Genomic DNA, 70,244 nt, shown 5'->3' with positions numbered 1-70,244 from the left:
CCGGTAGCTTACAAACATCATATCTTCCTCTGTACTTGAACTTGCATTTACAAGAAACTGACTCCGCAAGATTAATGTAACTTCCTACTTTTATAGGGGTCTAGATATTCTCCCTGTTTTACTTCCTGTCTAAGGGAGGAGTGTGTATTCTACTTATCTGCTATCAATTTATAAATAGAAATTATTTTTTCCAATATATTGTCTGCAATTAATTTAAATACTTCAATATAAAAAAGAAGAGCTTCAAATCGGTTCATCTCAGAATCATACAAGCAGGTTGGACATGGCAGACAAATACAGTTTAAGGTTGTATATCTATTAGTTCCCACATGGCAGACAAATACAAATGGGACACAAGCAGAAATAAAAAAGGGTAATTTCTTATGGCCAGAGAATAATCCTATCCTCTTTGAGTTGGTGGGTTTTATGAAATTAAATTCTAATTATGATTCAATAAAACAATAGACGGCTCAAGTGGGATTATCAAATTACATATGCATACCTTTGGACCACGATCAACCAACCTCGCCCATTCATGTCGGTTCCTCAAACAATCAAGAACAGCTTGGGAATGACTTGCATATGCATATCGCTCCCCGTTATGTTTCCTCAAGTTGGGCCAGTGCTGTGACAATTAAAAAGAAACAAACATGTTCATGGACAACTTATTTCAACCCATGGCAGGAAAATAACAAAAGTAGAGAACCGCTAAAACAACAGCCATAGAGAACCATACCGGTTCAACAACATTACAGAGTTCCTCATATGTCATCCGTTTGCCCTTGCTCATTATATTATTGATTAAGCCTGCATTTGAATACATATGTATATTGATAAGAAACTATCCACAAAGCTCACAATATATAAGCACCGGTTCTTTTCATTTTGTAAGAGAGAAAGTATAACACTCAGGTATGTGGTGCTCGTCTACCTACAAATTACAAGAGGCGGTTGTGCCCAGATATAGATCCACTTATGGCACAAACTATTGACTGTATAAAAATAATTTTTTGTTATAAAATCTATGTAGCATTCAAGGTATTTGAAACTGAACCCGAGACTCAAGGTTACTGCATGAGTTTTAAAAGATGTGAGACTAAATAAGTATTTTTTTAAAGTCTCTGTTTATAAACCAACATGATCATCCTATGTCTCTATGGAATGAATATAGAATGGTTTAAAAATAAAAACAAACAGGTAAAAAGCAATCATTATCTCCCTGAAAGAAAGCTACCAGGTAAGGTGTGATGAACTGGCCTTCCAGCAGTTGCTGTATCATCATCAGATATATTCCTGGGCGAGCTCCTCATTGATGACAAATTACGATCCTCGCGAGGGGAAGGTGAACGGCCGTTTCCAATGGAAGAGGTTGTGGAAACAATATTACTTGTAATAGAATTTGTAGCTGTCACACATGCACGGCCTCCTTCTTCCTTTACAAAAGCATCTTCCACACGTGCCATGTCTTGTTTTCTCTGATCAGATGATTGACCCTTCTCTTTCTCTATCTTTTTAGTTTCATCTTCATGGTCACGAGAACTGCAAAACCCATCTCTAGTTGCATCCTTGTATTTTCTTTTAGACACCTGTACATATTACCATACAATAAGTCACCACCATTATGGAGATAAATTGACTGTCTTTATTGTAAAAACTTGCAAAATCTCTAGAAATGAAATTCATATATGAAGCCATATATATCATTTTTAATTGTTGGCACAAAGTCCTACCAAATGGTTATCCTTTCCTCCAACTGATGCTCGCTTCATTAGCATATTTGTAGCACTGGTAGAAGTCAACTGTGGCAAGCTACCCGTCTGACGTGCACGGGGTACCCGGGGTACACGAGGTGAACTATTCAGTTCTTGATGCAAGAGCAAAGCCAGCTGCCAAAATATAACATAAAGATCAATTAAGAGAAAAGGAAACAAGGATATTCTATAGGAGAAACATTTTTGGAACTTAATTAGAGATACTAGAAGTGGAGTCCAGACCTCTTCATCACTTAGCATTGACGAATTTAACGTTGGAGAAGGATTCAATGATGGTGTGTGGCTCTGATTCAACTTCGAGGAAGGATGGGCATTTGTTTGATTAAGCTTTTCTACTTTCTGTGGCACTGAAGAAGAAATCTTATTCTGTACTTGTGATTCTTTTTTATGGTGCATCGATGCATTAGTCTCACTAGAACCAAAAACACTTGGAATCTGATGACCCGGGGATGGTTTAGATGATGAACTATGAACAGAATCTCTCGCATCTGGATTTACTTGCTTTGAAATGGAATTCTGTGTACTCCTGCTTGAATGTAATCCTTTTGAATTGGAATTCAAAGAGGATTTTGGACGTTCTCTTACATACTTCCTTGGAACTTCATCCATTGCAGTATCATTCTTACAACTTTCACTCTTTAAGTGAATGCTACGATCAGCTTTAGCCCCATGCTTCGTAAATGGATTAGCGATTTCAGCATCTTCAGATTTGAAGTCATGACTCAACGATTTGGAGGAGTTCATGGTTGATGAAGTTGGAGACGACTTCCCGACAGAAACTAGCATTTTACTTGGGCATTCAAGTGCTTCAGATTTTGATGCATTCTTAACAGAGTCCGAACCATCTTTTGATTCTGAAAATCTCTTGTGTGGTTCCAAGGAACCTTCAGACCCCTCTACTTTTCCAAGACACAAATTAGCAGGTAAATCATTGAGTTCAGTGGTATGGTTATCAGGGACTACTTCTGATGGTATGCCAACATTAACCGCCTTATTTTCACATAAAGGTAAACTGAGAACTGCACCGTCATTCACTTTATCAATATCAGATGTGGCATCAGATGGCTGTCCATTGTTTTTAAGATCACTGATAGGAGAAGAATGAAAATCCGGGAGCTTAAACTTATCACCGTCATCTTCACCTATCATCCCCTTAACTTTGCATTGTCCAGAGCTTGGATGCTGGTTACAGTCAATATCTTGAGAAATTTGCTTTTCCATATGTTCTGGTGCAGAACCAGAATGATCTTCTGGCTGAGGACTCGCAGCGCTTCTTACTACTAAAGTATCATCCACATTATTAGCTTCCAAGCAATCTCCACCCTTGTTTGTAGAAGCATGAAATGTCATCACAATATAGTGTGAGACGAAGTCTAAAGGCATACAAGACAAGACAAAACATCCGTAAAGCTATGCATGACAAACCTAGTAAAAAATATGCACAAAAAAAGAACCTAGCTCCCAAGCTGGCAAATATCACATATTTAGGCATGACCACGACATGCTCCAAGTTTCAAAAAAAGATGCATGGAAGAGAACAATGGCTTGACATTTTAGCAAAGTATTTGATAAACAAAGAAGGTTTCTTAAATTTTATTTTCAAATTAATTTACCATTTACCAAGCTCTTTCACGAATCTTTCTCCACAATTTAAGTCTTAACTAATCTCAAGCACCACCAAAAAGGCAATGTATTGTCTTATTTTAAAAACATGATTTATTTTTTTATCAAACTGTTATTCTAGATATATAAGCACATCAGTCATTTCTACAATCTGCTCAAACTCAAATTACTTAAAATCCTGGCCACAGTTCTTTGAGCCTGCAAACCCTCCCTTAAAACATCTCAAAACTGCACTACATTCTTTAAACTAAGGTTGAAGAAAAGGGTATTGGGGTAGAAGAGGAATTTATGAAATGCATGACACATCAAACACAGACTTAACCATATGTCCCAATATATCAGAAGCCATGGCCCTTTAGTTGACTATCAATTTATCACCAGATACTGAGCAAATTTTATCACATGCCGTCTTAGGCTCTTAACTCTAGATAGTAATTCCTTTATAGTCAATTATCATTGGAGATAGAAGTTAGCAGACCATTGCAATGATACAAGAAGAAAGCTCACACGGCCAATATTGATGCTATGTTATTAAATGCAGAATAAGGCAATAAGTGCAGGCAGGGTATTACTAATTGACACATGCTTAGACATAATATAGGATTTAATTTTCCAAACTTTGATAAGTTAGATTGCAGAATTGTTAGTAATACATACCTTCTTTTTAGCTGAGGCATTTTCAAGATACGTATGCTTTAGAACTGATGTAACAGCATCATCAGTCTTAGAAGACATCTCCAGAACTTTATGGCCAGTCTTCTCTTCTGCTAATATATCTCCAGCAGAATGACTACGTCTTGATTTCTTAGGATATAAAGCTTCTGAAGACTCCTCAGTAGTTGTCAAGTTGTTATTTGATACCTCCATGATGGTACCAACAGCAAAAGAATCATTAGAAATATGATCTCGAACAACTGTGTCTTTTGAGTTTTTATTCTTTATGCTCCGAATGCCATCCTTGAAAACCTTCGGACCTCTGTCTCCATAAAATGCCAATTGTTTTGCATCACTGGTGGGTGTAAACACTAGTAATCAAAATGAGAGGAAAAAGAGACAGAGTCAACAAGCACGCGCCAAGAATTGCAAGATGTGGAATACCGCACAATGAAATAAGATCAGATAACTTTTTCATAGTATTTAGTAATAATTTTAACCAAAGGAAATTACCAGGATAGATATATCTTGATGGAGATAGTTTCAAGGCAAAAATCAACCACTAAAAGAAAGATAATTACTTTATAATGTTTATACATACTATACTACCTAGCAATTAACATGTTGACTAAACCATATTTTGTAAACCTAGTTTTATTAGCTTCCGATCCTACCAGCCTCTCAACTAAAACTTGTTTACTAACGGAAAAATTCTTGTGTGTTTATAGATCTTAATGGATAAATTAGAGTTTCTGAAAAGTTAAAACACAAAAGCTAATTTCAACTTTTACGAACCTGTGTTGTCTAAAAATCCAATAATTATTGCACAATTATTTTAATAATTCTTTTCCTATACGTCTTTCCGGAAAAGCATATATCCATATCTATCATCTAGGCCACCGTTAACATTTAAGTAATTATCCACATTAAGATGGACAAATTAATAGTAGAACCACATAAAAGGGGAAAAATAAAGTGAATCAAATCAAATAACCTGCTTTAGAAGAATGTGGGGTCCTCCTCTTGGAATCTACATCTTCTCGATCCGAAGTCCTCCTCTTGGGATCTACATCCTCTCGATCAGAAGTCCTCCTCTTGGGTTCTACATCCTCTCGATCAGAAGTCCTCCTCTTGAGATCTACCTCCTCTCTTTCAGAAGTCTTGACCCGCTTCTTCTTCCCACTCCGGTCTTTGGAGAATTCATCTTTCCTACGCTTACTCGACTGAACAAAAGGCCTAATCAAAGTCCTCTCCTTCTTGACCGCATTATGGACACGTGGCATATGATCTCTGCCAAACTTGCCCATTCCACTCTCCTTAAAGCCCTTCTTACCCTGGCTTGATCTCATATCAACCAAAGCCGCAACAGGAGACGTAGCTAACACATTATTAGTCTCTTTCGATAACGATAAAAGAACCCCAGCCCCATTATCCTTATCCTTAATATCATTATCATTCTCTTGTACACCCTTATCATCATTCTCATACCAAGACGGAAATTCCCTATACTGAAAACTAAACTTCTTAGGAACATAACCAGTACATTTCCACAACTGCGGACCAAAAATCGACGACACAGCCTTTCCAGCAAACAGAGAAGGATCACCACCAGGAATACCCTGAACATGAACCCTCTCCTCCATAGGTATATCAGTCCATAACTTAAAAGGACGACGCGAACAAGACCCAGCTCTAGCAGACGAAAGAGAATTACTTCTATTATTATTCCTTCTCTCTAAGGAAATCGTCTTCGTCGGAAGCTCAACAAGCAATCGAGCAACCTCGGTTTCTTCCGGATTGTTTTCCATTCCCGCACGGTTGTTCTTATTCTTGCACTTATCACAAGCAAACATATCATCACCTTTCACATAACGAGAACAACGCGTATGAACCCAAACATCGCACTCGTCACACTTTACCATCTCTTCGCCGTCGTCAAACGTGACGCCGCAGATGCAGTCCACCGTCCATGAACCGTCGACCCATTCGTCCGGCGGAGGGTCAAAACTCTGAGGGCGATTCGATCGCCCTTTCATTCTAGCGCCGCGATCTGTTCTGGTAGCTATTTCTAAACCCTAATTTACGAAACCTTGTAGTTTAATTGAGAAATTTAGGGTTTGTGAAATAGAAGAAAGAGTACCTTAGAAGTTGCTGAATATTGTGATGGAACGTTGTGTTGCCACCGCTATGGAGGAAGATTTTCCGATCGCGCGTGATGGAGGAAGATTTTCCGATGGCGCGTGTGTTTATCTATCTACACATGCATGCTCGGAGATAATGAAGCTGAAAACTACTGTGTGTTTTCGGGTTATGTTGAAATATAGGTAGATTTTTATTGGCTTAGATTGGGCCTCTTGTAATATATAATATTGTTGGGTCTTGTTATCCCCACCGTTGATTCTTTAATTCCCACCCCTCTATCTTTCAAAGAAGCATTGAGCATTTGAAAGTTTGTATGTGGAACTACTAGTCAAATTTTTGAAGTGGTAACTATGGTAGTATTGATGTTTTCCTTTCTTTGCCAATTTTTTATGGCGTAAATTGGATGACAGGGCATTATAAAATCTTTGAAATAGGGTTAGTGGAGAAGAAGAAGGGTGGAAATTTGGTCGAGTTGTATTTTTGAATAGTTTTGAAAACCTTAATGGGTTGGGGTTAGATCCGGTTTAAATAAATAAAAAATTGTTTGTGAAAATTGGAATGAGAATTGTGTTCTTATGTCTTTCTTTATTTTGAAATTTTTAGGGTTTTGAGGTTTGTTCAAGGTTTCTACTATAGATTTTTATGGTGTTTTATTTATTCTTAGCCATTGTAATATTTGTAGGACTTTATTCACCGTTCAATCAACCCATAATCAAGGGTTTAGTGAGTATTCATGTGAGATTCAGATCGGTAGGTGGTAGGAGATAATCGTTAAAAAAAGAATGAGATCAAAGGTTAAAAAGGGGGAAAAGATTGAAGGTGAAATGGGCAACGAGATCGAAGATTAGAGAGAGGTAAAGAGAGTTTCACATTAAACCTTCTTCCAATATTAATATATGTGTCTACTTCATATTATGTTGAGGTTGTTGTTCTTTTTTTTGTTCTTTGTGAGTTTTGAAGGACCGATAAGAAAATAAAGAGGGAGAGATAATTTGGATAGATGACGATTGAGGAAGAATGACACTAGGATTATTTTGTATTTAATGTGTCATTCAATTGATTTAATAATAGTTTATTTTAATTAAAATAACGTTGATTAAAATAAATATTCATATAGACACTAGCATGTTTTTTTGTTGCGGCAAATCCTCATAAACGAGTTCTAATGTTTGGCTTCATTCATGAAATGCGACAAGTTCTCAAAGTGTTTCTTCCGAAGATCCATATAATAAAAGGTGATCAACGATAAACTTGTCAAGCATTTGCTATCAAGCAAAACAATCATCATTATTTTGTTAAAAAAAATTATTTACCATATAAAGATTCAACTGTTTTTCCTCTTCATTTCTTTCACTGGACAATGAGTTTAGCACGAACAACTTTTTTTTTGCTCTTATCAAGTACATAACAAAACAAATGTTCTTGATGTATAGTTAGGGCAAATATCTAAAATATTAAAACCAAATTATTAAGTAATTTGCATAGAAGTAGATCGGTACGTGTGTATGTTCTACCATTTTTTGTAAACATAATCATTGATCAAAATAATGCGTTTCTTCTCAAAGGCTCCGCCGGCCCTAAGTTTTTATTCATTTTTCTTTTGAGTCTCTTCTCCTTCCTTTACGGGCCTCATTTTTTTTTGTCTCTTTTTTAATTCAAATAAGTGGTTTTCACAGTTTATGTTTTTAGTTTCTTTCTTTGGTTGCGGCGTTGTCGTCTGAGTGTGGTATTGTGTTGGTTGTCGTCTTTATACGGCGTTGTTTGATTTTTCGTCTTGTTGCGACGTTCTTAGTTCATATTGAAGGATCAACTTCAATCAATTGCATATTCAATCAATGACTTGTGCGTCAATGTTGCAGATCTGAAAGCATGGGCATTCCGGTGACTTTAGTTTTATCATATAATTTGTAGACATTTTGTCGTTGTATGCTATTAACTTGGATGATTTGAGTTTGTTCGTAGATTCATCATTTTTGTTTTTAACGATGTTGAATTTGTATTTGCATCTGATGTATTATATCAATTATTGAAGTGAATGAATGTCATTATTTTTTTTAGGCAAAATTACACTACAGGTCCTTTATTTTATTTTTTTGTAACATTTTGGTCCTTTATCTTATTTTTGTAACAATTTGGTCCTTTATCTTTTTTTTTGTAACACTTTGGTCCTTATCTTATTTATTTATAAAAAATAAAGGACCAAAGTGTTATAAATAAAAAAAGATAAAGGACCAAACTGTTACAAAAAAAGAACTAAAGTGTTACAAATAAAAAAAAATAAATGACTAAAGTGTTACAAATAAAAGATAAAGTACCAAAATGTTACAAACAAAAAATAAAGGACCAAAATGTTACAAAAAAATAAGATAAAGGACCTGTAGTGTAATTTTGCCTTTTTTTAAGAAAAAAAAGAAGTAATTTCCATAGAAAAATTAATCTAAAAAACAAGAACTAGAAAGGCTTATAATGAAAATGAAAACTTCTCTAGAGTGAGCAAAATAAGGATGACAACACACTACTAGAAATAAGATATTTAGCAGCGACTTTTGTACATCGACAATTAAATTGTTGAGAAAAACATGCATATAGCAGCAACTAATTTAAGTTGTTGTAATAAGTTATATTTTTTTCTAAACAATTTCATTATTGTTGAGAAAAATGACTTATCCCAATAACAATTATTGTTGTTGGAAATAATGTAATTTTTAAGTGTGCATAGCAACAACTAATTTAAGCCCTTGTAATAAGTTGTTTTTTCTCAACAATCTCATTATCGCTGGTAAAAATCACTTATCCCAACGGTAACTATTGTTGTTAAAAATAATACAACTTTATTAGATATATTCGTCTTATTTTTTCTATCATTTTTTTATTGACTATTTTGTTCTCTTTTTTTTTGTTGATAGAATTGACTATTTTATTCTCATTTCTATATTCCTACCTATGACGTATTTTATTCTTATTTTTAAGCATGTAATAATTCTTTTATCTTCAAAAAAAAATTTATTGTATTTATCTTCTTTTTTTTTAGTGTGATTGTTGAGTTGATCGTAATCAACTTTTTTATTGCTATTTTTATGCATATAGATTGTTCTATTTTGTTGTTTTATTCCTATTTTGAAGCATATCATCTTTTTTTTTTATCTTATATTCTTTATATATATATATATATATTCCAATGAAAGATGTAAAACTTGCAACATAGTTAAATTAGATAAGGATAAATTAGTAATTTTGGTGGTAATTGACTTTTTTTTGGTACATTAATTAATTTTAATATGTTAGTAGTAGATTATCTCTAAAAAAAAGTCATTCTAAAAGAAATAAATTAAATAAATTTGAAACATATGCCCAAAAATATCGACATTATAGTTAAAAGTCAAAACACAAAAAAAAAATAAAAAAATTAGGTAACACCACAAAAAAATCATAGATAAAAATCCGAAAACTAAATAGATGGCGGAATTGAAAAATTAGACTAAAGCACCGGCGGTATTTCTTAGCGCTGAAAAAAATTTGTGGACAGTTTCTTTACAATAATTGTTCCATTATCTTCATAATGTAAACTCCTAGCTCTAGTAGTATGTATATAAATCAAAAACTTAACAAAGCCCTCTTCTTTCATAATCAGATCATTAACCCCTTTCAATTTCTTTCTAAATCAGTGGAAATAGAAATTAGTTTGTTCTTCGACAGGTACAAGCTTTGATTTGCTGCGTTTTTCTCTTGATCAATCTTGGTAAAATGTTTGATTGAATGCGTCGTTTCTTTATAGGGTTTGTTAGGAAATTTTCTGCTAGATTTCTCTCTATCAAAATATAGGGTTTCTTTTTGTTTGATTGTCAATAAAAGGGGTTGAAGAATTGGGTATTTAAGTAACGAATCTAGGGTTGAAGAAAGGGTTTAAGTAAGAAGTGGCTAGCTGAGTTTGGATTTCACTATGTCTGTGCAGTTTTCTTGTATCTTTTTTTCTGCATTTTTATTATTATTTTTTTCTTATTTCGTTTATCTGCATCACAGCCATATATTTTATGGTTGCAATAGAGTTTTATTATGCAGATGCACAGGAAACTAAGTTTCACTTCAACTATGTCATATTGTTATGAGTCCATTGGAAAAGAAATAATCGATAGGATGTTATGTCTTGTAATAATGATATTATAATAAGGTGTATGTAGTGAGTGAATTTATGTTTGTCTTAATATGAGTTTTTCCCTAGTAGGAATATGTAGAGGAATTGGTCTATCTCTGGTTCAAAATATTGTCTTTCAAATATTACTAAAAGATTTTTGATATGTTTTGTCATTTACTTTATTTAGTTATGGCACCCTCAAATCATGATCCAGATTATCAGGTTCCAAATTCTTCAAATGCTATTATAAGTCAACAAGGTACTTACTTATTTAATTTGCTTAACTTTAATTTTTCTTATTCATATACTATTTGTTCTTATATTTTAGTATCTTAAAATATCACATTATACTTCTCATAAATTTCTCTGTTGGGTAAAAATGCAATAGATTGTACAAATACAAGAAAAAATGGAAGAGGAATAATTATTGGCTTAGGTGTCTCAAAAAAGAAAAAGAAGAATGCTACTGGAAAATTGCATGTTGATATTATATTCCAGCAGATAAAATGGTAGCTGTTGGACCAGGAGCTGCAAATTTTGTGACTGAGGTCTCAATCGTTGTCCTAAAGAATGCTTCTTTTAATGTCAAAAAGTGGGAAAAAATACCACAAGCTAAACTTGACAATATAGTTTCAAAAGTTTTGGTAAATTATAAGCTTGTACATTTTTATTTTATTTGATTTCTTCTTTGGAGAAATTATAATAGTGTCATTTTAATTTGTTGAGTGCATGATACTTTTGACATTGATAATACAACACATAATAATGATGTTATTCTTGAGACCGCTAAAAGACTCTATCGTAATCATAGATGTATATTTCATCAACATTTTAGCCAATACAACACAAATGAGATAGCTTTGGAACACAAACCAGATGATATAAGTGAAGAAGATTGGAAGTTCTTGGTAGATTATTTCTCAAGTCCTGACTATAAGGTATGTTTGTACTAAATCTACTATGAATATAGCCAATTTACTTTTAAATGTAAACAATTACTATATTTCTCTATGTATTATTGATTAGTGCATTTTAGTGCACTTTTTAATCACTCTGTGCTATGACAATTTTACGACTTCTTCTGCTATTTCACTGAACATTCTTTTGTTTTTAATATTTTAGCCCTTTTTGTCTTTGCAAAAAAAAATAGTAGAAAATGACATATTAAATTAATAACTTTTGATTGTGTTGAAATTGCAGTACAAGTAAGGGTGTTTCAACTACTTCACAAAGAAAAGTTCAAAGCAAAGATATAAAGAAGAATTGAGATTGTTGCTATTTTGGCCTTTGTGTTGTTCAGTTCCCTTCTGTTGTCTTACAATGGTTTGCTTTCTTTGAGGAAGACATGAAATTCTTATTTGTAGTGGTGTTGTTTGCTTCTTGTTCATGTCTGCTTTTTGTTTTTGCTAGCAGTTTTTAGATTTTGTCTAGTGTTCCATTGGCTTTAGTTTTTGGGGCCTTTGATTTTATCTGTCAGTAATGGTGTTTGTGTTTCGCTACCTGCGTGTGGCTTGTTTGGCTATTAAGTTTCAGTTTTTCTTTTCATTAGAACAAGATAATTTATATTATTTTCATTTTTGGTGTAGACAACGATAATTTACAATATTTTATATTTTAATATTATATTAATTTGTGTTTATCTTTCTTGCTAGAAAAAATTACAATGTAAAAAAAAAAATTGTATAGTTAAGACAGTTTAAATTAGAAATGTGATTGATACTAATTCTTTATAAAATTAACAAAAATATATAATTTCAGTTATATTAAATGACATTTATTGTTGGAAAATGTAATTTATTCCAACTATTTTTATTGTTGAGATATGAAAGATATAACAACGATTTATTTCGTTGGCAAAAAATAATTTATTGTAACGACTTTAGTTGTTGACAAAAATACTTTTTCGTAGCGACAATAGTCATTATTTATGTTACTAGCGGACCAGGCAAGCGCATTCCGCGCCTGTCTGTGTCTAACTTATGTAAAAAAAAAAATATGTCTTATATTATTGTGAGTTTGTTAATAAAAAATATTTGTTGCTACTAAAAAAATCAAAGGTATTGTTGGTATTATTGTTAAGTGTTATTTCAAATATTATAATGAAGGGCAAACTGGACAAAAAAATGTCAGCCCAAACTCCCTTATCCCCTTTATATATTGTTATGGATGTAAGGCAACAATTATTGTTGTTGTAAAAACACTAGTTATGGTAGTGACATTAATTGTCCTTACAAAATTTTCCGTAACAACACTTATACCAACAACATGCTTATAAAAAAAAACTTATACCAACAACATGCAACGACAATATTTTCGCTGGGGAAAACACATTTTGCAACAACTTTGTATTTTGCTCAATGACATATGTCGCTGCAAAATACTTTTTTTCTTGTAGTGACATTAATTCAAAAGTCATGATGTTTTCAACCCTATTAGCTTGAGTAGGCCAATAGTACTCGAAACACAAAAACTGAGTGATCAACCAGCCACCTCAATATTTCACCAATAAGAGCAGACAAATAATACGAAAGCCAAAGCAACAGTTCAATAAATAAAAAGATTCAAAGACAACTCGTACATGAGTTTTTTACTTAACAATGATAAAAACAACTAAACAATAAAATAACCAAAGACAAAGCCAACCTATGTTTTTTTCTTAATACAAAATTCGAAATAGTAAATATGCAAAATTCTACTGAAAACCATTGTTACTTAACAGAATGACCACAAACTTCTTCCTCAATTCAGGAGTATTCATAGCGAAAAAACAATCACAAAGGTTGTTGTCTTTGGTTATAAGCACAGCAGCCCTCACAACATCTTTAGCAGATAGTCCTATTTCATTTAATATGGAGACAATTTGATTCCTCCTTTGAGCTGTGACTTTCTCGTGCATAAAACAAGAGGATAGTTGTTTCATATTCTCAACACCACTAGCATAAAACTCACCTAACTTGTTCACTGAAGTTAACAAGCTATAAGAACCATCATCATTATGCTTCACCTTTTTCCCTCCACGTTTTTCAATCCTATAATTAGTAGAATCACGTTGAGATTGGTTTGTTGGATTTGACCATGGAGTAGTAGTATTAGTTGTTTGTGTTTCTAGTATTTGTGACACAAAATAATCTTCATCGTCATCCAAATTAATTCCCAACCCGCCACCGTGAGTTGATGCAAATTGTTCCTTCTCTATCGGAGCAGGCATATCAACAGTATCTTCTGCTGCATTATCAGATGCTTTTTTTTTCCAAATACAATATCCAAAGAATCAAAGTGTGGAAATAGTTTTCCAAACAAGCCAATTGCAGTAGGATGAGACTGCATTGAATGAAAATATGTTTAGAAATATAAATTTAATGCAAAAGTAAATGTTATGAATAGATAAAATGTGAAGTAGTATATTTGGCATATTACCTTGCACCATTGACTATAGATCTCCTTCTCTACTATAATCATCTTCCGAGTATCATCCCACCCAAAACCACTTGCACTTGGACCCAACATATCTTTGATTGCAGAATATTGCGATTTTAGACGTTTTACCCTTATTCAATATGCGGGTTAACTTTTAATGTGCAACCTGGACATTTGTTGAGAATATATTTCTCTAATACTTTAGTATACCCAGGTTTAAATGACCCTGCATCAGCCTTCCAACCATCATCTACCAATTTCAATAAACCTTGCACTAATACTGCATCTTCTTCGGCAGTCCATTGTCGCTTTGTGCTTTTTACACTTTGATTTTCATAAGATCTGTCCATCTATTCAACAAAACTCAACAAGTATGTGCTTGTTAAAATTGATAACATTATATATGATAAATAAAATCATAGTAGAAAGTGCATATTTCCAAATATAAACTCAAACACCAATATATTTGATTAATGAAACTTTTAAATCAAAGTCAATGATAGTACATTTAAAATAAAAATTACAATAAAATTGTGTAATTTATTTGTATCTTTACCTCATAAAAAAATGCAAACAAACAAATGATGGTCATCTCTGTTCCAAGAAAAATATATCAATAATCAACTAAAACCATATTTCTCTTCCACTCCTTGTTTCTTTCACCATATTCTCACACTAATTTACATTAAACAAAAAACAATAATGGGTAATTCAAAGAAGAAACATGATTATGTTTAATAATAGCAAACAACAACAAATTATTGAGAAAAAAAATTTTAGCAAACAACAACATACAAATCTGAGAGTGAAAAAACTGGAAGAATTTAAAAGAAGTAGATCATATCGTATTGCCTGAAACAACAAGGTGAAATCCATAACCCGGAAAAAATTGCAAGTTGGTGATGAACAAACAATTTAGTAGAATATAAAGCAATTGTTTCAACGTGGAAATTATTTTGGAGGGAAGATTGAGTGGGTAAATCAAAAGGTAAAAATGAGTTTTCATAGCAGAACATGGGTTCATGGTTCTTGGGAACAAAATTTTCCAGCCCTCATCTCATGGGAATAAATTGGAGAAGAACGTGGGGAGAACGTGGATAGTTTGAGGTTCCTGGGTACTTTTTATTCCAAGACTTTTTTTTGTGTTCCAATATACCAAACGTGGCTTTATTTATTTCCAACCTTAGTATCCGGGGAATATTATTTTAAGAAGTGAAACAAACGTCCCCTAGATGTTATTTGGGTATATTACAGAGGAGAGTGACACATGAAAAGTCGTAAAAAAAGAAAAAAAACCTTAAACAAACTAATATGTTTTTTTTTTTATCATAAAACCTGTATATTCATTCAATACATTAAAAAAAAAAAACTGTTTTGGATGGGATCTTTAACCATAATTTTTTTATAAAATCTTTAATCATGATATATACATATACTCCTATTAAAGTAAATTAAAAAAAAATACCATAGTAGAACAAAAATTCTACATTGATCAAATATAATCAAATATAAAACATAAAACTGGAGAAATATATAAGACTAAAGAGAAAATCCCGTTGACAAAAGGGTAAATTTCATTGAACTTAGATCGTTCCGTTAACTACATTACAACATTTCATCTCATCATTCCCAATTTTCCTTCAATCTAGAATCTAGGGTTCTTCGAATATACTCTTTCGTATTCGTTACTCTCAAATTTTTCCTTTATATTTAATTTTTCTTGTCACTGTTTGTTTACTTCGATCTATTTAAACAAGGTACTTATCGTGCTTCACACTTCTTCTTCTTCTTTTCTTCTTGAATCGATTTTATATCATTGATCTTCGATTTATTTAACAGTGTATTAATATTGATGATTGATGGTTGATGATTTAGGGTTTTAATTCGAGATCTTCATTGTGATTTTGTTGAGAAAATTAACCATGACAATTGCTGAATCGGATTTTCCGATTGATAATGGAGTTAGTTGTGTTCCGCTTTCACCGGAGGAAGAGAAACGGATCGTATCGGAGTTGGTGAAGAAATCGGAGCTTAATTTGAAAGAAGGCAACTTATACTTCGTTGTTTCCAATAGGTTTTAATCTCATCTGAATCTTCTTATATATTTTTTTTTGTTTATTTAAATTTTAGGGATTTTGTGCTATGTTATGCATGCATGATGAATTTGGATATGATTATGATTGAAAAGCTATGCGGATTGGACAGTCTTATCCATGGATTTGGGGTTTTTTAATAAGTTAATTAATTTGCTTCTCTATTTTGGCATTAATGGAACCATGTCTTGCACTATGCATGCATATGCATATTGATATTCTATCACTTGTGTTGTTTGCTTTGATATGTTATTTATAATTGCTTCCCGAAAAACAGTTACCCTAGCCCTTTTTATAATCCTAATAGTGTGTTAATTATTTATCCGTAAATATGATGTTACTTTACCCGAAGTGAGTTGACGATCATTTGTCGTTTTCCGGTTTTGTGGTAAATGGTCGATGATTATTTACGAGCAATAAATGGTGGCAAATGACATTGTGTTGTCGTAAATGTTACTGTTGGAAATTCTGCCGTGTTTATAAGTGGTGGCAATCCTCACATTACAAGCCGGTTTTGTAAGGATGAGTTAGGCCCATTATAAAAATCTAAGATTTACTTTACCCGAGGTGAGTTGTTGATCATTTGTCGTTTTCCGGTTCTGTGGTAAATGGTCGATGATTATTGACAAGCAATAAATGCTTGGCAAATGACATTGTGTTGTCGCAAATGTTACTTTACCCTAGATTTGTTGTTGATCATTTGTGGTTTTCCGGTTTTCTCAAGAACTAACTTTGTGTTAAATGATCATTTGTCGTTAGTTGTCGATCATTTGTCGTTTTCCAGTTCTGCGGTAAATGATCAATGATTATTGACAAGCAATAAATGCTCGGAAAATGACATTGTGCTGTCGCAAATGTTACTTTACCTGAGGTGAGTTGTTGATCATTTGTCATTTTCCGGTTTTGTCGTAGATGTTTGATGATTATTGACAAGCAATAAATGCTTGGCAAATGATATCGTCTACCAGGCCTAATTAAAAAAGAGGGCTTATTATTGTTATCAGTTATCACTCACATAATAGATTGTGGTGTGGCTGGCATATCATTGCAATGAATGTCGGCGTGAAAGAAGCGGCATGATGTTGTATTTTTATAGAGCAACAACGGCAGTGTGAATTGCAGGGAAATGACGGACTAATCGAGGCTGATATGGTTAACGGAATTAGGAATCCCCGTCTTCCCTATTTTTTGTTCACTAACCCTTAAATTAAATTTGTCAATGATTTTTAACATGTTTCTCCATCAGAATGAAGATACAGTTTGAGACCCTTCATTCATTCAAAGAATGACACACCAAGTTGCAAATGTGTTTTTTCATATCCCCCATCTCCGGCAGGTGATGCATTTTCTGGCCAAGCCCTTGGTTTTACAGCAACCCCTGTGACAGCACCTGTAGTTGTCCCCTTTCACTTGATGCGATGGCGACAGCACTACAGTGTCTCTATTGTGCTTGATTGATAACAATAACACTGTCTGACATTATCTTTTGCAAGCTCCTGAACCTCTTTTTAGTCTCTTCTTTCTTCTGGTTTCTGTCCATAGCTCTTACTCACAGGCCTGCCCTTTGTTTTTGCTGTAATTTCTTCCATGGTTCCTTCACATGTTTCTTTGTACTGTGAGACACAGAGACACATCTTCCGTAGTGAGGGTGTAATTATCAGTGATGATATAGCTTTCATATTTTTTTTAATAATTTTTTTAATTTCAAACATTTTTCTTTGCGGTATAAATTATTCCCTTTGAATTTGGTATAGCCGCCAGTTTGCTATGTGGGTTTTGACGACTATAATCTTTTGTTAGGGGCCAGTGTTTTTTTTATTTTTTTATTTTTTTCTTTCTAAATATATAATGTGTTAATTAACACATATCTGTTCCTCTTTGTATTATATTTGGATCCTGCAATAAACCACAACGACCTTCAACTGTGGTTATATGCGTTCATTTGTTTGTGTTTAGGGAAGAACCACTACTTCAAGAATATGTCTACATTTTTTAAGATGCTTAGATAAGTTTTAGTGCTTTTTTCAGAGTCTAAATTGTCTTGCTTTTGGAAAAAGCTATGGAAAATGCTACGTGTTTTTGTCAAAAGCTTATCAAAATGTTCCCTATATTGTACTATTACATTTTATATAAGATTTTATTTGTAGTCTTTCATTTTTAATAAAGACTTTTCTTTGCCACCAATGCAGATGGTTTTCAAGGTGGCAGAGGTATGTCGGGGATTGTGCTGGAATGCTTTCAACCGACCAGCAATCTTCTGATAGACCTGGTCCAATTGATAATTCTGATATTATTACAAACGGAAGTAATTGTGATGGGAATGATTTAGATATTCATCGAACATTGGCAGAGGAGACAGACTATGTTTTAGTTCCTCAAGAAGTATGGGAAAGGTTGTTGGAATGGTAAGCTTATTATTCTCGATACGTTTCTTGCTTTTTTGGTCTGGAAACAGTTAATAATCTTTTGGTTTGTAGTTGTAAATAATACTGTAAGAGTGAAATAAGAATATATTATTATCTTTTGATGCTACAATTTTTCTTTTAAAAAAGAGCCACAAAACCATCTTTTACCACACATAGTGGGATGTTTTCATAGAAATGTCACAGATTTAGTTCCACAAACTAAGTTTCAAGAATTAACTTCCGAATTGGTTATTTGAACTGAGTTTGTAACACAATGAAGGAGAAGCCTGAAACATTTTAAGTTTAGTATATAATTTTTTTTTTCTTGAACCCATATACACGCAGGGGCGGAGCACCCTATGGGCTGGGGAGGGCCGCGGCCCGTCCCGAAATTTTCGATTTTTAATAGGTACTCCCTCCGTCCCATATTATAAGCAAAAAAAATCACTTTTTCATGTCCCAAATTATAAGCAAAAAAAACTAACTTTTATCATTTTCAAGATAAACTTTTACTTAATTTACTCTCTCTCTTCTTTTCCCCATAATCAATAATCAATAAAAACTGTTTTTACATCTTCCCATAAAACTTATTTCAACAAACACACAAAAAGTCAACCTTAAAATTATCATATTTTACTTTTCTTAATAAGTGTGAATTTTTTTTTTGCCTATATTATGGGACGGAGGGAGTATTATATAGTTATACTATATACATATTTTTATATAAATCGTTATATATATATATTATTAGGTTCGAATTATTACAGGATGTTTTGTCTAGCCTAGTGGTAGTGTTGCGTGATTTTTATCAAAGGGTGGTGTGTTCAACTCCCTATGTCATCCATTTTCAACTTTTTCTTACATTTTTTTTAAAGCTTTTCGTTAAAACTTATTTATTTGATCTTACTAAGATTAAATAGATTAAATATTTATGTCATTTTATTGAAATAGTAAATCTTTATGGGTTTTGAAATTTTATTGAATGGTCTATATAATACAAACTTTTAATCCAACTATGTATTTTGTTAAATTTGTATTCGTTTAAATTATTAAGTAGCGTAATATTGATTATTGTCAAAAAAAGTAGTGTAATATTGATAAAATATTATACAAGTGTCGTTTGATCTCTCTTCATATATAAATGGCCCCTAAAACAAAAAATTCATACTACGCTACGGCCCACCCCGACATTTTAGTCTAGCTCCGCCACTGTATACACGTATGCTATTTTGTCTAAAGTCAAGTCTGGAAAAAGTTACACGTTGCAGGAGATTGTTCTTAAACCTTTTTCCCTGCTAGGATTAATATTTGAATTTAGAAATGTTATGGTAGTGGAAAAAATGAATTAATTCAAATTTTCAATGGACGGTTTAAGATGCTCGATTTTTGTAGGGTGTGAACTGATTTTTGTCTCACAATTTTCTAGGTACAAAGGTGGACCAGCATTGCCAAGGAAGTTGATTTCTCAGGGTGTTGGACAGAAGCAGTATAGTATTGAGGTGTACCCACTTTGTCTGAAGGTGACTGATGCGAGAGACAACAGTGTTTCAATTGTAAAATTAAGCAAAAAGGTACTTGATTGATTCCTTTGCAGCCTGTTCTGTTGTAGTTAGTTTTGTAATAATGGGAATGATTAGAAAATGATGTTTGTGGTGGTGTATCTATTTGTATGGAGTATGCACTGGTTGGTGTTTGACATCACCATAGGAAATGATTATACTATTTGGTTTGTGTAAATTTTAGTAATTTAATATTTATTGAATGACAGTTTGAACTGTCTTATTTGATATTACTAAACTATGTTATGAAAGAAGCAATTTTTATATTCTGTATGTTTATGTTTATATTAGGTCATCTGTCATCATCAAAATTCGTATTTCGCTTACAAGGGTGAACTATGTTAGTAATTCATATTACTAAAACTATCTTATGGAAGGGTGAACTAAATATCAACCGTCATATTTATATTAGGTCATCAGCAAAATTTGTATTTTGCTTGCAAGGGTGAACTATGTTAGTAATTCGTATTTTACTAAACTACGTTTTGGAAGAGTGAACTAAATATCCACCGGTTTTCATGTTTATTTAATGAATAACCAATTACCCATAAACTTGTAAAATTGAATTTTGCAACTGGAAATACAAACCATATATATACACATATGTGCTAGTGAATTTGAACTCTCAATATTCTCATTTTATTTCATTTAGAATGGAGAGAGGAAGATAATAGTCAAAATCTCTATGAGAACTTTGGGATTTGGGCAATCATTTGTTTTGGTATGAAATTACATGATTTGATAACAGGATATTCTATTATAAGACACTTATTGGAGGCCATTAATTTTTCCCGAGAAGATTACAATACAAATATAAGGAATTTTAAAACTTTTCATCTGGAATAGAGTAGCACCAAATTTGGTTATAACATGATATGATTTGATAATTGAAATGTGATATGAACCATTCTTCTGATTTTTGTTTTCTATTCCTGTATTGTTATTTTAGGCTACCATGAGTGAACTTTATGAGCTGGTGTGCAAAGTTAAAGGAGTAGAACCGAATGAGGTGGTATTCTTTTATTTTTATTTTTATGTTTTTCCTCTTCTTTTTTTCATTTGTTGTAAATCTCACTCCTGATTCCCTTTTTTGCATTTTTTTGGTTGTAAACTACATTAGGCTTCTATTTGGGATTACTTCAATTTGAGCAAACAGTCATTGCTGACGGCTTCAGACCACCAGACATTAGAGGATGCAAACATTACAATGGACCATGATGTGAGTAACTTTGAATTGTATAGATATTTTGATTGATTTAATAGAAGTACAAAGCTTTAATGGTACCTTGAGCCTACAAAGTGGATATTTTGAAACACTGTAATTTTGGTTCTCCATTAGAAGGAAGTTTGTCCAATGTATGGTGATGTGAGTGTCTGTAAGTTGTGTGAGGTGCTGAATATTCTTATGGTGTTATTCTAATTTTATGTTTAGCTATTATGATGTCCTAATTTTTTGCTTGGTATTGGTTTTTCTATAGAAGCTTGATGCCCCTAATTTATCTCTTGCCCACAGATTCTTCTAGATGTTTCAGTCGACACAGACCGTTCTACTCATTCTGGTGTGCATTCAATGGGAAATGAATTGGCATTGGTACCATTAGAACCTCAAAGATCAACTGTATCAATTGCAGGAGGACCTGCCTTGTCAAATGGTCACACAACTGGGTCTGGTTTTAACTTGTATCAGGGAAGTGGTCACACAACTGGGTCTGGTTTTAACTCTTATCAGGGAAGTTCTGTAAGTTCATCATTGACTACCGTGGACGATAAATATGACGGCTCTAGAGGTGAAAGAGGTGGTTTAGCAGGACTGCAGAACTTGGGGAATACCTGCTTTATGAATAGCTCTATTCAATGTTTAGTCCACACTCCACCACTTGTTGAATTTTTCTTGCAAGATTACAGCGATGAGATCAACATGGACAATCCTTTAGGAATGCGTGTATGTAACCATTTCTATTGTCTTATATTTTTTCTCCTGGTTATCTCTGATGTATAAGATATTGTGTACCACAAGGGCTTTACTTTGAAGGCAATTTAAATTAATTTCAACATTTTAACACTTCTCTGGTCTGCAGGGCGAGCTAGCACTTGCATTTGGTGACTTGTTGAGGAAACTCTGGTCCTCTGGGCGAACTGCTGTTGCACCACGTGCATTCAAGGGAAAGCTGGCCCGATTTGCTCCACAATTCAGCGGTTATAACCAGCATGATTCTCAAGTTAGTTTCTGCAAATTGGCCATATTTTATTTTTGGGAATGTAGTGAAGTAAATAAACCCTAGTGCTGTTATTACTTATTACAAAAGCTTTCTGTTATATGCCTGTTGTTCACTAGCATTTTAAATCATCTATTATGAATATGGAACAAATGCATGCAATTATTTTTTTTATGAAGTTATGCTTTGGGCCAATGGAATCATGTTTGGCCATTGAAATGTAATTCTTTTTAGTTTTTTTTTTTTTTTATTGTCGTTTTTTTTCTTTCACTTTTTAAGTGGTATAAAAGTAGTTGTGACTGAATTTTTTGTTAAAAATTGGCTGCCAAAAGTTCCCATCTCTAACTTAACATTTTATATAGTTTTCAAGAACTCAAATAAAGGACAACACATTTTTCAGGGATTCAGACTGTATTTTAACCTTATTTTAGTTGGGTTCCAGTTTTGTAGTAACAAGAGCTTTAAAAATTAGATTCACTTCATACAGTCATTTTCCTAGTACACTTTATAGACATTTTATACCGTGAAATGGGGGTGGAAATAGGCTTCTCTCTGCCTTTCCTTCTGACTTAATCTTATATTGCATTATGTATACATCTTAGTTTATTTGCGGACCAGAGAATTGGATATCTTTCGCTTAACTTGCATTGTCATAGCAAGTTTGGTTGACCTTTGTTGTAGTTTTCTTCTCTCTGCCTTTCCTTCTGAGTTAATCCTATATTGATATATTAAGTTTGCATTAGGCTAATGTTGGACTTGAGAAAATTTGACTATTGCTTGATTTTTTCTTGAGTCTTGACTTGAGAACTTAATGGTTGTTTTAAAATTGACCTTTCGTACTAATATTGAACTTCCACTTGTATATTCTGAGTCGTGAATTACTTTTTTTTAGGAATTGCTTGCCTTTTTATTGGATGGACTGCATGAAGATTTGAATCGTGTGAAACAAAAGCCTTACATTGAAATGAAGGACTCGGATGGTAGGCCAGATGAGGAAGTCGCATATGAGTGTTGGAAAAATCACATGGCTCGGAATGATTCATTGATTGTTGATGAATGCCAGGTGAGTACTTATATATACATCCTTGTTTTGCATTCATATTACATGAGTTCCAGTTGATCTTCCATTGATAAGCTGATAGCTACATGCTTTGTTGAGAAACCTTGTGATTTATTTCTATCAATTCTTGAGCTTGGGTTTCCACTAAAGCTTGGCAAGATAGAGTTTCAACTTAAGCACATATCGGGTATCTTTCCTTACCTTGACATTTTGATTTTTCTTGAATAAAATGATCAGGGTCAATACAAATCAACACTGGTTTGTCCTGAATGTGGCAAAATTTCAATCACTTTCGACCCCTTTATGTACTTATCATTACCCCTTCCTTCCACTGTCACCCGGACAATGACGGTTACTGTATTTTATTGTGATGGGAGTGGTCTTCCAATGCCATACACCGTTACTGTTCTGAAGCATGGTTGCTGCAGAGATCTTGGCCAAGCATTGGGCACTGCATGCTGTTTGAAGAGTGATGAAATGCTTTTTCTTGCAGAGGCAAGTGCTTCTCAGAAAATTTATATCTATTGTTGGCATTTCTACTTGACTTTGATTTTATTCATCGTTAATGTTTTATATTGTCTATCTCTCAGGTTTATGAGAATAAGATTTATCGCTATCTGGATAATCCATTGGAATCATTGACTTCAATAAAGGACGAGGAACATATTGTGGCCTATCGATTCAAGAATGGAGCCAGGAAAACAAAACTAGAAATAACGCACCGATGTCTGGATAAGTAAGTAAACCACTTTTGGTAAACTTTGGTTAAAATTCTCATCAGTGTTTATAACCCAAGTGACTGTTGAGTTATTGTTCCTATATATGATAGTTTTTATTTCCCAAGTGACATTACAGTGAATTTGGATTAAAAAATTCTTGATAAATTTATTCTGAATGGTTACTTGAATTCTGTTGGTAGTTGTAATAAACTTTGGTTAAATTCTTATCAGTGTTTATAACCCAAAGCACCAGACCACAGTTCCCATCATTTTTCTGATGTTTTGGTCATTGTCTCCACTATTGGGCATTTCAAGTACTACATAATTTTGCAGGTACCATTCAAGTTGGTACCTGCTATATTTGGTGTAGGATAGTATGCACAATCATTTGGTGCTGTGGCTTAGCATAGAGAAGTTTGCCACATCATGATTGCATAACCAGTTATTTAGATTTCACTTATTGTACATGTATCAATGATTTAGAACGTTATAATGCTTCAATCTCTCTATTACTGGTCAATTTGATGTTTGAATTATCTTGATGTTCACTGGACAGTGTGAAGGGCGGGGTTAAGAAGATCTTTGGAACTCCCTTGGTTACTTATTTGGCAGAAGACCCTCAATATGGAGCCAACATTGAGACATATGTACACAGAATGTTGGCACCTTTAAGAAAAGCACATTCTTCAACCAAGTATCATGAAGGGAAGGAAAATGGTTTCATCTCGGCTGATGGTGATGAGCAATCGAGCATCTCTAATTCGCAAAGTGAGCCGAGGAACATGACATTTGGCACTAGTGAACAAGAGGGGACATCCTGTGGGGAGTCGTCTTTCCAACTCGCTTTGACCGACAAAGACGGTTATAACTGGGAGCCCATTGAGAAGGAATCTGTGATTAAACCTGATGCACTTATAAAGGTCTATCTTGACTGGACTGAGAAAGAATATGAATTATATGATGCCAGCTATCTGAGGGATCTTCCCGAAGTCCACAAAACTGGATTCACTGTGAAAAAAACCCGGCCAGAAGCTATTTCTTTGTTTTCATGCTTGGAGGCATTCTTGACTGAAGAACCTCTAGGACCAGATGACATGTGGTAAGATTGCTTTGATGTTTTTGAAATGGATTTCATAGTAGACTACCGGTCACATTATGGGAAATATTGTTGCTTTAATTTTTTTCTCTTTTAAAAAATTAATTAGGTACTGCCCTCAATGCAAGGAACACAGACAAGCTACCAAGAAACTAGACTTGTGGAAATTGCCAGAGATTCTGGTTTTTCACTTGAAGCGATTCTCATATAGCAGATACTTGAAAAACAAACTTGATACCTTTGTGAACTTTCCCATTCACAATCTTGATTTGACCAAGTATGTGAAAAATAAGGATGGAACTTCCTATGTGTATAACCTTTATGCAATCAGCAACCATTATGGTGGTCTAGGTGGTGGGCATTACACTGCATATGCTAAGGTACGTTCTTAACATGCACAGTGATAATGATATTTGGTTTTTCATGCTTTGTGTGGTCATGCCAACTCTTGATTTTGTAATTGTGGATTCTTCGTGCTGCGTGAGATGCTTTTGTGCTTAATTTTATGTTATTTCTCCTGTGCAGTTGATTGATGATAATAAGTGGTACCATTTCGATGACAGTCATGTCAGTCCTGTTAATGAAGCTGAAATTAAATCTTCAGCTGCATATGTGTTATTTTATCAGAGAGTTGGAAGTGAAGACCAGATGGAAGTAGAGGCGTCTTAGGTTCATGCAGATTGTTGTAGAAAATGATGGGTCATTTTGTTGTTCGATGCCTGGATCATACGCGGAAATACAATTCGGAGCTTAAGTCCTGGATAGCCATTTTACATTGCAGTCAAAACAGCAAATTAAGAAGAGACTGTTTAACTGAAATTAATCAAAAATGTTATAGGCAAGGTTCTAGAAAACCTGTTCTTTTGGGAGTATTGGTTGACAGTAATTATTAAATGAATGATATAATTTTTTGACAGAAATTTTGCAGCCTAGAACTTGGTTAGGTACTTCTGTTATTTCATTTTATCAGAGGCTAAATAGATCATCATGAATTCATCATCATTGTCGTGTTGTTACAGTTTTATGCACCATAATGTGCTATAATAGATAGGGCAATGCTGTGTTTGTGAAATAATTTGTACTCATCTTCCATTATGTTGTTTGGATTTTAGGATCCCAATTACATAAAATGTGTGGAAGAGATGATGAAATACACTATACAGCTGATCATATTTTTATTTTATTTTTAATAATGGTACATTGCCCTTTCTCTTTATTATCTTTCTCCCTCCATCTGTGGTGCATTTACTCAACATGGGCATGGCTTGGCTGCAGCCTGCAACCCTGTTTTTGAGTATATTCATATTTTTGTCTGGTACAAGTCAAATTGAGCCAATGCTGCATTTTGTTTCTCAACCAAAACATTGTTTCTCGTGTCTCGTATCTTTTTGTTCTGCATATGCCTCTGTCAAAGCTTCATAATCTGAAATTTGTGCCATCTTCTGTGGGCAACAGTATGTCAATATCACTTTGAAATTTTTTCTCAAAAAAAAAAAATATCACTTTGAAATTTGGTCTAAGCTACCGTATAGCTAAAAAATGTCACAAGGAATTATTTGCAGCATGCCTAATTTCGGCTATTAAAACCTTCCGTAGTCAAAATTGACAACAATTATTCAATTTTAACTTTCCAACCTATTGTTAAATTGCTTGTTGCCTTTCAGAATCATCTGGACTTTTTGTTTTACATCAAAGGGTGCGTAAGGGACTGAGGTCAACTTTTGTTGTACTTTGATTCTAAATTGTCCATCATTGGATAACTTTTTTTGTACAAAGTACAAGATTAAAACATCTTTAAAATAACACTATATTTGTTTTTGTTTCTCTAAACTATTTAGATGAAGAAAATGTGAATAGAAAAGAAAATGTAAAATTCTATTTGGTGGGATGATGGAAAAATGATAAGAAATCGTATATTTGTGGCCTTCAAAAACCCTCTATCAACATTGTATGGAGTATGGACCATAAAAATTGTTCTCTCTCTCTCTCTCTCTCTCTCTCTCTCTCTCTCTCTCTCTTCCTGATTTCTCAGTTATTGTTATCATCATAGCTGTGTCGTGTTGTCCTTTTTTTTTCTTTTGGAAAATGCTAAAACTTTTAAAATGGTGTATGTTTTGCAAGCCATATAGAAATTTTGACTTGAAAGAAAGTTGTATTTTACATTTTGTAGTTTAAAAATTATAATTTCCAAAGCATTTTTTTTTACTGTGTACTTAATTAGTGTCCTAAGACATTTGTTCGCATGACCTTTTTCTTTTAGACGATCAAAATCATGTAAAATAATTGAACAATTGTCTGTTGTTAAATGATCACGTTAGTAATCGTTTTGATTTTGAATACCTATTTGTTTGTTTCCGAAATTGTCATTATCATATTGTACATGTATCATGTATGTGACATTGTGATGTGATATAGTCGTGGGGGTTGATTTGCGTGTGATAATTGAAGATCACAAATATGAACGAACATAGCACATTATTATGAAAAAATATCTCAAAATGAGAACCAATAATAAAAATAGGATCCATAAATAAATAAATACATAAACTGGCATGGTGTGGCGGGGCACAAGGCACTTGCTTGATGTTCTTGACAATTACCTTTCCTTCCTAGCTATAGACTGGTAAGAGACATTGTAAAGAGAAGATAATGTATTCTCTCTGCAAAAGGAAAAAGAAAAACATAAAAAGGGTTATCTTTCTTTTTGCTATTCATGCCAACTAGCATGTGCCACCCAACAATAATAAAGTGTGTGATTCTGTCACTTTCCTAACGTATACCAAACTTTTTCACAATGGTGGTATTAATATTCCAAAACTATGCTGCAAGATTGTCACTGGCAACTCAATCTTTTTGTTCTAAAAAATAATTCATAAAGTTTTGTATCCAACTATTGCAACCAAATTTATGGGGAAAATGTGTAACATGCAATGTTTTGTTTATATTTGGGGATGGAGGAGTAATATAACATTGTTAACACATGTAAAAAAAATACTTTTATAACAATAAAAAGATAGTAGTAATTGAAAAGATATTACATAATTTTTAACCCTCACATTCCCTCCATAAACTTGAAATCTTAATTACATAAAGCTGACTTCCCTGTGCATCCAGGTTTGCAGAGAGGCTAAAGCATTCCCTTGAATGCGAGCCACTATGTAGGTGGAATTTGATAAGCCCCTTTAGGCCATTTCGAATTTATTGGAAGAAGAATAGGTGTAGCGAGAAAAAAAAGTTTTTAACTAAAAAAATTGTGAAGTGGGTTAGATAGCAAACAATTTTTACATGTATTTATAATATATAATAATTTATTTCTTTTTAGTAAGATTAAGAATTTATAAAGTTTTTTTATTTAACATTTTGAATATAGAAAATAGTGTTGACATGAACATGATTTCCAACATTCACACATTCAAACATCGGTGATCTTTAGTTCAAATTAAGCTCGGTATTTCAAGATTGCGAGAGTATCCGACCACCATCATCTTTTCTACATGCCAATCTAATACATAATATTGAAAGATTGATGTATCCAAAAAATGAACTCATTAAAGGGTGTATCTTACTATGTGATCTAATACATAATACTGAACAAATTTATTTTTTAATAGGTAGCAAAAATTATGTATGTCTAAATAGTGTGACCAAATGATTATGCAAAGGGATCCGTTTATGGCATGAGAAACAAAACAAGTGTCACTATTGGATCAAAATATCTAAGCTAAGAGATAAAAGGAGCACTAGTAAATTTGCAGCTAGCAGCATCCAGTGAGAAAAAGGACACTTAACGGGAAATTTCAGGTTTTGAAAGGAGACAACAGTGCGTTTAATATTCGCTCTCTGACAAGATCTAAAATAATTCCAAAAGTAAGGGACAAGCAAAGTGAAAAAACAAAACAACCACACACATGAAGTCATGAACATAATAACTTAGCTTATGTTTGGTGGATTTTACCTTTCACTCCTTTCTCATCAATAATGCCTTTACTCTTCTCTAAATTGCAATGATGCCCCCCTCGTGTCTTCTTTGGATTCATTTGCAGTGAAAATGTCTCAGAACTTCAGAATCATCAACAATGGCAGTAGTAAGGATAAATAAAGTCCAAGCAAATGGTATCTCTCCTGAGTCAAAGAAAACTATTTATCAATATTGTCACATAATTCTTGTCTAAACAAAAGCTTACTGGAAATCTGATAATAACGGATTTAAAGAGGCTAAAATTGAGAGTTGTCTGTCTAATTTAATTCTACGAAATCGACTTATAAGTAAAAATTATTCCATATACAAACTATCTCACATTTAATATGGAACTTCTTAACACAATAATTAAATTATTTCAATTTTTGATGTATTATTACTAATAAGCCCTTTGTTTTACTAATAAGTCCTTACAACTTAAAAATAGGCCAAAAATTAAGAAAAGCCTAAAAATAATCATCCATCCTACATTTTGAAGTTAAACTAGGAATCAAAAATATGCCCCGGTAATCCACAATTCGGCCGCGAAGTTAAGAAAGTCCGACCAAAAATTATTCCTACTAGAAATCGAAACGATCCGTCCGAGAATGAGCTGATTGACTGATTACTTGAATCCAATGTATTGTTAAACTACTTTATTCTTTGTGTAGATAATTTTTTTAAGGAGATGGAATAATGCTCCGGTGCAAAACTGGAAAACTTTATAACTCTTAGAGCGGTTACAAATATAATTACATTTATCTCTCTCTGATAAGGATTCAAACTCAAAGACCTTCTAAATCTAAGACCACAATATATACCAAAATTTTGATTCCCCTCAACTAATATTCTAAAATGAAAATAATAATCACAACAATTATATTGTAAATTGTTTTTAGAGGAATAATTAAATGTAGAACTTAGAAAAACTATAGTGAGTGTTACTAACCAGTGAAGTAGCAGAGGAAATGGCCAAATAACCAGAAGAAGAAGAAGTCGGAGGATGAGGCGGAGCACCAGATCCAGAACCATGATTCCCACCATCATTCGAAGAATTACTCGAATTAGAAGAGGAAGACGACGAAGATGAAGACGAAGAAGAAGACAAAGAAAATCCAAGATTATAAGCAGGATTACCATCAGGCTTAAACAATCCATAATTCCTCTCAGAAGTTGGTCCAGGTTTCATATTCTCATTGAAAAGGGCAAAAACGTAAATATTCAAATCAACTTCAGGTCTCAACGGTGTTCCTTTCTTACTACTCAATTTCATCACATTTCCATTATACTTTCTAGCATTCTCAACCGTCGCACCAACTTCATCTTCATCTCCTTTCGAAGGCCAACCGGTTTCGGAAATATGCACTGGCATTTTTCCGTAACCTAATGCTCCTAACGCCGAATAAACCGCGTCAATCTGCGCGAAAAGCATGTTATCATAATGTAGATTTGTTGCAGGATCTACCATTCCTTGATTTGGTTGAAAAAGTACATAATCCAATGAAATTTGCTTCGGATTATCTTTATAAGCAAAATAAGGATAAGCATTGATTAAGAAAGGAGATCCAGTTTTGGCTTGGAAGCTTAGGATCGGAGTTAGGCATGGAGCTAGGTCTGGACGGAAAGTTCCAGAAGAAGGTGGATAAGAAGTTTGAAGAACTGCTAATGAATGAGTTGTTGTAACGGTTATCTGTTTGTTGAGTCCGAGAGTGATGAGTGCAGTGTGTATGCTTTGCATTGCAGGGAGAAGACTTGATGTGAGTGAAGTATCGTTGAATGTTAGAACTTCGTTTCCGACGAAAATGGAAGTGATTTTTGTTGATGGAAGATAGGGTTGTAGATTGGTTTTGATCCATGTTTGAGCTTTGTTTGGATCTTTCATTTTGGAAAGATATTCATTTCCTAATCCTACCATGAATTCGATTCCGGTGTTTGCGAATGCTTTTAGAACTTTTGGATCTGCGTCGTAGAGTTTCACTTTCGTAGCTCCGATGCATTTTATCAGTGATACTACTTCTTCCGGCGATGGTAAGTTGTTTGCTATTTGTCCGTAGTTTATTCCGATTGATTCGGTTTTTGTTGCAAGTCCTGCACATAAAATACAATGATATTAACACAGTTTACTTTTTAGATTTATCGAATAATTGATGTATCTGGTCTATATAAATAGTAGTAACAACAATGCTTACCTGAGATGAAAATGGTAACGATGATAATGAAGCTGCAGCGGCAACGACGGTGCAAGAATGTAGAGTGATCCATGGATCTATGTTTAGGAATGTGAATTGTGAAGGGAATGAGAGTGGGTTGAGAGTGAGTGAAAGTGATTAGGTGAGGGAGTAATGTTGAATTGAATGTTGAGGAAATAATATCTTGAGTAGCTAGCTACACACTCCAACTTGAGTTGAGTTAAAGGGAATATTTTTTTATTGGCTTAATTAGTAAAATGATCCCTTAAAGAAAAAAAGGTCCAAATAGGTCCCTTAAAAAAAAAGTCCGAATAGGTTCCTTAAAGACATCTCCGTTAATCAGTTTGATCCCTAAAAAGAGGTCTAAATAGGACCAAACTGATTAACGGAGATGTCTTTAAGGGACCTATTCGGACTTTTTTTTCTTTAAGGGACCTATTTGGACATTTTTTTCTTTAAGGGACCAATCTGAAACCAAAAATGTCTTTAAGGGACCATTTTACTAATTAAGCCTATTTTATTTTAGAAATATAGAAATAATAGTATTTTATGTAAAAAATATTAATGAAAAAGAAAAAGAGATTCCCAAAAAAGAATAGAAAACAAGACCCGAGGAAAGAGGGTCGGAAAGATTGGGTTATTTATAAACAAGAGGAGGAATGAGATGCTTTGTTTGTTAATCAAAGGAAAACTAAATGGGAAGGCTTGCTTTTTTTAGAGTCAGAAAGAAAGAAGGAATTTTGTGTAACTAAAAAGAAAAGGAATAAAGGAAAAGAAAGAGGAAGGAAGGGAAGAAGAAAATGCCATATTGCTAACTAGTCTATGAGGGTTTGTGAGAGTTTTAGGCTGTATTTAAATAAGAAGTAGGGGTAAGAAATTGGTGCTACCAACTTTTAAATTAATTTATTTTCGAGCTTATGCAAAATAGTTTACGTAAATAAATAGATTTTTATCTATTATTAATAAATTTGTCAAGATAGTTTATGAAACGCTATCTTATGAAGATACAATTTTTGTTAACAAGAACTTATGAATTAACATAAAAACATATTTATTTGTATAAATTTTTTTTTATTAGCTGAAAAAATAAGTCAATCCAAACAAACCTCGTACATGCTCATTATCATAATGAATTTGTTATAGAATCACATTGACTACTTATTGCGATATAAAAACTTTTTTTTTTTTACTAAACCAAACATATACTTATTTATAGCAACTAATGAAAAAAATGTATAATACATTTATTTTTTTTGGACAAAAAATGTAGAATACATGTTTGTATCTTATTTTTAATTGACTTCCCCAATAGTGTAACCTACTAGTCCCACACCCGTGCGATGCACAGGTATTATGTGGTATTTTATATTATAATGTTGAAAAATTATTCGTATAAATTGTAACAATAAATGTTGTGAAAATGAAAATAATAATAATAATAATAATAATAATAATAATAATAATAATAGGCAGCGTCTATTATGCACCCCCAAAAATGGGGGTTTACGGTGCACCCAGCCCTTTTTACTGCGGTCCCACCTCAATTTAATATCTGGTTATTTTAAGTAACAATGCAAGATTACGTTTATGCCCCTGAACTCATATTTTCACTTTTCTCTTTCTCTTTCGTCTTTCTCTTTCTCTTTCTCTGACGAAGAACTATCCTCTTCTCTTCTCCACCCACACCACCGGGGAACTCATCTTCTCTTCTCCGCTCATAAACAGAGATAATAAAATTGTAAAAATTGGGGTTTCAATTAAACAAGAAAAAAGTGACACGATCCCTTCCATTGTAGCGGTTCATATTATTTCTCGTTGTCACTGTCAGTAGCAAAAGCGGCGTTATCGGCATGTTCTTACAAAGATCCGGCCACTTCACCGGCTGGAAAGGTCGTTGTCGCTGCCGTCGTCGTTATTACTGTCATCGTGGTTACAGTTCATCGTTTCCGTCGTCGTTGCTGCTATGTACGGCGAGCTCTTTGGATTTCAATATCGCGTTGCTATGTGCGGCGGCCTCTCTGCCGGTTTTCCCACCGCCGCCGCCGTATCATGGAATAAAAAAGCGCATCAGCAGAAGTATGAAACAAAAGGAGGAAAAGATTAAATGCAAAAATATAGACTTAGTGTGGTTTTAATTGTGTCCATTGATTTTAATTAAATAAAATGAAGGTTCAGATTGAACATTATTTCCTCAATTTGTTCCAACACAGGTTTTTCACATCCCTTAATCAATTTCTCACTTCAATTATCCCAAATTAATCCCTTTTCTTAATTTGTTTTCGTCTTATAAAAAAATTGATTTTTATGTGTTTCCAACCACTTGGCGTTGGCAATACTGTTAGCATTGATTTCTCCACTTTATGTTCTTACAAGTTTGTTCCTTAATCTCTTGTTCTGAACTATAAAGATGGAAGCTTGCATTTATCTGATATATATTGATTTTAACTATAAAAAAAAAACGGAAGAAAAAAGAGAGATATGGGTATGGCAATCATTTTGTTGTGGAAGAGGAAGAAAAAATAGTTAAATGTTTGGAAAATAATGTGAGTCCAGAACTTGAAGAAGAAGGAAAGGAAGGGTGTTGTGTTTTTCAATATGAGTTATTGTTGTTCCTCATCGTGAGAGAGAGAAAGAAATGAGATTTTGGAATTTGCCCCTTGAAGAGATAAGAGGTAAAACATGCATTCACAATGGAGAAGTCCAATTTTGAGCATCTGAATGGATTTCGCGTATAATTTTTTAATAATAGTATTTAATAGGCATTCAATCTATCCAGCCCAGCACCTCTTAAAAAAAAATTCTAAACTGATCCCACAAATAACTCCACATCTCATCAATAACTCTACATCTTTATAAACGGGTCCCACAAATTCTATTAGGTACTATGTGAGAGAGAGAGTGCTTATTTGAGAAGTGATACTTATTTGATACTAAAATGTGTTATGCTTCAATGGTAGTACCTAATAAGTACCATGAGTACTTAATAGGTACTACACCATTGGAGATGGTCTAAGAGGAAAAGAACTTCTGGTCTTGTGACTTTTCTTTCTTACTACATTTTGCAATTTTTTGAGTACACTAATTACTCCATTCATTCTTAATTATAAGTAAAAGACAACTTTTTAGATTCATTAAATAATTTATGTATCTGGATTATAATGTAGACCAAATACATTAATTTATACATTACAATTCGAATTAGACGATGATTAATCGCACTATAAAATACTTAATCTATACCTTACGATTCAAATTAGACGATGACTACCACTAATCAATCATAAAATACTTACTTTAGACCTAGAAATTCAAATTAGACGATGACTATGACTAAACGCATTATAAAATAGTTACTTTAGACCTAGGAATTCAAATTAGACGATGATTATCACTAATCCATTATAAAATACTTACTTTAGATCTAGGAATTCAAATTAGACGATGACTATGACTAAACACATTATAAAATACTTATTTTAGACCTAAGAATTCTAATTAGACGATGACTACCAGTAATTCCATTATAAATACTTACTTTAGAACTTGAAATTAAAATTACACGATGGTTATGACTATTCTTCAAGGGCATGTAACAATTGTTCAAACGAATAAAACAAAATGGTTATGACTAATCACATTCTAAAGTGCTTAATTTATACCTAGGAATTCAAATTAGACGATGACTACCACTAATCCCATTATAAATACTTACTTTAGAACTTGACATTCAAATTAGACGATGGTTATGATTGTTCTTCAAGAGCATGTAACAATTGTTTAAACAATTGTTTAACTCTTCTATTTGAAAAATCGAATTCTAAAATGCTTAATTTTGACCTTCGAATTCAAATTAGACATTGCTTATGCCTAATAGCACTATAAAATACTTAATTTAGACCTTATAATTTAAATTTAGACCTTGGAATTTAGACCTTGATTACAATTTATTATGTGTGAAAATAACATTGAATTTCATTATCACTATGTATATGTATTCATTAAGGCTGTTTTCAAGATTTTTAGGGTGGATATAGACCTGAGAATTCAAATTAGACGATGATTACCACTAATCCATTATAAAATACTTACTTTAGACCTAGAAATTCAAATTAGAAGATGACTACCACTAATTCATTATAAATACTTACTTTAGATCTAGGAAATCAAATTAGACGATGATTACCACTAATTCATTATAAAATACTTACTTTATACCTAGAAATTCAAATTAGACGATGATTACCATTAATCCATTATAAAATACTTACTTTAGACATTGGAATTCTAATTAGACGATGACTACCACTAATTCCATTATAAATACTTACTTTAGACCGATGAATTCAAATTAGACGATGATTACCACTAATTTTAGATCTAGGAAATCAAATTAGACGATGATTACCACTAATTCATTATAAAATACTTACTTTATACCTAGAAATTCAAATTAGACGATGATTACCATTAATCCGTTATAAAATACTTACTTTAGACATTGAAATTCTAATTAGACGATGACTACCACTAATTCCATTATAAATACTTACTTTAGACCGATGAATTCAAATTATACGATGATTACCACTAATTTTAGATCTAGGAAATCAAATTAGACGATGATTACCACTAATTCATTATAAAATACTTACTTTATACCTAGAAATTCAAATTAGACGATGATTACCATTAATCCGTTATAAAATACTTACTTTAGACATTGGAATTCTAATTAGACGATGACTACCACTAATTCCATTATAAATACTTACTTTAGACCTATGAATTCAAATTAGACGATGATTACCACTAATTCATTATAAAATACTTATTTTAAACTTAGAAATTCAATTTAGACGATGAGACTGTTATTAAAACTAGGTTTATGATGAGACTGTTATTACGATCTGTCTATACATTCAGAGTCTGATGATCAAAATTCTTTTTCTAATTTGTTTGTTAGTCCAATTGGGTGTTATTGAATGACCAGATTGATGAAATTTGAAATATCCGATCAAGATCGATAATTTTAGTCAAACTTCATAACCATTTCATTATTAGCAACACGGGGGTAAGATAGCAACAAGGAGGCCCGAGGCGCTCCAAAAAACTCAGTCAAACAGAAAAGGTAAAACCAATCAGGGCCCTCTGATTTGGCTACTATCTTGATCAAAGATCAAGTGACTCAGATTGATTTGATCCGGGCACCCCATGGTGACACGTGGCAATGAATTAAAAATAACAAAATAAAAAGAAATAAAGAGCGGAGTCCATATTAAAGATAAGTCAACTATGATTTAATCAGGAGAATCATTGTGATTATGGCACATCATTATATATAATTATTAGCTTACTATTAGCATGAGTTGTGTCTATTAGAAATCAATAGCAATCTCTTATTTTTAGCAATTCATTTATTTATCATCAGTGCTTATATAAACAACACAATTGTATCATTAGTGCTGATAGAATACATATTATTTCCTTTCTTTTATAGATCAGAACACGTTTTTCATCTCCTCCCTCTATCTCTCTCGTTATCTCTCTGGCTCTCAATTCCTCATCGGCGGTGGCTGCTCCGGCGTTGGCCACCATATTGTTCAGGTTTATCAAAGTTAGGTTCCCTAAATTTTCTTCAGCAAAGTCCAAAATCCCAATCTATTAACTGAAACTTACTGAATTTGACATTGGAATATCAGATTATTCATTTTTCAATTCATGCGTTCTACAAAAAAAAAAAAGCAAATCAATTAATGGATTGTATGGACAAGAATAGCAATAATTGTTTCTGTTGATTAGTTGATTTCTCTTTTTCGTTTTTGTTTTTCCAGATAAAGTTCCAACCTAAAATTGCCAAACTTCTCATACTTAATTGAATCCGAAAATTACATGATAAAATTAATTCTTAAGATTGCAAACAATCTTCAATCTGAAAAAAGGGGAAAATAACGGCAAAGTGGAGATACCGGTGAGCGGTGAGGAAGGCAGACGGCTAGTGGAAGAAGACATGAGATGCAGAGGTGACAGAGATGTTATTTGGAGTGGAGAGAAGGAAAACTGAGAAAACACTTTTCTAAATGTGAACCATTCATGACTTAGTTTTTCAACGTATCACTGATTTGTCAAGATTGAGTTCATAGAAGATGGAAAAGAAAGAGAAAGCGAGAGAAAGAGTGGAAAAGAAAGAGAAATAGTGGTTTTGCAAAATGAATGAAGGGCACAACCGTAATCACACAAAGCTTTTCAATTTTCTGATTTTTCAATATTCAAGTGGGCCCACGGTAAAACAGTGAAAAAGTGGGGGTGTAGCAGGGGGTGCATGCTAAAAGGGTGCATAATAGATGCTGCCATAATAATAATAATAATAATAATAATAAAGTGATGTACTTATCACTTCCTCCAACCAATATATTTTCAACCTTATATGTTGATCCTTCGTCAACCAATTTTTTTATCTTTGAAACCAAACTATTTCCCAAAGTAGCAAGAATCTTATCACACTGGATGATCAAAGTAAAAAAAAAAGTAAAAGTCAATAAATAAAAACATCAATAGAGATTTTGTGAAAATGTGAGAAGTATATCAAGATAGTACATCACCTTTTCATCAACAAACAACATATTCATAGACGTAATCTCAGTTTGGTTTGTATTTGTCTGTTACATTCCACACATGAACAATTCGAACTTTCAACTTTAGATTTGTTTTTCCAGCTACTATAGCAGACACGTGAGGGTAGATAGGAGCTATGGTTTGAAAGAGTAATTTGTTTTAACTAAAAACTAAACTCAATAGAAATGTAATTAAGTCAATAATGTATACACTCTTCGTATTTTTTTGTGTGACTAAATTATAAACTCTTTGTTGTTTCTATGAAAACGGTTGACATTTAAATGAGATAAATGTTGAAATTGAATCCAACTATGTTCATCTTCATTGTCACTAAGGAATGTTATAGTAATATAGAAAAGTGTAACATCTTGTGACATCAATTTTTGGATAATTGGAGAGGTATAATTCAATAATAATGTAGAAAACTGTAACATCTTGTGACATCATTTTTTGGATAATTGGAGAAACATAATTATTTATTATTTATTATGATTGATATAATATAAAAAAAATAGAGATGAGAATGATATAATATAAGGAAGTGATGTGGCATTATTGTGTGATTTAATTGGATGTAAGTGGATGATGTGGATTAGGGTTAAGATGGATAGTAGGAGAACTATCTAGGAATTATATATATAGATCTGGGCAATCATTTTCCATCTTATTCTCTCCATTCTCAATTTCCAATGGGGAGAAAAACATAAACATGTTCTTAATTACAAAAATCACTCAAGAGCCATCCATTGGTTTGGACGTCATTACTAGGCTAAAAATTTAGGTCATTTTTAGTTTGTAATTTTAATAATTCTCCGGTTGTACTAAAAGTTATGAACATTTAATATTTCTTTATTAACAAGTAAAGTTAATATTAATTTTTAAAAATTAAAACTATTTTTATAATCTCATTCTTTATTATGGGTTTTTTACTTCTTCCTTATTCCTATTTTTATATGCATTGAGAAAAATATTCGGGAGACTCAAACGGAATAGTCTCCACGAAGATATGTATAAAATAGTATTTACATATACAAATCGACATCTTTAATTGCAAGTGCTCAGTACAAACTAAACGAGGCCTAAATTTTTTAGTTTTTTTTAATAATTTTTCAGAACTTATCTAGGAAAAAAAAACAAAAAAAAATAAATTATGATCTAATATGGATCTAATAAACTTCAGCTCAGAAGTAAGAAATTTTTTTTTCTACCCCAACAATCTTCACTTTACCCCAACATTTTTCTAAAAATACCCAATATACCCTTATTAAAAATTAATATATTTTAAAAAAACAATTTTTGTCGTATTATACTGTTCCGGTAGAATTTTCATCCTCACGAAAAACTGTTCCGGTAAGTATTTATCCTTACCGGTAAGTTAACTTTACCGGTACACTTTTTAACAAGTGTTCCGGTATGTTAATATTACCGGTACACTTTTTATAATGTTTCCGGTATGTTTATGTTACCGGTACACTTTTTAAAAAGTGTTCCGGTATGTTAATGTTACCGGTACACTTTTTAAAAAGTGTACCGGTATGTTAATTATATTTCGTTTATCATTATACATACCGGTACACTTTTTTAAAAGTGTTCCGATATGTTAAAGTGTTCCGATATGTAATAAGTGTACCGGTATGTTATTCTTAATTTTTTTAATTTTAATTTGTTTTTTTATTTTTAAACAGATATGGCTTATCTCGGCGATACAAGTCAAATGTTGGTAGATACTACGGATGTTTTTACAACTCATCAAAAATTTGCTACCCCAGATGATGTTGTCAAATGGGCTCGAGATGTTGGAGATGCCAATAAAGTCGGTATTATCATTACTCGGTCGGATAAAAAGAACGAAATAAGAGGAAGAAATGACAAGTTGATTTTGGGTTGTGACAAAGGTGGAAAGTATGACTCTTCAGAAAGTTCTACGACAACTGCATCGAAAAAGTGTAACTGTCTATTTAAAATTAGAGCTGCACCTTCAACAGATGGTTAAGGATGGAAAGTTCAGGTTATTCATGGAGTTCACAACCACGAGCTACCTGACCAATATCATGGTCATCCTCGCAAGGCACGTTTAACTGCTGATGAAAACAAACGTGTTCAAGATTTGACAAAGCGTAAAGTAGCACCAAGAAACATTGTTTTAGATTTGAAAGATCAAAATCCAGAGTCTGTTGTTGATGCCACACTTGTATATAGGAAAAGACACATGATGCAAATACAGGAAAGAGGCTCCAGAACAGAGTTGCAACACTTGCTACAGTTGTTAGATGATGCAAAATATGTCAGCTGGAATAGAAGAAAAGATGATGGCTCCGATGTTTTGAGTGATATTTTTTGGGCGCATCCAGATTCAATCAAGTTGTTGAACTTGTTTCCCATTGTTTTACTGGCATAACGTCAACTAACATGACATTTGCTGTTGGATTTGCTTACATGGAATCTGAGAAGACGGACAATTATCATTGGGCGTTAGGTAAGTTGAAGCAATTGATTACTAAGCAAGATATATTTCCTAGAGTAATTTTGACTGATAGGGAGTTTGCTTTGATGAATGCAATTAAAGATATATTTCCACATACTACTAATATGCTTTGTACGTGGCACATAATCAAAAATGTGAATGCGAGATGCACCGTGCAAATACCTAAGGATATGCGACAAAAGGTGAAAATTTTGTGGAGAGATGTTGTTGAAAGTCCGGATGAGGTGGAGTATCAGCAGCGGTTGAATGCGTTTCAGCAAGCATGTGTTAATTCAAGCAATTTTGTCGAATATGTCAATAACACCTGGTTGGCCCCTCACAAAGAACAATTTGTTGAAGCATGGACCAATCGAGTGATGCATTTAGGAAACACAACGACTAATAGGTATAATTTTTTTTATTTTAAAATTGAAATTATATTTTTCTTTTTTTTGGCGTTTAATTGACTATTGTTTGCAATTTGATATTTAGAGTTGAGTCTGCACATTGGAGACTGAAGCAAATGTTGGAACACAGCAAAGGAGACTTATGCAAATGTTTGGAAGGCATGAATGACAACATAAGACTAGAAGTTGACAAAATTAAGAAGTCTTTTCAAAAGAGTTTTTACTATGCAGAAAAGACACATAGCAGTCCATTTTTTCAATATTTGAGAAACTTTGTCTCCAGGGCCGCTATGACACTAATTTCTGATGAGATGAAGAGAATTGACATTGTTGGAACAAATAAAAACTTGTGTGGTTGCAAACTTAGGTCAACATGTGAGTTGCCTTGTGCTTGTGAATTGAGTTGATATACAACCAGCGGTGTACCGATACCGTTAGATTCAGTTCACGGTCACTGGAAGAAATTAACTATGGAAGAACCATTGAAGGATGACACAGAGGATGGATATGAGTTGGACATGAGTAATGCAATGGAGGCAATATGGACTCGATTTCGGTCACTTGATATTGTTGGTAAAAGAGCGTTGAAGAACCATTGTTGGAAGAAATTAACTATGGAAGAACCATTGAAGGATGACACAGAGGATGGATATGAGTTGGACATGAGTAATGCAATGGAGGCAATATGGACTCGATTTCGGTCACTTGATATTGTTGGTAAAAGAGCGTTGAAGAGTAAAGTGTTTGAACTTGCTTATCCAGCCTCAAGTTCATTGTGTCCACCACCTGAAAAAATAAAAACCAGAGGAGGAGTGAAGAACAAATATAAAGGCAAAGCACCAAAAGGTTATGATGTGTATCGTGATCCATCATACTTTGAACACGTTGAAAGAGAATATGGTGATTCACAAGGTGACTAATTTATTTTTTTGATAATATAGTTATTGCTTATATTTTTATGTCTATATTCTATTATTATATATTCAACTTTTTTTGTTTTTACATAAATCTAGGTACATCGAAGAGGTTGTGTACACAACAATCACAGTCATCTCAGAAGGAACTATCTCAACCCTCTCAGAAGCAACAATCTCAACCATCTCAGAAACAACTATCTCAGATGTCTAAAAAACTGACATCTCAGAAATATTTGGGGCAATTTCCTGATCATATATGCATCCACATATTGTTGACATTGCTGATGTGCTTGAAGATGGAAATTGTGGTTTTAGAGTTGTTGCATCTTTACTTGGTTACACAGAGGAAGGTTGGTCCATCGTCCGCCGGGAGTTAGATGAAGAGCTTAGAAATAATAACAGTTTGTATGAGAAATTATTCAGACAAGATTTGCAGGTTGTGAGAGATTCGTTGGTAGCAAATAGATGGTTCACCATACCTGCTATGGGTTACTTGGTAGCTAGAGGTGGTGGTGGTGGTATATACTGTACAAATCCAAACTGCCTAATACACCTCTCGGGCAAGTAAGGAACTACCGTGGATCCACGCAGATGACCACTATACAGAGTAATCAGATCAAAAGGAATGCTACCTCTGTGAGTCTCAAACGGACGCCATATCACGTCATCAGGGGTCAGTGCATCCAATATAGACCGATACTCGGGGAGCTTGGTCTTCCCTTGCTTATACATCCACCGCATAGCTCGAGGAAAGCCAGGATCATCACAATTAAGTCCCGACGCAGCCCTTCTACCAAGGGTAGGAAAATACTCGTGAATCCAACACTGTTACAAAAAAGAAAAAAGAAAATTGTTAACAACGCAACAAAGAGAAAAGAAAATTAAATTACGCAACAAAGATAAAAACAAAATTTAATTACACAGCAAAGAGAAAAAAAATTTAATTACGCAATATCTAAATAATGTCTTTGTAGTGAGTGTCGCATACCTGAAGAAGTGTCGCATACCCTGCAAGGGCCCTCGTAGAAAACATGGATGCATCGTTCAAGTTATCGTATAAACAAACCAATGCAATACTGGCCCACGAAAATGTATGGACTGCACACAAATCACTAAACAGAAGTAGCCATTTGGCATCCACACGTGTATAACTCTTATCGGCCAGAATGGTACATCCCACCAACATCAACATCCATGCCCTAGCTGCGCAGTCATGTTTCCCGTAGAAATTGACATTCCTCATATAACTCTCATATAGCCACTGCTGTGAAAAATAACCATCCCTCTGCAATACAGTCTCTCGCAATGCAAAGTCATACTCCTCTCCTAACAACTCAGCTGCAAGTTCCGCAGCTTGTTCATGAGAAACTGATACAGGAGTATAAAACTGACCCCTAACAGGTAGATGCAGAAGACATGCCACATCGTCCAAAGTAATAGTCATCTCGCCGAACGACATGTGAAATGACGATGTCTCAGGGTGCCATCTCTCAACAAATGCGGATATAAGCTGCGGATCGGTAAGTTTCAAGCTAGTCCGCTCAAGTCAGCACAACCCCGAAATATTCAACCACCCTTGAATAACTTCAGGATGGTGATCAGGAATCCTGTCAGCTAACTTTTTTCTAAAGATGCTATTCGTAGCTCAATTTTGTCACCTTCGACACGTTCCTACATATATTTAAAAAATACATTGTGAATAATAAATTAGACCGGATAATTGGATGCATATCATAAGACATTGAAAATGAACTATAATAATATTTTAACACTAAATTTGTATGCAAAATAAGGATTTAACAGTTGTAACGAGAGTATAAACAATACAAATTAAAAAAAAATGATCAATATAACTTGACAAATAATAACAAAAAAACAAAGTATTACCTGACCAAACCATACATGACGAGCAACATGATGCTCGTATCGAGTCAAAAGACTCGTATCGATCGGCCCTCCAGGCCAACCCTGCTGCACAGCCTGCTGCTCAGCCTGCTCCTCAACCTGCTCCTCAACCTGCTCCTCATGCACTGGCGGCAGCTCATCGTGTTCCGGCTCCTCCTGATGTCGTTGAGACTCTCCACATCCTCTGTTATGCTTAATTCTACCATCTGATCCTCTTGTACGCACCACTGAAAAAAAAAACAAAAAAAAAATCACTGTGAACCGGTACACTTTTTTAAAAGTGTACCGGTGTGTAATATGAAACTCAGACGTCGAATGCATACCGGTACACTTGAAAAAAGTGTACCGGTGAAGAAATCAAACCGGCACACTTCGAAAAAGTGTACCGGTATGTAAAATTAGACTTACTCTCTCAATTTCGGCAAACTCACACCGGAACACTTTTTTTGACTAGGGTAAGTAATGATTTTTTTTTCCGTTTTACATTATATATGAGGGTATATTTGTTATTTCAAATAGGATTGTTGGGGTAAAGTGAAGATTGTTGGGGTAGGAAAAAAAAATTTCCAGAAGTAATAGTGATGGGCCACCTATGGCATTTATGGTTTGGAGTCATTCTTGAATTATTGTGGAGGACAAAAAAAAACTATTTTCGTGAATAAGCTTGGACAACTGCCTCAATATGTGTTTAAAGCAAATCACAAGGTGGAAAGTATAGATGCTACTAGAGCTTCTATTTACTACGTCTCTGTACAGTAATTTGGATCATGATTTACTTGGTATTATAGTTAGGATTCTTCTCGAGATTGTGAGTAGGGATGTCAATGGAACAAGATAGTGGGGAGTACTTTTCTACTCTCCACTCTGTCACTTAAATTGTCTCCCATCTCTATGCATTGAGAAAAATACTCCGCCTTCAGAGACTCAAACGGAATATCTCCACGAAAATATGTATAAAATAGTATTTATATATACAAATTGATATCTTTAATTGCGAGTGCTCATTACAAACTAAGATAATAATGTTCCGTTTATCATTTGAATATCTTAATCACTTGCATAATAAGTAAATTGAAGAATCATAGAAACATATTTTGGTTCTTAATTATTAATATCTCTGATTCTTTATATAAGAGAGAATTTACTCTTTATAAGATAAATTAGTCACTCAATCTATCTTAAAAGTAAATTTTCTTTTATATTGAGAATTAGAGAAAGTACTTATTATTGAAGTTAATTTCTAAGGCACTAAATGATATCTTGAACATCCAATTTTAAGCACAAAACTTCTGTTGTTAAGGAAGTTGTTAGAAAACTTAAAGATATCATGCAGCTAAAATAGCTTCCAAAATAGCCGTAGCTTCGCCTTCTGCTGCAGTAAACTTGTGCATTCATTTATTTGTACTTGCTGCAACAAAGAAACCCTCTGAGTTTCGCATACACCAGCCCCAGCCTGTGGCACATGGATTTTGTGATAAACTCACGTCAACGTTGCACTTCCACCATCCATCGCGTGTTTTGAAATAATCTTTACGGTGAAAGATTTATAGAGTTAAAATACATAAAGAATCTACATTAAATGTATTCACTACGCTTTTGACCTGCTAACTCACATATTATATATTATATCATACAAATACGTGGCAAAAACACTAATATAGATAAACTACTCCCTCCGTAATACTACTATATAAGTAAAAATCAATTTTTTAAATTCATTGTATAATTAACGTATTTCATAAACTGAGTTACAACTCAAAACTGTATTGTAGGCAAAGTTATTTCCTTTCATATCATTTAATCACGTTCAAAACTTTGTCAATTAATATCTTTCTCAAATAGTTGAATTTAGTGATATATTATACTCTACACTATTTGTTTGATCACCAACCACTTATATTTATATAAAAAAAAAACACCTATGTTCTACACATTCATATTTTTAAGTAAGAGTTTGACCATATATCTTTGCCTTTTAAAATGACTTTGGTGTGAGTCTAATTTAGCCGTTGATTTATCCGTCAACTTATTCTCTGCATCATCTGATGCCACATTGCCATTAACATCACAAAATAGAATAAGCCATGTTCCTTCCTATGATTATTAATTCCACCACAAAATGCCATATGAAAATAATTAAACAACATTGAATAGGCCTTTATTATCTTGAACTTAATTTAAACTTCGTAGAAACAAGACCTTATTCCAAACAACCTTACGTTAGTTTTAGCTTATATACGTTGCATCATAAAGACACCTTCAACTAAGTTCTATTTTAGAACTATTAGTTCCTCTGTTAGAACTCGTTCATTAACTGCAGTTTCCGAGTTAGTAGCACGCGAGTATTAGATATCGTTTTTTATCATGACGATATCTAAAATGAGGATATCCTTGTTGATGCTCAAGGAGTAGCCACATTTTCCTTAGCAAGTGGAGCAATCTCCTCGCCATCTATTCCAGGTTCGTTGCCTGCGACCTCGAGGCTCAATAGCGCCTTCTCCCAAAGTTTGGCCGGTCCCTACATCAGAAATTTTAACGATTAGCTGAACTGCGTTTCTCTCCACGAATATTCATCATTCATGCCTCTAGAGGCGTAAACATCTTTTGTAGTGTACTGTAAGCAAAACAAAAGTTTCATACGGCGCCTTACCTTCCACGAAAAGTCTTGGGCCATGCAGTTCTGGATAATCTCTTTCATGGCTTGTGTACCATAGGTTTTAATGGCTCTCTTCACTGTTGTTGCTAACTTATCTACATCATCTGGATCAACAGTTTCACACTAAAAAACAACCCAAGTTAAAATCTTTTAGTTTCACTCCTCTATCAAAATGAGAAGGAAAAAAAGTATTGTTATGTTCTTACCTCTACGTTGAATGCTCCGGCGTGGAATCCTGTATAACCTTCTTTCACAGTGTCAACAAGTCCACCGGTTGAGGAAACTATGGGAACCTGTTTCAAGCATTTTTATGTTTAGGAACATCTAGGTCAATATGAAATATAGTTATGGAATTATGCATTTGACACAGTCACTAGATAAAAAAATGTCGATTCAAGATCAGATGACACACTTTATGACTTCTTTATACCAGGTCTAAAAATTCAAAGTCAGAATGTGAGTAATCCGATTTTGATCGGATAGTGTGATTCACCGACTATGTAGAAAAAGAAAGCACAAAAACTCTACCGTTCCATATGGCATGGCATGCAACTGAACTAGACCACAAGGCTCAAATCTACTTGGGATCACTATAAAGTCAGCTCCAGCAATTATTTTGTGAGCCAAGGGGCCGTTGAATTTTGCTACCCCGATTGCCTTGCCAGGATACGTTACCTCGAGCTCCTCAATTTGCTTCTCCATGATCTTTTTGCCAGTTCCCTGAGGTAGAAAGAATACGAATCATCAGCACAGTTTTGTTTAGGTAAACAGTATCAGAAAAGTGTAGGAAAAAGTCTAATAAAGACACTTACAAGAACTATTATCTGAACATCTTCGTCAATGAACTTCACAATAGCTTCAACAAGAATATCTGAACCTTTCTGCTCTTCTAGTCTTCCGATGAATCCTATCAAAGGGATACTTCTGTCAACAGGCAACCCAACCTCTGCTTGAAGAGCTTCTTTCAACAGAGATTTTGCTTCGGTGACCTAAAAATGACAGTTTTGATGAGAATTGGTTTCTATATTCCACTTTAATGATGAATCCATGTTAAACAAAGAAGATGTTACTTACAGTTGTTGCATCGTAGTGTACATCGATGTATCTATCAGTTTGTGGACTCCACTCTCGATTATCCATGCCATTCACAATACCAGTGATACCAGTTGAGCGAATGATATTGTCCAATTCCACACCTCTGTCTTCTCCAGAAACAAGTTCCTCGGCATAATGTGGACTTACAGTGAACACTCGGTCGGATTCTAATATTCCGGCCTTCATCCAATTGATTTTCCTTCCCTTCACGGGCTTAGTGTACCTAAAAAAGAAAAACATACATAGTTGGCAATAGTAACTTAAGTGTATGAACACAAGACCTATGTTCTAATGCAATTTTTAGAAGGATAACCGTATCATACCCATCAATAAAGTCGAAAGAGCTTCGGAATTCATCAGGTAAATTGAGAAGATCGAAGTCTGCAAAGGCATGTCTTCCCTGGTAGGCTATGTTATGAATACAAAACGCTACCTGCCGTGATTACAAAGAAAGTCAGCTTCCTTATGCTAAATAGATTTCGTACATCCGAAAAGCAAACAAATCCTCACCTTCGCATTTTTGTAAATCCCCCTAGACTTGTATATCGATTTCAAGTAGCATGGAAGAAGAGCAGTGTGCCAATCATTGGCAATGAAGACTATATCTTCGCCTGCGGGAAGACATAAAAAGCTTGTAAACTTAAGTTGAAGTTTATTCTCAAACAAATATTTCAGATCAATAAATTAATAGACAAGAGAGTCACACCATATGGTCCGGAGAAATATTTGCTGCTATTTAAGCTCAAAACCCGCGGTGCCTCAAGTGCAGCCTGAAAGTTGTCGAGCACATTGATAATGATCATGTCTAGGGTCGGTCAATATAAAGGAGTATCTATTCTCAGCTATCAAGTGTTAATATTTACCATCAACAAATTATTTGTTTGGATTGACTTATTTGAGTATATCAACTTACATATGCCGTTTTCAGCTTATTTCGTTAACCTCTCCAAAATTGGTTATGAAAACATGTTATAAAAATAGCTAATATATAAGCACTTATGTGACGAGTGCTTAATTAAACTCTATCTAAAGAGGGCCAAAGATTAACACAGGGTAAAGCAATAAAGGTAGAAAATACAAAGCAAAAAGGTAGGTACCTGGCACAATAAGCTGAATCTAAGTTGATTATCTCTATAATCAATTCCAGTTTTAGGACCATAGAGTTTTGATCCGGTCTTCCCCCACACCTTTCAGATTCGAATTGCCAAAAAATAAAGTCAATTTAACTCTAAACACATATTCAATCCTATAAAATATAAACATTACATTGATTTATGACAACAAGTTAAAGCATAGAAACACAACCTTTTCAAGAAAAAGTGGGTGATCCACAAAAACACGATCAACTCCTCTTTTGTAACAGTGAAAGAAACGCACAGTTTCAATTCTATCTCCAACTTTGATCTACCAGGTACCAACAATAACAAAAATTAATAATGTAAGAAAATCATTAACAAGTGATAATTCAATTCCTACTAATTAATTTCAAGATTTATACATATACAAAAAAAAAGTTACCTCAACCACCACATTAGTATCCCATGCATCCTTGTATTGGTCATAACGCGGTGACACAGTCATAACACGGTGCCCATTTCCCTAAATAAATAATTTAAATTATCACAAAATTTCATCATCAGGAACAATTACCAAAGTAAAATACAATTAGAAAAAAATTATCTATGTAGTAGCACGAACACTTAAAATTGAAGCCATGTCCACAAACACACACATTTGACTACATTCAATTCCTTAAAATTATTACTAATGTTGTGTCGGTGTCATGTCCAATGTCAGTGTGTCTTATGACCATGCATGTTTTGATTTACGGTGTGGTGAATCCAAACATAAGGATGATAAAATGTGAAGTGTCCTAGTGTCGGACATGCAATGATGTTCGGTAGTGACATGACACTTACACTTATAATTATAAGTCATTTTCTGAAATTATTATCGGTTAGTGTATATGATAATTGAAATGGAAAAGTAACTTACTGCTAAAACAGGTGGAAGACCACCAAGAACATCACCAAGTCCACCAGTTTTACTCCAAGGTCCAACTTCAGCTCCAATAAACACCAAATTCATTCCACCACACCCTAATATTTTCTCAGTAAACTTATCACTCTCACTCTTATCACTCGTTGTTATCGAAGAAGATGGAGTAGCACGTACTGTTTGCACGTGCAGCTTGTTGAGGGATCTCAAACCAACATAAGTAAACACTTGTTTATTACTATTATTATTGAAACAAGTAGTTATCTTAGGCTTAGACTCTGTTAATCTTCCCTGATAATTGAGGCACGCAAAATATCCCGTCACAGTTGCCATTTCTGCATATATATAAATAAATAAACCAAAATTAATTAGCTACTTAGTTAGAATAATTTGTGTTAGCTAGCAAAATAAATGAAATAGGTGATTAATTAATTGATCTGGATCTGGAAGTGACATGGCGGTGGAGTGAGTTAGTTAGTTACCGGTTACTCAGCGGCGGTGGAAGGTGGTGAAATTGGTGGTGCTACTGAGTTAGTGAGTGTGTGCCTGTTAAAAATGATCATAAGAGTGGCATTTTGTAGCAGTGGGACTGTGGGAGAAGAAAGCATTGATTAATATATTTTGACACGTGGCAGAAGAAAGTGATTTGAAGCGTACACATACACATCATGATTGTGTGACTCCGTCCCAAATTGATTGACACAACACGACTATAGTCAACTGTGTCAATCAAGGGACGGATCGAGTAGCTTTCTATCTAGTGGGACATAGTTAGTACACCATGTGATATTGTGATTCCTATGAATATGCTGTTGAAAAGTGTTTGGTTTGAGGTCAATAATGTCTTATAACAACTACACAGATCTCTTCTCGTGTTGCACAATGCTCTCACAAGTTGCAACCAAGGACATTACTATATTTTAATTTTCTAACTAGGAAAATGTTTAATTATAATAAAATTATTTTAAAATTTGTATAGTTAATATTCTTAAAATAAAAAATAAAAAAGAAGAAGTTGTTTTAGTGTTAAAATGTTTAGGAAGAATTTGTCATCCATTTACGTTTTATAAAATTCGAGAAATTAGTTTTTTCAATTACGTGCAAAGAATATCTGATTTACGTAAAAAAAAAAATGATGTTTTTAATGCAAAATTTACGTTTTTTTAATTAGTACTTTAAAGATACTAGTTAACACGACTCTTCTAATTATTGGTTTAAGGGAATTCCTAAGATACTAGAGGAAAGAAGTTAAATGATTGAAGAAAATAAAGCCACTAAATTTAGTCGATAGTGATGAGTTTGTGTACTATATATGAATGAAGTCCTAAGTTCGATTCTTGATTCCATTATAAAAAAATATATGGAAAATAATATGTTGACCCACCACATGTCCCACTTATGCATATTAACAATGCCAAGTTGAGCAACATCAATTTATCAAAATAAAAAATCTTTCAAAACTCATATGAGTAATTTATATATTATCATGAATATTCTTTAATTTTTTGCCTCTTTGAAAATTCGAGAGATTAGATTAATTGACATTGCAATTTGAAATCTAATAAATAATGATTTAATACTACACATATATGGCCCTTCTGCTGTAACATCACCAGCTCCAATCAAATAGGTTATTGTGCAGCTGTTGAAATTTGATTTATTTGAAGGAACCAACGGCCTCTATTTCACTAACATTCTTCCATAAATATTAATTAAAAATATATTATGTCTTATGGCACTTGCTTTTGTTTTGTGTGTACCTTTTGAAAGACATAAACAAATATTTTCGAATTTTCTGAGCCCAGAAAAATGAAATTGTGTGAATAATAATCAAGTGGGAGACAGAAAGGACAAGTAAATGTTTCTTGATAAATTACAATCATCGTTCAGATTCATCAAGTAGCAAACAAATCATAGGGTCCCCATACCCTTACACTACTACCAAACTGAAAAACATGCGACAATGATAGGAAAAATCCAAATGAAAATTGATGTTTCTTACTATCTTCAATAGTTGAGAAGGGTCCACCCCTCACCCTACTAGCATTTGATGGGGATCCCTTGCCCTAAAATCATGCAATTACATGTTTTTAATTTTGACAATAGGCATGTGGTTCATCTAAGATTGGATTAAATGAGGTCGTCAGCGATTTAGAACGTTCAATTAAGATCATATAGTTGTTTAATATAAACTTGTAAGATAATGCATGAACCGTTTAATCAAGATTGCATGGTCTAAAACTCACGACTTTACCAATTTTTAAATTAATTGAATTTATGCCCAATTCAACTACAATTATGTAGATTTCAACAATTTCATATAGTATAAAATCTCGACCATTTATTTTAACTCAGGCGATATAAATTTATTACTACATCATTCTATTTTGTAGTGAAATCCAAATTCACTAGCATTTGTGCATACACAAAAAAAAAAATGAGATGTGTCCCATTATTTGTAATATTTTTCATTTTTTTATTATAAAAGTTTATCTTTGATGAGCCGGGAGACATAACTCACATAAGAATTTTATAATTTTACTTCATCAAAATTTAAGTAAAACTATTCAAATTCAAACATGTGTATACCCTCATTTATCTATAAAAATATTATATGTAGATCCTAAGAAAGTAAACAATTTATGATATTGAAAAATTTATCATAAAAGTCAAGTGGAATAAAATTATGGTGAAGAAAAAAATATATAGTGCATTAAGACAACAACTTATAAACTCATAAAATAATAAGACTCTGTTTGGCAAAAATAGCTTATGGTTGATAAGTTAGCTGATAGCTGATGGCTGATAGCTTCCGGCTGATAAGCTGATTGAAGTGTTTGGTAAGATTAGCGGTTAAACTGACTGATAAATATAAAATTACATAAAAGGACATCTTTAATTCAATAATTTTTTTTTATCAAATTAATACTATTTAAGATACTTATAATTTAATATTTTAAGTTTATTTTATTCTTTTGGTACAATATTTTAAGTTTATTAATTCAATAAATATATTTTTCAAATATTATTATCAAACTAATTTTTATATGCATAATTTTTTTAAAAGAATTATTATTATTATTTTTTTTTTTGAAAACTTGGTATCCGGCCTTAGGACCGACTAATCCAAGGGGACCAATCCCACCGCCCACTTGCGGGGGCCCCATTTAAAGCCAGAGTTTTTTTTTGCTCTATATGGACTTAGCCCACCGAAATTGACACAAGTGGGAATCGAACCTGAGACCTTGAGAGGAGCATACTCCAAGGGCCCAAGCCAACACCATTAAAAGAACATATATATTCACAATATAATATAAATATATATTGGTTAAATATATATCAGTTGATATACTTTATTAAAAAAAAAACATATATATTCACAATATAATATAAATATATAATGGTTAATTATAGTAAGGTACGTTGTTTCAAAAAAAGTTATAGTAAGATATGTACCTATGAATTGATAAAAAAAAATGATTTAGCCTTCATATTTGAAAATAGATAATAAGGCAACGTTAAAACTTAAAAGTTAAAACATACTATATACATGAGATTTTAAAAGAAGCAATATTAAAATATGTATTTACTTATTTTATTTTAAATTATAATGATAATAAATTATAAAGAGTAAATGTGAATTTTAGTTAAAATAATAAGGGTAAAAGAGAAAGAAAAAATGAAAATTTAGAAGCTATAAGCTCAGAAACTACTTGAAATAACTTCTGAAAAAGAAGCTATAAGTCAGTAAAATAAGCTAAAAGTTCTTTCTGAAAAGACTGTTACCAAACAGGTCTTTTAGCTTATAAGACAAAAGCTAAAAGCTAACTTTTTTGGCTTGCCAAACAGACCCTAAGTCCAACAAAAACAACAAAGAGAAAAATCCAAAACCTAACATATTTAGAAAACACAAAAATTAGAAAGACTAACTCTATTACGAAAAGAAGGAATATCATTTCAACAAGTAAAGCCCTACACACGAAAAGTTTAATTAACAAATTTATCTGCATAATAATTTTCTTTCTAATATATGTGACACAATAAAAGAGAAATCCTTAAGAATGTTTAACGAACTAGACTTTTTACCCGTAAATACACATGGATACAATTAAATCATATAATGTGTATATTGATAATGTGTGATTAATTATATGACAATAAGATATCTGCGTTAAAACTTGAAAGAAATTCTTGTTTCAGAAAATGTCAATGACAATAAGATATAAAAACCTTATCACTAATTTTGCTTCCTGATATCACATTTCTATCAAGAACATATCCGCCTATTTTTATAATCAACAATTGAGTTTTATTGCACATTCCTGCAGATTAATCATGCTTAATTTTTGAATATCTTAAAAATACAATTATTTAATTAAATATAAAAATATTAAATTATAAATAAAATAGTTTATATAAAGAGTTAATCCATAGTTTGACTATGAAATAAGTAAAGTCTAACTAAAAATTATTCCTAAAAAAAAAACAAATTTGAATTCTGCCAAACAATTCATTTTATAGAGAGTTCACCATCCACTTGAATCCAATATTTATTTAACAAGTGATTTTGAATAACGAATATAAATAGTTTTCAACTTGCATCAATTGCTACTCTTTCCAATTTCCAAGGGGTGAAACATCCATAATATAATCAAATTATCTAATAGTTTACTTTGCCACACCTCATACAATGAATCATAACATAAGATTTTATTTTATTTTAAATAAATAAACAAGGGAACGGATCATCTGTGTAAAGTGTCTGTAATGAAATCTTAACCATCGATATTTTACTATTTTAATAGTTTCCACAGAATTGAATGGTTGTGATTATGATGTAGGAGGGTTTATTTAGATTTGTTATTTTTATTATTCTAGATTTGCTATTTTTATTATTCTAGATTTGCTATTTTTATTATTTCCCTTACTATTTAAACCAAACCATTGTAGCCTTGAGGGGCAGTTTTTTTGATTCAATAAAATTATTCGAGTTTTATCTCAACTTTCGGTGGACTCCGAAACCCTATTTTGACAAGTTTATGTTTGCGGCTTGTCTTTATCCATTAGGTTTAGCGTTTTGCTAACCTAGCGCTTCCGTTCTGCGTCAGATTACAATTGGACACTCTCCGGTGGAAAACAGGAAAACACACCGGAGAGGATCCGTTCCCCAAATTAATACTCTAGTTCATATTCAGGTTCAAAGAAGGAAGGAGCATGTCATCGTTTCAATATGAGAAAATCAGCACATAATGGCCCATAATAATGGAGTACCATTAACTAAAAATTAGGCTAACATCATCATCATGAATTCATCATCAGTACAGAAACACATGACGCAAAAAACAAATTTATATATCCAACGACTCTTTGAAAACTACCATTTCTTGTTCAATGTGTTTTACAAATGGAATCAAATGAAGAAATCTGAATCAAGAAAAACCTGAATATTGATTTTATTCATGCAGCATGAGAATCTCCATTTCAATGACTTAAATATACAATGTGCATATTTTCACTTAAAAGCTGCATTATTATCCTCATTCAAATGGAGAAAAGAATAATATCATTTCCCTTAAACCATGGCTGCCAACTAGATATACAGAATAAACAGTTTGCTTGAAGGCAAGAAGGTCACATTTCAATTTCTAACTCTATTGCCACAAATAACTCGGCTAGTATTTTCTCGACAATAAACAAAAAACATAACGTGTCTCACATGTCACAACCTCCTTCCAAATTTTCCAAACCTTCGGGCTATTCCGAATAGAACCGCTTTAGTCACTAGCCCTTGATCAAGAGTGCAGGCAAGGGCAATGGCCCCGCCAATAACTAGAAGCTTAGGTATGCTTTTCCCGGTCAGTTTGTCAGACGAATCCTGATTTTGCATCTCCAATATATTACTGGTTGAGTCTTCCAAAGATCTCACATAGTCAGCACTTACTTTGGTGTTGATTTTGGCATTATTAGCACATTGCGACAGTGGAGCACCGGAATCCCTTTCGTTCTTATATATACGTAGTCCAGGATCGAACTTCTTGACGGCTCCCCACATACCCTGACGAACTCCAAGCTTAGCGACTTCCCAAGGAATGCCCATATCTTCGTAATGAAACAATAACACTTCACATGCAGTCATCTGGTCGTCTTTTCTCGATTTAACTGGTCCAAATGTGCAATAGATACTGCGTAAGTCTCTATTGTCTACTAAACCGTAATTAATTAAAACATTGAAGAATTTAATGATTCCTTTGGCATACCATGTAGAAAATAAAATAAATCATATAAAGAAAATAAATAGAATTTTCTCATGTTATGTCATTCATATGCAAGCAAAATCACTAGGATGCAAGTTAGCAATATTTTGGAGAAGAAAATTGAGGAAAACATCAATTGTACAAATTGCCAGGTTTGAGTATGATTTAAGACCAGCCGATCGAAATTCTACCTTGCTAGCCTTCAGTTCCATACTTAAATTGTTTTTTAATCCAAGGACCATGATTAAGAAAAAATGAATTGAGTTAAAGAAAATGATGTACAGGTAAACATGAGCTGCTTGTTAAATAAAGAGTACTTTCAAGAATTAAGAGCTAAACTGTCAGTTACCTGCACGAACACAATAGCTTGAATAATATAGATCTACTCGTTTAGGTTTGCTGTGCCTTGGCACAGAGGAACATGGTACTCCCTGAAGAAGTGAAATACGCCACAAGTTGATATCAATTTCCCAAGATAAATTATAAGATAAACATGCTCACACGCACACACCAATTGACAGAACACAACAGTATCTGTGATTGCATACCTTAGTAACACAGTAGTAAGCTCGCTCTGCATCCCAAATTCGACGACCTATGATATATTCTCTATCACTGCAAAAGAAGGGAAACTGTAGCAAGCGAAAACAATAGAATATGAGAATGCAAGAAAGTTATTTCATAGTCATAGCTAAGGCATCAGCTCACAACACAAGGGAAGTTGCATCATGCTAACCTTGCGCACCCACTGCACAATCATTGTTCCAGTGACCTCACACTCTTGAATAGTTGAAGCATGTACAATCATATCATCCCATCTCAACCGATATTCATCATCCCAAAAGAAATCCCTAACCAACTCAGGACTCGCATCTTCAAACACCGTTCTACTACGATACTGTGGCGGTCCACTCTAACAAACAAACAAACAAACACATTAGTTCCTACTAAAATTATGCATTAAATTTAGTCTTCAAGGAACTTATGCATTAAACAAACACCGTTCTTCAAGGAACTTAGTCAATAAAATTAACAATCCTAAATTTGAAAATTCTCAATCACATTAGTTCCAACTAGACAATTTTATGCATTAAATTGACTCATACAAAAGGTCTAATATCGACCAACATAGGGGTTGGAATAGACCAGAACAACTGCCACGGACCTATGGTCTAAGCTCAAACCATATTTTTTTCGAAATAGACAAGGTCAAGGCTTCTTTGAAACCCTATTTAGCCAAACAGATCATGCTACTCAGCTACTACCTACCGGCCACCAAAAAAGCCTACTAGGCTTATCGTACCAGCCTACTTAAATAAATATAAATAATTTTATTATATTTATTATTATTATTATATTAAATTTTCTACTTCGTGTTAAATCATAAATTTGCTTACATTTTCAATAATTAAACCTGCTAGCTTAAATTAATTTCTGATATATTTAAATATATTATTGTAAAATAGAATTTAAATAGGATGCTATGTAAATTAAGATTCTCGAAAAGGTCTTAATATAGAACTTAATCTCATTGCTCTGTTAGATTGCGCTTGCGCTGTTAGACCGGGACAACCACTCAAATAACCCAGCATACACAATGTCAGTTCACAGTTCAATCGTTCGATTCAGTTTGGTTTTAAGCACGTTGCTAAAAAAGGCTCTGTTTGACAATGCCAAATTTTGAGCTTATGAATTATAGCTTATAGTTTATAAGCTCATATTGAAAAAAAAGATTTGTTTGGCAACATTTTTTTCTCACAAGCTTATAGCTTATTTTCACTATTATTTTTTCTTCCAATTTTATCTTTGCCATCTTACTTGAAAAAAAAGTAAATATTAATTAAAACATTTTTTTATGTCATTTTATATTTATAAGCTAGTTCAACTGCTAATTCAATCAGCTAACTTATCCGCTATAAGCTCATCTATTATAAGTTACCTTATCAGCTATCCACTTTTTTTTTTTTTTGTGGAACATAGCCTATATTAAAAAGATTTTTTTGAATTATTTATGCAAAATCCAGTTTGGCCTGCCTATTCTCATCCTAAACTAATAGGCTCAATTTTTCAATTTTAGAAATTACTTCAAAATATTAAAGATTAGGCGACTAAAATACATTTTCCACTACTAAATTGACAATTCAACCGCTAATTTAACCAAACACAACAAATTCGATCAGCTAACTAACTCATCCAGCGTAAGCTAGCTTATAAGCTATAAGTTCAACCGTTATCGGCTAACTTATCAGCTATCCGCAATTATTTGCGGAAGCAAGCCTAATTGGTAATTGAAGAAATTAAGAAGTAAGAAATACCTCTAAGTCCCTACGCCAAGCTTGGTATCTCATGGTTGGTGTAGAACGATCCATCATCTGAATCCAAGCAGGTCCACCATCTTTTTCCTCAACCAACTTACACAAATTTTGCAAATCATGTTCATTCACTATACACTTCAATCCCTTCTCATTTTCACAAGAACCAGAACTGCACGTGACATGCACGCACGCATAAAGTTACACCTCAAAAAACCAACTTAACTAAAAACAGTTACAAATTAAAACCAAATTCAAATGCAAATGAAAAAAAAAAGAAAAAACAAACCTGGTAGTAGTAGTAGTAGTAGTGGTAGAATAATCGGGTTGATTTTGAAGGTCCGAATGAGTAATCCAAGGAACCCGAATTTTGAAGAAAGTATTCTTCCAATCATAGTTATTGGGGTCAATAGCCCATTTAGGTTTCCAAGCCCAACCAACAACAACACCGAAGATAACAGCAATCCATAGCGGAGCTATGAATGTAACAAGGTTTGCTAGTATGTCTGTAACAACAACAACAGTAGAGTAATGGAACATGTTGTTGTTCTTCGGTTGAATCGAAAGGATAAGCGTGAAAGTACAGCGATTAATGTTGTTGTTGGAAGTGGAAGAAAAAGATGGATAAATATGAAAGATGATGAGTCAGAAATGGGTGTTGTGTGTAATAGAATAGAACAATAGAAATACCCAATAGAAAATTGAGTAGCGTTACGGATAAGGATTATTTTGATAAGCGGTCATAATGCTTCTTTCTTGATTATTATGGGTCCCACTATATTGTATAATCTCTCTCCGTCCCAAAATAGAAGACATAGTTGATCATTGTGCGGATGACGTATGTCAATGTACAATTTTAATCAATTAATATCTTTCATTGTTTATTAGTAAAAATTTAATAACATCGTCAACTATTGTTAGTTTGGGAACCAATAGTTAATTAATTCAGTGTTGATTGACGTTAGACTTGGTAGGGAGAACCACAGATTGATCGTCCCTAACTGCGATCGAGAGGGGCCTAAAATAAGTGATGTCAAAATTGACTCTCTCAAATCATATTAGACGGGCTAATGAGCTAGATATTAGTGTTGAAAATAATTTAGAAAAACTATTGCTTGGGAGTTTTTTTTTTAATTGTTGGTGAATTTTGCATTATTTTCTCTCTTTTTGAGTTTTTTCTTTCCACCGAGACTTCTTATTCTCGAATTATAGTTCAATTGGTAAAAAATATTAATTTTTTTTATGAACTTTAAATCTTTTATGTACGTAAGTGAATTGTTTTATTTTATATTTATCATTTTGTCCATGTACCAAAAGATGTTCTTTTTCAACTAAACTTATTTGTCCAAATAATTCAATTGTTAGTTTAAAGAAGTATGTTAATTAGATAAAAAAAAAAAAGAAAGTCAAAAGCAGTATTCAACTATGTATAAATACAACTATTCAATGAATCTAAAAAATAAATGTTCCATGAATCGAAAAATAAATATTTTTTTATATTAAAGACTAAGTGTTTGTTTGAATTTGACTTATTTTTTAGCTTATACAAATAAATAAAATTTTATGTTAATTTATAAGTTTTCACCGACAAAAATTGCATCTTTATAACCTGTTTTCTCATAAACTACCATGAAAAACTTGTAATAATGCATAAAATGTTATTTATTTGCATAAGCTGTTTCGTATAAGCTCAAAAATAAGTCATTCAAACGGTCCTAAAGTGAGTATATTTTTTTAACTTGAGAAAAATTGTTTATTTTATTTTTTCCAAAAGATATTCTTATTTATTGAGAGAACCTAACCAAATTATTGCCCTTCGATGAATGTGAAGTTTTATCTGTCTTATTTTTTTTATTCTTTTAGGTAATTTCTTATATTATAATAGAGGGTGAGGGAATATTATTATTTATTTATTTATTTGAGAAGGTAGGAGACATGAGATTAAACATTTTATTTGATAGGATTTCATTTAGTTAGGCAGCCACTACTATACTTGCACTATAAGATTTTCTTAAATTAAAATGAACAAAATAAAGAAAAGAAACAAAGTATACACTTTTTATTTTTTTAATAAGTGATGACACTAGCCTAAACTTTATTCTTTCTCACTACTACCCTACACAATATGCACTTCTTACATCGGGTATAGCACAAGTGGTTGGTGGATAAATGTTATAAATTTTAGGGTTTAGGGTTACAATCAAAGAATTTTTTATTCTTTATCTCTTAGTTTGTGTAACAAAAAAAAAAGTTTGTGTAAACAAATTTGAAGTATACAATTTTCATGTTAACTGATACGCAAATGCAACATTGATGTGGCCCGTGGCTTTTCATATGAGTCGAGAGATTACTAATGGAAAATTTAGTAGATTTGAAACTTGTAATCAATATTGTTTATAATCCTAGCTTGGAGTCATCCAAACTTTTTGATTAAGATTATTAAGAGACAAACAATTGCAACTCTCATTTCTCGGCAAAAGTGGATGTATTGTGGACTCGTCGCCATTTTTTTGTTGTTGACATATTACCTTTTTTTTTTGCATTTTGCCTATTAATTGAATAAAACTTTTTGGTCAACAGAAAAACTCACGTATTCCAAACATTATATAAAATAATATTTTACACATTTTAGAGAAAATATTTAAGATTACATATATGTATATTATAAAAGTGAATTTATTTTAAAAAATTGACATCGTTAAAATTTTGTTTTGGCATTTCTTTGGGTGCATTGTTTTGGTGTATTTTACTTTTATGAGACTAAATTTAGGGTGAAAAGGATGATGCATGGCATAAAAGTTCTTATTGCTACATTTACAAAGTAACTTAAAGAATCTTTAGATGAGATGACTCGAGTCTCTTATAATTTAACTAAGGTAATGGAAAAAATTCTCTCCCCATATTTTCGAACTTTTTCTAGCGTAAAATGTTATTTTTCAACGGCAAAACTTTTTCAGAAAATATGTTTTGAAAGTTTTAGCAAGGGCAAAAAAATCTTTAGGGGGAAAAAAAGAGTCTTGACGGGGAGAGAAATTTTCAATGAGTTTGATCACTGGCTTGAACATGCACCGGCTTTAAAACTCTTAGTAAGAATTTGTCATCCATTTAAGTCCCACAAGGCTCGAAGGATTAACCTCTACAATTGCGTGCTTAGCAAAACCTTTGTATTATGATTTTACAATATCTCCCACCATCACCAACCAAAATATCACTTACCAATACTATACACGACCTGAGTATGTCAATTGTCACACCGCAATTCAACATGCTTCAAGCTTGTCATTTGAGTTTGTGTACTAGCCAATAGCCATCAATATGTTCAAGTTACTAATTCTATGGAATTATTAAGTGAGTAGACAATGACGCCAATAAGATTAACAAGAAATGAGTCAAAGGATCTCAAGAAAGGCAAGCTCTAATATAATTTTACACAGGAAAAATGGTTGATTTTTCTCTTTCAAAACCCTAAAGACCATAAGTTAAGCAACTTAAAAGTTTGCAAAGACAAACAACTATTGTGGAGCCTACAAGGTTGTAAGTGGAAATGATCAAGTGCAGAGGTTTTGAAGGGGTCAAAAGGGAGAAAGGTACAAGGAGGAGGATGAGAAGGGTGAAGGTTATGTTGGGGAAACATCGAACTACGAAGTGAGCTTGCAATGCTCTGGGTATTGGAGAGGTCCAATTCCACATCACAGGCATCAATGCGCACTGATTACCTACTCACACAAAAACATGCTGGTGAAAAAATTCAAACGAGCATTGGAGAACTTGCCAAATTCTCAAATCACACCATTTCATAAACTTTTCATTGCAGGTAAAATATTGATGCCTCAGTATGAGACAGCAATTTTGATCCCTCGCCCTAAATTCCATCATTTAAGCAATAAAAGAAAAGGTAGTAATATACAATAAACATAATGCAAACTCCAAAGATCCTTTTATAGAAAAAAAAATAGTTGAAACATCCCAAACTGTAAAATCTATAAAAATATATCCCAAAGCAAAAAGGACATATCAACAAGGTTGGCCCTGGCTCTATCCACAAAACACAAACAATTTACAGTGTAAAACAAATACACTTCGAGCAATACTCTAAGTTCCCAAACAAACTATAAAATGAAATGTATTGTTGTCCTCTCCCATATATGGGACAAACCAACACTTTAGTCCTCATCTACCAGCTTGTAAACACTGAAGTGGTTGACCATGAACTTCCACTCTCCTTTATTGGCATCATATGATACAAACTCAGCACCTTGGTCCTCAGCCTTTCTCTTGAGCATCTCTTTATATTTCTCGATTCTTGGCCCTCCAGTGTACTGTTGTCCAGTTTTTTTGTCAAAACATTTTATGTTGAGCAGTGTGACCTCAGCAGGCTTATTCAGCCCTTGTCCAACAGGAGGTTTCTTTGAATCATCCATGTATACAATCACCTCACGATTGTTAAACTGAACAATGGGCTCAAGATCAAGCCCTCGTACATCTGTCACACCCAAAAATCTGATGCTACCATAACCTTGCCTTCCGACCACAAAGTCCTTGACATGACTGCAGAATCCTGGTTCGGCTCTTTCCTTGGCCGCCAGTTCATGTATTCGAGGCAGTGTGAAGTAATCAGACTTACGCAGCTTTGGCATCAGTGCCTCAACATCAGCTCCATGTTCATACACAATGGCAGCCTCACCAGCTCTGTGCCCACCGAGTGTCTTGTACATATCCGCCTTCTGCAGAGAATGGTCTTCGTTACTCCCATTGGATGCATGCTTGGTACCTACAGGCTGAACTTGCTCCTTCACAACACCATTTTCAGCTGCAGTCCCTAAAATCATTTACAGAAATTAAAGCACAAGGACTAAAAGCACAAATATGGGACAGATAGGGGAACATTTTATTTATCCATTGTTTTAAAATTAGTTTAACCATAGTAAATAATATTTCCGCTGCCCCACATTGCGTGTCACTTTAGATTATTTCACACATTAAGAAAAATGTTAAATTAAGCAAAGAGTGCAACAGTTTCACAAAAGTTATAGTTATTAACCATTGAATGTTATTAACTATAATGAAATTGGAAGTGACATGCATGGTATTGATTTAGGGATATAATAATATAATTGAAATAAAATAATTAATGTTATATTGAAAACATAAAGTGGCACTTATTTTACACCATTTTCTTTTGCTACTGTGACACTCAATATAGGACATAGAGAGTAAGTGATTATCATCCCCAAAACTCGGATGTAATGGCAACAAATGAAGCATAACCACCAAGGTTCAATAAAATAGACCAAAATTTGTCAACAGATCAATAAGCTAGAGCCATCCTTTGTGAATAAATATTAATAATACGAGGAGCACATACTCTCTTTATCCTCTGAGCTTGTACTGTCGTTGGGTGCTGTGTCTGCTTCTCTTGAGCTTATCCCTGAACATTACATTCAAGATATCAAGAATAGTTTTTTGAAAAATGTTTAAAAAATCTGCACGGACATAAAGCAGAATTTGCTTGTTCGCTTGCTAATATCTAAAAACAGCACATTATGTATATGGCAAGACAAGATAGACCACCAAATACAAAACATGAGTCAAATACAGCAAAATACTAAACTGTATAGGTTTTGTTGTCATCAATAACATTATAATTTTATTATTGTGATTGGGGAGTATTATTTCTCTTGCCTTTATACCTAAAGGAATAAACTCTATAACTAAAGCAACAGCAAATACTGGAATACATGGGATGCCATGCCATATCCCAAATGTAAGTAACAACATACTTCATTTCAAAACTCAAGTAAGGAAAAAACACTGGATATACTCAATCAAGAAGATATTACCATTCTCATTTGCTGAGGTGTATCTATCCTTAAAAGAAGATGCTTTCTCAGAAGCCTTTCCAGGCCACTGATCCATGGGACAAATGATCAACGCCCTTGGATTTTCCCTAGGAATGAAAAGGGCATCAGCCTTTGGTGTTGTTGGAGTGTCCTCGTCATTACTAAAGAATGGAACCTGCAAGAGAACAATGCAATTAAGATTTAAGACATACCATAAGCCCATTTATTACATAAACCCCGATCATAATAAACAAAACTACAATTACTCACCCTTGATTCCTCATTCTTATATTTCCTTAGAGGATACTTGATTCTTCTTTGTGAGAGGTGGCGAGCAGTCAATACGGAGGATATTCTTACAGGAGCAGGTTTGTCCTGGACCTGAAAAAGAAGTGTCAGTTTGAAACTTATTAGCTTTCATAAAATGTAAAACCACCCAGAAAGGTTGATCATAGTTTGCACTGAAAAGATAAATCAAATAAGGATGAACTCAAGTTTAAGTACAAAACCAGCATAAAATGTCAACAGAATCAGAAATTAAAATCAAGAAATGTCATTTACAGGCATGCTAGAGATTCCATATTGAACGGAAGGAGTGCTTCCAACTCGACCAATTGACATCTGAGGCAAAGCAGGAAGTGTTCCAAATGGGTTTGTATTGATGGGTGCTGGTTGTGCAACCACAGAATTCTGGGGGGTAGTCCTGTCAACAACAAAAAAATAGGCAACAAAACAACCTTTTAATGGAAAAAAAATGTCCGAATTCTCATTAAATAAAAACGTGACATTCTATTCCGAACAAAGAGAGATAAGAAAAATAGTGGTACACATTCGTCGACGGTATGAGAAAACTCGATGTCCCTTGGTCACCCCGAAAAAAGTATACAATAATTTAAACCAATGCATGAAACCAAGAAATAAAACAATTGAAACTTACTGCAGTCCAAAATTATTCTGACCAAACATGCCTTGAGTTCCACCGAAGCTACTTCCACCACCTATTTAAGACAGCAAAATAAAACAAACAATTTCAAACATTAGTCCTTCAATCATTGCATGAAACAAAAAAAAAAAAGGGCACCCATAACTAAAATATTGAACTGACCAGGTTGTGTCTGGCCGAAGTTGCTAAAGGCAAACGTACCACTCGACTGAGCAGGTTGTGCAGTCTGGAAAGGTGTTGACATGGACGGCTGCAGGTAAAAAAAATTAAAAACAACATAGAAAATGAAAATGTGGTGCAAACTAGAGGTGGTATGGACTAAATGTATGATACATGCAGAAAACAAAGGAAACCAAAAAATGGACAAAGTTTTGAATGACATACATACAAAGATGCGACATTTAATCATAAAATCATAAATGTCCACATACAAGTAAATCAATTATTAGAAAGTATATCCAACTATGCTAATTATTCAAGGAAAATTATACATGCAGATATAACCATATAGTGCTCTATGCCAGATCTACATGTGTTGATAGCCTAATCAAATTGAGATATCCTCACAACTGACGTTTGTTGTACACATAAAACTTTGAAGAATCAACTATCTCAAGGGATTAGGTTGTTATGATACACACTGGGTTGGTTTGTACATACACCTAGCCACTCAAATTTAATGTTTATTATAAAGAATGGGGTAGCAAGGACCAAATTCATGACCACTTGGTAGTGGAGACTCCCAAAAGCTTGGACTATTCCAAAAGGTTGGACTATTGGACAGTGCCAAACATATGGTTTTATATCTTCTAACATAAACAATACCTGATTTACATAAGATGCTATGTAGGATGCAAATAGCATTTTTAATGTTTAAATGATATAATCATATTTCATACAGAATTTTCATTTTTAGTTTACAGCAGCTTGTTTAATGTTTAACAAGTAGGTAGAGGAATGGTTATCCGCGCAGACAACCCTGCCTTACAGGATATGAATTGATGGAAGTGGTTGTAGTAATATTTTTCATTTATATAAAATTACTATAGAAACAAATGAAGTCAGTCTGAAATATTGACTCCACCTTATATCGGATCACAAACAAACCATGATCTTTAACAAAACAAAATTGAAAGTGAAAAGCATTATCAAACTACTCACCGTTGTTTGACCAAAACCTGTCAGAGCATTAGATGTGTGTGATGTGCTGCTTGAGAAAATGCTTCCAGCAAGCCCGGACGAAGGTGGATTGAACAAGTTGGATTGACTAAAAGCACCAGGCTGCCCAAAGGGGGGGTTATTCTGACCGAAAGTAGAACCAGACTGTGGATTTGCAGGGGTGGTAGTGCTAAATAATGGGGATGACTGGGTGTTGCCAAAAATGCTTGAGCCAAATTGGGAAGACGTAGATGCAAATGGTTGTGATGAAGTGTTGACCCCAAATGAAGGGGATGAGCCAAATGGCTGTGACGAAGAGTTGACCCCAAATGTAGTTTGGGATGGGCCAAAAATAGATGGCGCTGCTGCTGATGTTGAAGAGCCAAATGCAGGTGAACTGAAAGCGGGAGCTGAACTTCCAAATGATTGACCAAATGTTGAAGTTTTCGGTGCAAATGGGTTGTTAGAATTAGGTGTTGGGCTAGAGAAGGGATTGGCTGATGATTGACCAAATGCAGGTGAAGGAGAAGGAGCAAAGGCATTTGTCTGTGTCGTAGATGAATTAAAGCCTGGCATACCAGTTGACTGAGGAGCAGAGGCAATTGGTCCACCTAAATTTGAAATAAGTCAAGGTCATCACCAATGAAAGCCAGCAGAATTATCAAATTATTTATATTTTAAAATTTTTTAAAAAATAAAAATAGATGTACCTTTATCTCCCAATTGATAGTCCTCCCATCTTAGCTCCTCGTGGCTTTTATCTTTGTAAACAGGCATGGCTGATATGGACTCCAATTTTCCAGATTGTCCAGCGGTACCATCCGACTCAGTTGTAGCCGAGTAACTAGCTACTCTACTTCCACCCCGTTGACCTCCAAATCCTGACTGCCCAATACCAGTATTTCCAAATGCTTGAGTGGGGGTCTGTGATCCTGCATAAGAAAATATGAAAAGATAACTCTCAATTACAATGCAATAATTATTCAAGTCCCTTACATCTTAAAAATAGATATATCACAAAGATAAAACTCTAAAAACTATTGAACTCACCAAATGCAGAACTCTGACCTCCAAAGGCTGAGGTTGTACTCCCAAATGGGCTGCTGGTACCAAATGCAGAACTAGACTGACCAAAAGCCTGAGTGGAGGAACCAAAACTAAAAGCTGGGGTACTAGAAGCACCAAAAGCAGGAGAGCTGGAGGCCCCAAATGCAGGTGTGGTTGATGAGCCAAATACAGGACTACTTGAAGCCCCGAATGCTCCCCCACCTCCAAACACGGAAGTATTTGACATGCCAAATGCACTTCCTGTGCTACCAAAAGCTGGGGTTGTAGTTGAACCAAATGCAGGGGTGCTGGTTGCACCAAAAGCTGGGGTACTGGTTGTACCAAAAGCGGGGGTGCTAGTTGCACCAAATGCAGGAGTGCTCGGAGCACCAAATGCAGGAGTGCCTGTTGAACCAAATGCTGGCTGGGATGAAGCGCCAAAAGGTGTTGAGGAACCAAATATGCTGCTTCCAAATGCTGGTTGTGATTGTTGGGTGTTACTTCCAAATGCCGGTTGTGATGGTTGGGTGGCACTTCCAAATGGACTTGTTTGAGTAGGAGTAGAGCCAAAACCTCCAAAAGCAGGCTTCTGACCAAAGACTGATGATCCTAGAATGGAAAAGAGTTGGTTCTCAGATAGAATTTGCAAACCGCAACATACAATAATATTACAATAATAACAATAAAAATGCAGAAAAGCAAACCAAAAGATGCTAATGAATACAATTATTATTTATTAGCTATAAACAAAAGGATGGTATGAACTAGCTAATACAAATCTTAATCGTTATGTCTTATGTGTAATCTTCAGATCTTTAAAATAAACTATAATTTAGCATTGAATAGAAAAGCACGTATTGTTTAAAAAAGGAAGAATAGCAAGCCAAAAGATGCTAATGATTACCACCATTAGATATTAATAAAAGAAGGATGGCATAAAGCTAGCTAATACAAATCCCAGTCATTATGTAATAACCAGCAAAAAAGGCAGAAAAATAAGCCAAAAGATGCTTATATTACCATTATTAGATATTCATAAAAGAAGGATGGCATAAACTATCTAATACAAATCTTAGTCATTATGTAATCTTTAGGTCTTCTAAAGAACTGTAAACTAACATTGACTAGAGAACATATATAGCTGAAAGAAATCACATTTCTTCAGTGTTTCACATGTGATAGGATTTCTGTATTAATATGTGGTTCCCATGATATTAACATACTGACAAGTACATAAGAAAAATTTACGGAGTAGACTGTGGAGGTGGGGGAAGGGAGGAACAAATGCTTAAGCAGGATGTAGCACACATAGACCCACATAAATAAATTTTCACATAAAATCTTCATTAGAGAAGAAAGAAAACACGAAAATATTAAACTCAGAGTAAGCTTGACAGTTGTTTTTGCAAATCCTCCATAAAAACAAAATCTTCATTTATTTGTGTATTTTTCCATTTTGAGTATTTATGCATCATGTTGGAATTTATCTTCGCTTTGCACATCATTTTTATTCATAATAGCAGCCATTCTGTTAGCCGCTATAGGATTTTGGGGATCGGGACTATGCGCCGATATCTAGGATTAACACTATAGCTGCAAAAAATCTGTGTATAAAACCTAGTGTTTCGATTCTTTAAAATAGTGTGCTTCTAACACATCAGATGACATTACCAATAAACTAGTTTCAAAATGAAGCCAATCATCTGCTTAGAGCAAATCAATTCATAAATGGAAAAAAAAACATTAAAAACAGGATCTAATAGAAAAACCTACCACCAAACGAAGACGATGATGAATTACCAAAAGCTGGAGTTGATGGTGCCCCAAATGAAGGTGTTGAACTACCAAAAGCTGGTGAAGACGAAGCTCCGAAAGTAGTATTGGAAGAAAATGGAGACGATGTTTGAGCTGCGCCGAATACACCTGTGGAAGAACCTCCAAACATTGAAGTACCGGTTTGCGATCCAAATGGTGTTGGGCTACCAAAAGGCTTAGGAGCAAACGGATTGTTACTCGAATTGTTCTGCTGCCCAAACACGGACTGCGACGACCCAAATGGGCTCGAAGACTGCCCAAAAGCTGTTAAAAAGTTTCCATATATTAATATATTAATCAATAGTCTATTGAAGTAAGTAATCATTAAACAAAATTCCTTCACTATATTTAAATCACTAAATCACAACACAACATCAATACATCCCCGTAATTAACATTACAGACTAGTGGTTCGGCTGGGAGGAGATTTTACGTGAGTTCCCAGGTTCGATCCCGGTCTTCACACTTCCTCCTCCACATATATTTTTATTTTGACTATGTATGTCTTCTTATATAACAACAACATCAATATTTCAATAATAATTACAACAACATAGAATGCTAAATAATAGCAAAAAAAAAAAACATTATCAAATTATCAAATAAATAATCAGTCCTAAAAACTTGCAATCAAAATAATAAAATATGAAAATTAAAGATAGTAAAATAGAGAACAATAGAAAACTTACGATTTGTTGAACCAAACATGCTTGCACCTTTCCAAATGCAGTTAACCTAACTGCAATCAACACACATCAAATTATTATCGATGTTAATCGAAAAAACAAGAAAGAATCACGCAAATCATAGCTCGCCCTAAGATTTTAACCGATTAATCATCGACATTATAATCATCATAATCATAATTAATAATCATTACATCAACGAATCAATAAATTGAATTAAACGAAGAAAAACGAACGTTATAGAAACGATAAAGGAAGAATTAAGAGAGAAAATGGAGAAACTTACAGTGAAATTGGATCTACGGTGGAAAATTAGGGCAAAGAGAATGCACGCGAGGCTGAAAGGGTTATCGTTGTTCAACCACGGCGTTGGGTTTTCTCGCAATGCTTCAATCGCCACAGTGTTTACGCAGACTCACTAGGCTTTTGAAATTAAGCGATTTAATAATTGATTGTTGTTGTTGTTGTTTATATATACACGCGTGATTTAGCGTGAAAAGTAAGTGTTAGCGTGAAAACTCCGTTTTAGCGTGAAATGTCCGTCGATATATAATGGGTTTCATCGGAACGGTTAATGTATAAACTGACGGAGTTTTTACGCATGCATTAAAAAAAAATACTCTTTTTTATTTATTTACTTTTTTTTGGTAAGGAAGGTAAAGAAAAAAGAAAAAAAAATAATTATAGTTTCTAACAAGAATATTTCTAAAAATATTTGTACAAACATCTATTTTGTCATAATTTTATTGGACGTGCTTACAGATGAAATGAGGTACTATAATAGTAGTTTGAAAAAATATTGGTACTCATTTTCATATACGCGTGGGTAATAGTGCATTTAGTCAAATGAGATCTTATAAAAATGGGACGGAGGGAGTATTTTTAAAGCATTGATTATATTATCCATATTCCAAAATGGAAATGATGTTGATCCAACCGATACAACATGAATAGGGTGCAGGGTACACTATACAACAAACAATAACCGCATGACCAACTGCAACCGTGCGATTTCAATCCATGACATCAAACTCATCTTCATCATTCATATTGAAACAGTAATGACGTTACGAAATTAATTCAACGACTTCGTTCGTTCC

General features: G+C 33.5%; 9 protein-coding genes across 17 annotated transcripts in view; 3 read left to right on the top strand and 6 right to left on the bottom strand.

Moving 5' to 3' along the window:
* Positions 1-6,370, bottom strand: part of LOC123899401 — a 7,342-nt gene extending 972 nt beyond the window's left edge. The window contains exons 1-8 of one of the 3 annotated variants that reach the window (XM_045950524.1): positions 5,106-6,352; positions 5,044-5,069; positions 4,053-4,420; positions 1,995-3,095; positions 1,731-1,886; positions 1,235-1,586; positions 737-807; positions 503-625 (exon numbers count right to left, since the gene is read on the bottom strand). In XM_045950524.1, the coding sequence (XP_045806480.1) occupies positions 503-625; positions 737-807; positions 1,235-1,586; positions 1,731-1,886; positions 1,995-3,095; positions 4,053-4,420; positions 5,044-5,069; positions 5,106-6,085 (3,177 nt within the window). In that variant the 5' untranslated portion in view covers positions 6,086-6,352. Of the gene's footprint in view, positions 1-502; positions 626-736; positions 808-1,234; positions 1,587-1,730; positions 1,887-1,994; positions 3,096-4,052; positions 4,421-5,043 lie in introns of those variants that run through there. The other 2 variants (XM_045950516.1, XR_006805593.1) reach the window with 2 other exon arrangements.
* An 8,827-nt stretch (positions 6,371-15,197) lies between these two features.
* Positions 15,198-26,104, top strand: LOC123902499 (ubiquitin carboxyl-terminal hydrolase 9-like). Its single transcript, XM_045952251.1, has 14 exons — positions 15,198-15,497; positions 15,616-15,814; positions 18,023-18,238; positions 19,665-19,809; positions 20,747-20,806; positions 20,918-21,016; positions 21,311-21,739; positions 21,876-22,016; positions 22,906-23,076; positions 23,311-23,568; positions 23,664-23,809; positions 24,349-24,891; positions 24,998-25,268; positions 25,414-26,104. Exons 2-14 carry the CDS (start codon positions 15,663-15,665, stop codon positions 25,555-25,557), a joined length of 2,775 nt encoding a protein of 924 aa, XP_045808207.1. The 5' UTR covers positions 15,198-15,497; positions 15,616-15,662; the 3' UTR covers positions 25,558-26,104.
* Positions 26,105-27,337: 1,233 nt separating this feature from the next.
* LOC123902506 (glucan endo-1,3-beta-glucosidase 11) lies at positions 27,338-31,294 on the bottom strand. The gene is made up of 4 exons (XM_045952263.1): positions 31,036-31,294; positions 29,796-30,934; positions 28,844-29,010; positions 27,338-27,548 (listed from the first exon to the last, which is right to left on the bottom strand). Exons 1-3 carry the CDS (start codon positions 31,106-31,108, stop codon positions 28,942-28,944), a joined length of 1,281 nt encoding a protein of 426 aa, XP_045808219.1. The 5' UTR covers positions 31,109-31,294; the 3' UTR covers positions 27,338-27,548; positions 28,844-28,941.
* Positions 31,295-39,334: 8,040 nt separating this feature from the next.
* LOC123889112 lies at positions 39,335-40,045 on the top strand. Its single transcript, XM_045938312.1, has 2 exons — positions 39,335-39,566; positions 39,642-40,045. The coding sequence occupies exons 1-2, from the start codon at positions 39,335-39,337 to the stop codon at positions 40,043-40,045; spliced, it is 636 nt and encodes a 211-aa protein (XP_045794268.1).
* A 943-nt stretch (positions 40,046-40,988) lies between these two features.
* LOC123889104 lies at positions 40,989-41,812 on the top strand. Its single transcript, XM_045938303.1, has 2 exons — positions 40,989-41,430; positions 41,532-41,812. Exons 1-2 carry the CDS (start codon positions 40,989-40,991, stop codon positions 41,810-41,812), a joined length of 723 nt encoding a protein of 240 aa, XP_045794259.1.
* Positions 41,813-41,924: 112 nt separating this feature from the next.
* On the bottom strand, positions 41,925-42,894 carry LOC123889095 (protein MAIN-LIKE 1-like). The gene is made up of 2 exons (XM_045938297.1): positions 42,424-42,894; positions 41,925-42,260 (listed from the first exon to the last, which is right to left on the bottom strand). Exons 1-2 carry the CDS (start codon positions 42,892-42,894, stop codon positions 41,925-41,927), a joined length of 807 nt encoding a protein of 268 aa, XP_045794253.1.
* A 2,459-nt stretch (positions 42,895-45,353) lies between these two features.
* On the bottom strand, positions 45,354-50,011 carry LOC123909948 (granule-bound starch synthase 1, chloroplastic/amyloplastic-like). The gene is made up of 14 exons (XM_045960903.1): positions 49,572-50,011; positions 49,087-49,424; positions 48,610-48,690; positions 48,397-48,495; positions 48,189-48,278; positions 47,798-47,861; positions 47,602-47,702; positions 47,415-47,524; positions 47,071-47,314; positions 46,809-46,985; positions 46,525-46,716; positions 46,203-46,289; positions 45,991-46,119; positions 45,354-45,858 (listed from the first exon to the last, which is right to left on the bottom strand). Exons 2-14 carry the CDS (start codon positions 49,420-49,422, stop codon positions 45,742-45,744), a joined length of 1,827 nt encoding a protein of 608 aa, XP_045816859.1. The 5' UTR covers positions 49,423-49,424; positions 49,572-50,011; the 3' UTR covers positions 45,354-45,741.
* Positions 50,012-54,518: 4,507 nt separating this feature from the next.
* On the bottom strand, positions 54,519-58,431 carry LOC123904802. 3 transcript variants are annotated; one of them, XM_045954417.1, is made up of 6 exons: positions 57,945-58,431; positions 57,659-57,827; positions 56,080-56,256; positions 55,892-55,975; positions 55,693-55,774; positions 54,519-55,248 (listed from the first exon to the last, which is right to left on the bottom strand). In XM_045954417.1, the coding sequence occupies exons 1-6, from the start codon at positions 58,193-58,195 to the stop codon at positions 54,809-54,811; spliced, it is 1,203 nt and encodes a 400-aa protein (XP_045810373.1). In that variant the 5' UTR covers positions 58,196-58,431; the 3' UTR covers positions 54,519-54,808. The 3 variants fall into 3 exon arrangements, with proteins under 3 accessions (XP_045810373.1, XP_045810379.1, XP_045810375.1); XM_045954423.1 differs by having other exon boundaries at positions 57,659-57,830; positions 57,954-58,331; XM_045954419.1 differs by having other exon boundaries at positions 57,659-57,830; positions 57,951-58,330.
* A 3,139-nt stretch (positions 58,432-61,570) lies between these two features.
* LOC123921404 (nuclear pore complex protein NUP98A) lies at positions 61,571-69,747 on the bottom strand. Of its 5 annotated transcripts, none has more exons than XM_045973926.1 (13): positions 69,431-69,747; positions 69,148-69,197; positions 68,417-68,722; positions 66,647-67,252; positions 66,307-66,528; positions 65,600-66,207; positions 64,601-64,688; positions 64,433-64,493; positions 64,057-64,198; positions 63,766-63,876; positions 63,496-63,670; positions 63,021-63,083; positions 61,571-62,474 (listed from the first exon to the last, which is right to left on the bottom strand). In XM_045973926.1, exons 2-13 carry the CDS (start codon positions 69,164-69,166, stop codon positions 61,819-61,821), a joined length of 3,057 nt encoding a protein of 1,018 aa, XP_045829882.1. In that variant the 5' UTR covers positions 69,167-69,197; positions 69,431-69,747; the 3' UTR covers positions 61,571-61,818. The 5 variants fall into 5 exon arrangements, with proteins under 5 accessions (XP_045829882.1, XP_045829890.1, XP_045829900.1 ...); XM_045973934.1 differs by having other exon boundaries at positions 61,571-62,465; positions 69,431-69,708; XM_045973944.1 differs by having other exon boundaries at positions 64,640-64,688; positions 69,431-69,690.
* Between the last annotated feature and the right edge of the window lie 497 nt (positions 69,748-70,244).

This window comes from Trifolium pratense, linkage group LG1, assembly GCF_020283565.1.
Source record: "Trifolium pratense cultivar HEN17-A07 linkage group LG1, ARS_RC_1.1, whole genome shotgun sequence".
Classification (NCBI taxonomy): domain Eukaryota; kingdom Viridiplantae; phylum Streptophyta; class Magnoliopsida; order Fabales; family Fabaceae; genus Trifolium; species Trifolium pratense.
Note: the sequence above shows the minus strand (reverse complement) of the source record. Positions and strands in the feature narration are given on the sequence as shown.

Coding starts and splice junctions, on each gene's coding strand:
- LOC123902499 (XM_045952251.1), top strand. CDS start 15,663: ATGACAATTGCTGAATCGGATTTTCCGATTGATAATGGAGTTAGTTGT. Junction 21,017..21,310: donor ACATTACAATGGACCATGAT/GTGAGTAACTTT, acceptor TCTTGCCCACAG/ATTCTTCTAGATGTTTCAGT. Junction 22,017..22,905: donor ATAACCAGCATGATTCTCAA/GTTAGTTTCTGC, acceptor ACTTTTTTTTAG/GAATTGCTTGCCTTTTTATT.
- LOC123902506 (XM_045952263.1), bottom strand. CDS start 31,108: ATGGATCACTCTACATTCTTGCACCGTCGTTGCCGCTGCAGCTTCATT. Junction 30,935..31,035: donor CGTTACCATTTTCATCTCAG/GTAAGCATTGTT, acceptor TTTTATGTGCAG/GACTTGCAACAAAAACCGAA. Junction 29,011..29,795: donor TTTCCTCTGCTACTTCACTG/GTTAGTAACACT, acceptor TCTTTGACTCAG/GAGAGATACCATTTGCTTGG.
- LOC123889112 (XM_045938312.1), top strand. CDS start 39,335: ATGGCTTATCTCGGCGATACAAGTCAAATGTTGGTAGATACTACGGAT. Junction 39,567..39,641: donor AAAGTATGACTCTTCAGAAA/GTTCTACGACAA, acceptor CAGATGGTTAAG/GATGGAAAGTTCAGGTTATT.
- LOC123889104 (XM_045938303.1), top strand. CDS start 40,989: ATGGAAGAACCATTGAAGGATGACACAGAGGATGGATATGAGTTGGAC. Junction 41,431..41,531: donor AGAATATGGTGATTCACAAG/GTGACTAATTTA, acceptor ACATAAATCTAG/GTACATCGAAGAGGTTGTGT.
- LOC123889095 (XM_045938297.1), bottom strand. CDS start 42,894: ATGTCGTTCGGCGAGATGACTATTACTTTGGACGATGTGGCATGTCTT. Junction 42,261..42,423: donor GGTATGCGACACTTCTTCAG/GTATGCGACACT, acceptor TTTTTGTAACAG/TGTTGGATTCACGAGTATTT.
- LOC123909948 (XM_045960903.1), bottom strand. CDS start 49,422: ATGGCAACTGTGACGGGATATTTTGCGTGCCTCAATTATCAGGGAAGA. Junction 48,279..48,396: donor ACCCACTTTTTCTTGAAAAG/GTTGTGTTTCTA, acceptor CGAATCTGAAAG/GTGTGGGGGAAGACCGGATC. Junction 46,120..46,202: donor CCGGAGCATTCAACGTAGAG/GTAAGAACATAA, acceptor GTTGTTTTTTAG/TGTGAAACTGTTGATCCAGA.
- LOC123904802 (XM_045954417.1), bottom strand. CDS start 58,195: ATGTTCCATTACTCTACTGTTGTTGTTGTTACAGACATACTAGCAAAC. Junction 56,257..57,658: donor CTTGGCGTAGGGACTTAGAG/GTATTTCTTACT, acceptor TTTGTTTGTTAG/AGTGGACCGCCACAGTATCG. Junction 55,976..56,079: donor TTGTGCAGTGGGTGCGCAAG/GTTAGCATGATG, acceptor CGCTTGCTACAG/TTTCCCTTCTTTTGCAGTGA.
- LOC123921404 (XM_045973926.1), bottom strand. Junction 66,208..66,306: donor CTATCAATTGGGAGATAAAG/GTACATCTATTT, acceptor TTTCAAATTTAG/GTGGACCAATTGCCTCTGCT. Junction 64,199..64,432: donor CAGAATAATTTTGGACTGCA/GTAAGTTTCAAT, acceptor TGTTGTTGACAG/GACTACCCCCCAGAATTCTG.